The following is a 72,089-nucleotide window of genomic DNA, read 5'->3' as shown; positions in this document are numbered from 1 at the left end:
ATCACTAGGCTTTCGCCCGGTGGGCTTGTACTGTCATGAAGGCGTTTTCGCATTTGGATAACCACCTGCGTACATACATGATTGATGGGGTAGTGACACCACTTAGGAAGTCACTGCGGTAACTCATCACAGATGAGATTGTGTAGCCAAGTAGGTGTAATTCACATGGGATTCATCTGACTCATAGTGCGGTGGTCTTGTGCGAGTCTCTTGACGCGATGTGCAGGAGTAACTCACCGAGGGTGTGGTTTGGCAGCCTAGGTAGACGGGCAGATTCTACTCCTGGATTCCTCGTACATGGGTACGGGTCTGCATACTTGTTTGTGATGGCATTGAGCCTGTTTGTTGTTATTTGCCTCATTGGATAGTTATGGGACTTCCAATGGTGGTGTATCCTTGTTTGTGTTTGTACCAGACCGTGAGGAAAACCCCGGATCCATGGTGGATCTGTTTGCTTGTATGCACCTTGTAGAACTGAGCGAACCCGTAAGATAGGGGAACTCACTGAGATTTAGTAATCTCACCCCAATCATCTTAATATTTTTCAGGATGCAGGTTTGAAGCAGACGGATTGTTTGATGGATTGCTTTGAAGACTGTGGACAAGCTAATGGCAGGAAGACCTCGTTAGATGTTATCTTTCCGCTGTGTATTGTTGAAGACAAGTCGATCGTATATATCTTAGTTGGAAGCTTGAATTGTATATGATTTTTTTTTCTTGTCTTTACCGCTTATGTATGTTTCTTGTACCATTTATAGCATCACTACATATTATTCTAGACATATATGTATGGGGTGTTACAATCAAAGCTGATGATCATGGCGAAGGTAGCTTACCTCAATTACCTTTAACTTATGAAACACATACTCAGACACGAACACCACAACACGATATGATATGAAGACTCCGACTTTGATAATATTAAAAACATAGGATATCAAAATCGCCACATATATCAAAATATTTTAATAAAAATTAGTGTATTTAATTTTTCATTAATAATATTCTTTCAATACATACAAAAATATCCAAAGATGTGAAAGGTACATTTAAAAAACAATTATTTTTTTTAAAGACTTTTCATAAGTCTTGAAATTGAAACAATGAAATATATTTTTTTTAAGACACTTTGACTTTTCGGGTCTGATTATTGGTGTTGTGGCCTATGTGGCATCAACATTTTTGTTTGATCTAATTAATTTATGCTTATTTTAGTGTTATGTCCTGTTTTATTTTTATTTTTTATAAGAAATGATTATATTATTGTCAGTATTAGGGGTACTCAAACCCGCTTACAAAATAACGATAACAAAGTTTAGATAAAGAAAAATTGTAAACCAATTAAACATAATTGAGATAAAACAAAAAACTTTTGTGGAATTCATAAAAGTTACAATTAATTTATGTTTTGTTGTGTCAGCTGTATTTGTCAGTTTTGTGTTACAACTAGGTTTATGTTGCATTTTAATAACTCTGTAGTTTCAGGTTGGAGGCCACTAGAATTGATTATAGAGGTGACTAAAATTGATTATAGAGGTGTAAAATTGATTTGACATGTTTAATTATCATCGAGTACAATTAATTTTGCTTTTGTGTAACACCCCATACATACATTGCCTAGGATATACGTATATGGCATTAAAATGGTACTCGAAAATCATAAACATAAGCAGCGGAATAGATAATGTATAAGTACAAGTACAAAAGCCCAAACTGTCATGGCCAAAATACATGAGTTCCAATTGGTACAAATACATATCCATAGTACAAAAGATGGAGATACAAAAGATCATAAACTACGACAGAACACATCGCCAAGAAACATCGACTCGAAGCTAAGCCATCTTACCCTTGCCTCGATCCTGCCTCGAACCACCTGTAAAAAGAATAATTGGAATGGGGTGAGATTACTAAATCTCAGTGAGTCTCCCTATCTTACGGGTTCACTCAGTTCTACAGGGAACATGCAATCAACGAATTCACCGAAAATCCGGATTACCTCACGGCTAGGTACAAGTACAAACAAGGTACACCATCATTGGAAGTCCCATAACTTATCCAATATGGCCGCAAAGATAATCACATAGTCAAAACCATCGTATACAAACCCGTACCCATGTACGAGGAATCCAGGAGTAAGTTACAGCCCGCTCATTAGGCTACGCAATCCATACCCTCGGTGAGTTACACCCGTACATCGCATCAAGAGACTTGCACATGCACACCGCAAGACCTATCGGATTCACTTCCTAAATGGATTCCATCCGAGATGAGTTACAGCCGCGACATTGCCTAAATGGCGTCCGACCCCATCATTGTCTATACGCCGATGTGTTAACGGCTAGTGCAAATACGCCATCTTGACAATACGAGCCCACCGGGCGAAAGCCTAGTGACCTTGCCTACGTGGCATCACTAGAGATGAATCGAAGGTAATATTGCCTACATGGCATTACCTCTCCACCATACCAAGCACGCAGATGTGTTAACGGCTAGTGGAGAAACGCCCTATAAGACCTCCACATGCACATCGCAATGATAGCTCAGGTGTGTAGAACATACCGAGAACGCCAATGTGTTAACGGCTAGTGGAGAAACGCCCTTGAAGACCTCCACATGCACATTGCAACGGTATCAAGTGTTCTAAGCGATTTACCCCCTAATAGCCTAGGCCCACTCCGATTCAAGCATACTACAACACAATCAAGCCACACCGGCAAAGCGTCTCCGAACGTTCAACCGGAACGAACGAGAATAACAATGATCACATCATAACACAATCAACAATTGCATATCTCAAATATACATGCATACAAGCAAGATGGTGATCATATCATAGTCTCATACACTTAAAACAAGTACTGGCATATCATACAGGTCATAAGAGGCCTTCGATTCCGATACGAAACGAAACTGCACTCAAATGGGAGAAATATCAATTCTGTACCAGACTAGTTCGCTACAGCGAACTTCTGTTCGCTACAGCGAACTCAAACAGAAGCTAAACTTCTTCAAACCCAGGTTAGTTCGCTACAGCGAACTCCAGCGAAGCCCCGATTCGCTACAGCGAAGGAAAGTTCGCTACAGCGAATAAATCAATTCAGCTCCCAGGTTTATTCGCTACACCGTTCGCTACAGCGAATCATTCGCTACAGCGAATGAAAGTTCGCTGCAGCGAACTCTGCAAAATCAGCAAAAATGCAGAACGCGTTTGGGGTTCCCAAACCCCAAAATTTCACATGCAATCATTCTAGATGGAGTAATAGGACATGGTAAAAGTACATTCACGAATTACTACTAGAATAGAGTCTAAAACATGCATGAATAAGGATTATAGAACACATACTCTCAATCCCTTAATCCCTCACATTTACATGAACCCCAAAATGTTTTCCCCAAAGTCTCTATCTATGAGACTCACCTGATTAAGCTGGGGAAGAAGCTGCGAAAATCAGAAGAAGATGGTTGAATCGAGGATGCATGCAAGGTTGATGATGAAGTTGGAAATGGGTTCTCTTCTCTTTTCCTTCTTGTTTCACCTTCTCCCTCTTCTAGTCTCCACAAAATTCTGTTTTTGTTCCAAGGACAAGAAATGAACTCAGCCAAACAACCCCTTAAGAAATTTATGTCTAGTGCAATGACTTAAGTGCCCTTCAACTAAACTCCAATTACTAAGGTGCCACTTAGTCACATTCCAACTATCTATACTTTCCACACACATATATATATATATATATATATATATATTCTCTTAAAATAAAATTGGGACATTACATTCTCCCCCCCTTAAATAGAATTCGTCCTCGAATTTGAAAACTTACCAAAACAGGTGAGGATACAACTCCCGCATCTCTGATTCGAGCTCCCAAGTGGCTTCGTCAGGACGCGACTCCTCCCACAACACCTTCACAAGAGGTATCTCTTTGTTTCTCAACGACTTGCTAGCATACTCCAAGATACGACAAGGTTGCGGTTGGAAGGAAAGATCTGGTTCTACTTCAATCGTATCTGGCAGGATAGGATGAAATGAATCCGGCACAAACTTCCGTAACTGAGACACATGGAAAACGTCATGCAGCCCGGATAGTGAAGGAGGCAACGCTAACTGGTATGCGACTTCACCTATCCGCCTCATGATTTGATAAGGTCCTACGTATCTCGGGCTAAGCTTGCGCGTCTTAAACGGTCCTTTCAATCTCAACCTCGGAGTCACCTTCAAGAACACATGATCTCCTACATCAAACTCCAACGGTCTCCTTCGTTTGTCCGCATAACTCTTCTGTCGATCTTGAGCTTGTTTCATCTTATCTCGGATCATCTTAACCTTTTATGTGGTTTCTTGAATTATCTCCGGTCCAAGGATTCCCTTCTCACCAACTTCAGACCAACACAACGGTGATCGACACTTTCTCCCATACAAGGCTTCATATGGGGCCATACCGATACTCGCATGATAACTGTTGTTATATGCAAATTCTATCAAAGGTAAGTTATCTTTCCAACTTCCACCAATTTCTAAGACACATGCCCTTAGCATATCCTCAATGGTTTGAATAGTCCTTTCTGTTTGTCCATCTGTCTGGGGGTGGTTAGAAGTGCTCAAATTCAGATCTGTACCCATCTCTTGGTGAAAAGCTTTCCAAAATCGGGAAGTGAACTTCGGATCCCTATCTGACACAATGCTAGATGGTACACCATGCAATCTCACAATCTCCACTACAAAAAGCCTCGCAAGGTGAGAAACCTTGTGAGTTGTCTTAACCGGTAAGAAATGCGCGGATTTAGTCAAACGATCCACTATCACCCATATCGAGTCATGCCCACCTAATACCCGTGGTAGTCCCACAATGAAGTCCATGGATATACTGTCCCATTTCCAAACAGGAATATCCAATGGTTGCAACATACCACCGGGCCTTTGGTGCTCTATCTTCACTTGTTGACAAATCACGCACTGCTCTACATAATCAGCCACATCTCTCTTCATACCAGGCCACCAAAAATTCCCTTTCAAGTCTTGATACATCTTGGTCGATCCGGGGTGGATGGTGAATTTGCTCTTGTGAGCCTCGTCCAGAATCAACCTCTTTAACTCCGCATCATTTGGCACACACATCCTTCGCCCAAAAAGAATGAGTCCATCAGATGTACGAACGAAATCAGGAAGGTTTGCTTTAGCCTGCAATTCTACATCATTCCACTGTGCTTGACGGATCTTTTCCCGCAACTCATTCTCAATACACAAGTTACTTATCAACACACCCGTTGGTGCCCACACAAATTGCAAATCCAGATTTCTGAACTTCTCCATAAGGTCAAACTCTAACATCATCAGTTCTGCAACTTTAATCTCCTTTCTACTCAAGGCATCCGCTACCCTATTAGCTTTACCAGGATGGTACTTCAAATCAAAATCAAAGTCCTTCAAGTACTCCATCCATCTCCTCTGACGCATGTTAAGTTCCTTCTGATCAAAGAGGTACTTCAAACTCTTATGATCGCTAAACATCTCAAAGTGAACTCCATACAAATAATGTCGCCACACCTTGAGTGCGAACACAATTGCAGCGAGTTCGAGGTCATGAGTAGGATAATTCTCTTCATGAGATCTCAACTGTCTGGATGCATAAGCTACAACCTGTCCATCTTGCATCAACACTCCACCCAAGCCTTTCTTAGAAGCATCACAGAACACTTCGTAAGATCGGTTTGGATCAGGAGTCACCAACACTGGAGCAGTAGTCAATTTCTCCTTGAGTTTCTGAAAACTCTTCTCACATTCCGAATTCCATTCGAATGAAACTTCCTTCCTTGTAAGCCTGGTCAAAGGTAATGCTAGCTTAGAAAAGCCCATAATGAACCTCCGATAGTAACCTGCCAAGCCTAGGAAACTACGGACCTCAGTTGCATTCTTGGGTCGTTCCCAATTTATCACTGCTTCTACTTTTGAAGGGTCTACAGCTACGCCGCCGCCAGATATGACATGTCCAAGAAACTTAACTTCGGACATCCAGAACTCACACTTACTAAACTTCGCAAACAACTGCTTTTCTCTGAGAACCGACAACACAATCCTCAAATGCTCCATGTGCTCTTCGATAGTCCGAGAGTATATCAATATGTCGTCTATAAAGATTACCACGAACTGATCCAAATATGGTTGAAACACCCGGTTCATGTAATCCATAAAGACAGCAGGAGCATTGGTTACCCCGAATGGCATAACCAAGAACTCATAATGACCGTATCTCGTCCTAAAAGCGGTCTTAGATACATCCGAACTCTTAACCCGAATCTGATGATATCCCGACCTGAGGTCAATCTTCGAGAACACACAGGCTCCTTTCAATTGATCTAGAAGGTCATCAATCCGCGGTAGAGGGTACTTGTTCTTTATAGTTACCTTGTTCAGCTGACGATAGTCGATGCACAAACGCATACTACCATCCTTCTTCTTCACTAACAAGACTGGAGCTCCCCATGGAGAAACACTAGGACGAGTGAAGTGTTTCGCCAACAACTCTTCTAGCTGACTCTTCAACTCTCTTAGCTCTGCAGGAGACATCCTATAAGGGGCGATCGAAACTGGAGCGGTACCCGGAACAAGATCAATAGAGAATTCAACTTCCCTTTCCGGCGGAAGAGAAGTAACATCCTCAGGAAATACATCGGAAAATTCACACACAACCGGAATCTCCAATACACTCTTCTTGTCCTTGGAGTCCGACGTAAGAACCAAAAGGAAAGACTTCTCTTGAGCAAAAAGGTAATTGATCATGTTAACTGTACCTTCAAGAAGATGTTCAATGGCATCGGTTGGTGTAGTCTCCTCAGCAGGAATGAAGATAGCCTTCTCTTTACAACCGATGTAAACCGAGTTAACTGACAACCAGTCCATACCAAGTACTACATCGATCTTCTTAAGAGGTAGACAAATGAGATCAATCACGAACCTACGACCATTGAAGGTAATAGAACACTCCTTGCAAATTTCTCGAGCTTCTACTACATCGTCCGTAGCCGGCGAGATAATCATAGGATTAGGAAGAAGACTCGTCTCAAAACCAAGCCGCCGCACACAAGGATAAGAAATAAAAGAATGTGTTGCTCCACAATCAACTAGCACAAACAAGGGATGATCATTAACATAACACGTACTAGCAACAAGATTAGTGTTTCCTTGGGCCTTCCTAGCGTCCAAGGTGTAAACACGACCTCTAGTCTTCTCGGGAGCATTCGGGGCAGTACAATCCCTCGCGTAATGCCCTGGCTGGTCACAACGGTAACATCTCCCAGAGTCTGGCTTGCAATTCCCAAAGTGATTTCCTTTGCATCTAACACACCGGGGAGGTTGAGTAGAGCGATCTCCATAAACCTGCTTCTTCATGGCTGGAGAATTGCGGGGTTTCAAATGCTGCCCCGACCTTCCTGGTTCCCTACGAACCGGCTTATTCTGTTCTCTTTCATCTTGGACTCTCTTCAATGTGTTCTCGGCAACATAGCATTGCCTCAAACACTCAGCATAGGTGGTAAACTCCCTTTGAGACACACTGTGCACAATATCAGCATTCAGCCCCATAAGGAACTGATCAATCTTCCACAACTCATCTGGTGCATAGGCAGCTTGTCTGGAATAGGCAGCCATGTCCTCAAACTTCTCAGCATATTCAGATACCGACATGTTGCCTTGCTTGAAAGATTGAAATTCACGCTCCTTCAAAGCACGCACACTGTTAAGATAGTATTTCTCCAAGAAAGCTGTCTTGAAATGTTGCCAATCCTTTGGAATCCCCCGGTTAGTGAAATACGTAGACTCCGTATTCCACCATCTACCTGCTGGCCCCTTCATTTTCTGAGCAGCAAAGATCACCTTCTCTTCCTCTGTGCACTGAATAGCCTGGAATATCATCTCCATAGCATATAGCCAATCATGCGCAATCACAGGGTCTAAGCCACCCAAGAACTCTGGCGGATCCATCCGAAAGAAGGCACGAAAATCAGGCCCTGCTGCAGCCTGAGGAGTAGGAGCAGGAGCAGTTGGTTGTTGCCCTTGCATGCCTTGCATCATTTGCATCATCATCTGATTCTGTTGTTGCATCTGTTGCATTATCTGCACCCAAGGCACACCCGCATTCTCAGTTTCAGGCTCAGTCTCCACCTTCCTTGTTCTGGGCCTTCCGGGACCTCTGCGTTGTTCAGCCATCTTCCCGTTTGTCCTACACACGGAATCAAGTTGATCAGGCTTAATGCCATAAGTAAGAGATAAGGAATCATGCCGACACTACACATATGAGGCAGAATTATGCTGACTTATGATGTTTCGTGGCAAAGCCGAGAATCGACCTGCTCTGATACCAACTGTAACACCCCATACATACATTGCCTAGGATATACGTATATGGCATTAAAATGGTACTCGAAAATCATAAACATAAGCAGCGGAATAGATAATGTATAAGTACAAGTACAAAAGCCCAAACTGTCATGGCCAAAATACATGAGTTCCAATTGGTACAAATACATATCCATAGTACAAAAGATGGAGATACAAAAGATCATAAACTACGACAGAACACATCGCCAAGAAACATCGACTCGAAGCTAAGCCATCTTACCCTTGCCTCGATCCTGCTTCGAACCACCTGTAAAAAGAATAATTGGAATGGGGTGAGATTACTAAATCTCAGTGAGTCTCCCTATCTTACGGGTTCACTCAGTTCTACAGGGAACATGCAATCAACGAATTCACCGAGAATCCGGATTACCTCACGGCTAGGTACAAGTACAAACAAGGTACACCATCATTGGAAGTCCCATAACTTATCCAATATGGCCGCAAAGATAATCACATAGTCAAAACCATCGTATACAAACCCGTACCCATGTACGAGGAATCCAGGAGTAAGTTACAGCCCGCTCATTAGGCTACGCAATCCACACCCTCGGTGAGTTACACCCGTACATCGCATCAAGAGACTTGCACATGCACACCGCAAGACCTATCGGATTCACTTCCTAAATGGATTCCATCCGAGATGAGTTACAGCCGCGACATTGCCTAAATGGCGTCCGACCCCATCATTGTCTATACGCCGATGTGTTAACGGCTAGTGCAAATACGCCATCTTGACAATACGAGCCCACCGGGCGAAAGCCTAGTGACCTTGTCTACGTGGCATCACTAGAGGTGAATCGAAGGTAATATTGCCTACATGGCATTACCTCTCCACCATACCAAGCACGCAGATGTGTTAACGGCTAGTGGAGAAACGCCCTATAAGACCTCCACATGCACATCGCAATGATAGCTCAGGTGTGTAGAACATACCGAGAACGCCAATGTGTTAACGGCTAGTGGAGAAACGCCCTTGAAGACCTCCACGTGCACATTGCAACGGTATCAAGTGTTCTAAGCGATTTACCCCCTAATAGCCTAGGCCCACTCCGATTCAAGCATACTACAACACAATCAAGCCACACCGGCAAAGCGTCTCCGAACGTTCAACCGGAACGAACGAGAATAACAATGATCACATCATAACACAATCAACAATTGCATATCTCAAATATACATGCATACAAGCAAGATGGTGATCATATCATAGTCTCATACACTTAAAACAAGTACTGGCATATCATACAGGTCATAAGAGGCCTTCGATTCCGATACGAAACGAAACTGCACTCAAATGGGAGAAATATCAATTCTGTACCAGACTAGTTCGCTACAGCGAACTTCTGTTCGCTACAGCGAACTCAAACAGAAGCTAAACTTCTTCAAACCCAGGTTAGTTCGCCACAGCGAACTCCAGCGAAGCCCCGATTCGCTACAGCGAAGGAAAGTTCGCTACAGCGAATAAATCAATTCAGCTCCCAGGTTTATTCGCTACACCGTTCGCTACAGCGAATGAAAGTTCGCTGCAGCGAACTCTGCAAAATCAGCAAAAATGCAGAACGCGTTTGGGGTTCCCAAACCCCAAAATTTCACATGCAATCATTCTAGATGGAGTAATAGGACATGGTAAAAGTACATTCACGAATTACTACTAGAATAGAGTCTAAAACATGCATGAATAAGGATTATAGAACACATACTCTCAATCCCTTAATCCCTCACATTTACATAAACCCCAAAATGTTTTCCCCAAAGTCTCTATCTATGAGACTCACTTATTAAGCTGGGGAAGAAGCTGCGAAAATCAGAAGAAGATGGTTGAATCAAGGATGCATGCAAGGTTGATGATGAAGTTGGAAATGGGTTCTCTTCTCTTTTCCTTCTTGTTTCACGTTCTCCCTCTTCTAGTCTCCACAAAATTCTGTTTTTGTTCCAAGGACAAGAAATGAACTCAGCCAAACAACCCCTTAAGAAATTTATGTCTAGTGCAATGACTTAAGTGCCCTTCAACTAAACTCCAATTACTAAGGTGCCACTTAGTCACATTCCAACTATCTATACTTTCCACACACATATATATATATATATATATATATATATATATATATATATATATATATATATATATATATATATATATATATATATATATATCTCTTAAAATAAAATTGGGACATTACATTTTGGATTTGATTCTAATATGAAGTTATGATTTATAGTTTTTCATTTTTAAACCCGGTGAAGTTTATAGTTCAAACTTACTTTTAATATAAAAATCACTCAATCAATTCTAGGGATAGAATTCACATATTATAACTAAAATCAATTTAGAAAACAAAATCAATTCTACTTTTAATAAAATAAACACCTCAAAATCATGCCAAATTAATTTTACAACTCAAGAATTAATTCTAAATCTTTCAAAAGCAAAAGCAAATCCAAATCCAAATCCAAATCCAAATATACTAATAATAAAGAATTTCTATTTCATTGTAGGAGGGACATTTGCTCTATATTCTTTACTTTGTAGACATCTCAATATTGGGTTCTTCTCTCCCAAACAGGTGGGTTTGAACTCACCTAGGGTTACTGAATCACAGACTTGGCTTGCTAAGTTGTTGAAAAATAGCTTCGTTGCAAGAAGGCTTTTGCTTTTCCTTAGAATGATGGGTACGTGTATGCTTGTTGGTGATGGTGTACTCACACCTGCCATTTCAGGTTTGTGAATATTTGTTTTTGGTCTCTTTGAAATGTGGTTTTATTTGGGTTAATTTGTGGATTCGTTTATCTTCTCAGTCTTGGCAGCAATGAATGGCGTTAGAGCCCCTTTTCCTTCCTTTAACAAAAGTAAGTATTCACTTGCAACTACAATCTTTTTATAGCCTGTGTGTTGTTTTTACTCCCAGGTCATTATTTAAGTAGGTTTTGACGTATGACAACTTTTACCAAATATATGCAATTAAGAAATTTCCTTTCTTGCTCAGATTGTGTTCAAGTATTGTGTAGGATCCCGTCCTGAACGCTTACTGTTAGAACAATGTTCAACGTTATGATAACTATTTGGTTAGGAAACTGTAGCAAGGGGAAATCGACCATGCATTATCCCCGAACAAATGCCGGTGTATAGAAAAAATGGACAATAAAGTACCCCTACAATGTCAATTTTTGTTTTAGTATATCTTGTGCACAAGTTCTTCGCGCCATTTAGTATTTTCCTTATTGTTATTGTTTACTGGATACCAACTTAGGATGAGTAGCTTGTGACCATCATACTCATTTAAATTATTTGACTAACACAGTTCTGTGCATGTTTGATATAAATAATAATATAAATAATTAACTTTTCTTCTTACAAATCACTACCAATACAATACATATTTAATATAATTGAAATTATATAATTATTATCATTTTACAATTAAATAATTGATTTAAAATTTATATGTATTCTTAAATATATTTTATATCATATAAACATGTGCCAACATACATATCCAATATGCTTTATTGATAAATTTCTGTTATAATTGATGATGTGATGTTACAATATTCCATACATTGAATTTAATATATTAGTATTTTATTATAACTGATGATGTGATGTTACAATATTCCATACATTGAATTTAATATATTAGTATGCGCAATTACAAATATTCTAAGGTGGATTAAATTTTAAAAAATTGATATTCTTATATTAAAAGATATACTACATCTTATTTAGTGGTCACCATTAAGATGAACATTTTTTATTAAAAAATTAATAATTTGTTTTAAAAAAATAATTTTTATTAATTTTATTAATTAAAGAAGATCGATATAAAAATTGTGTAAGTAATTAACTTTATTATTCAAATAATCAATATTTTTCCCTTCATTATTTATACTATTAAAAATTACTTTAATATCTAAGCGTTTATTAATCAACTTTGTCATTTATTAACCAACATTTTAAATTTTATTAATTAATTTTATTTTATTATTAAAAATTATTTTAATATCTAATAGTTTATTAACCTAATTCAATATTTCATTAATCAAAACCTTCCACTTTATTAATCAAATGTATTTTAGAACAATAAATTATTTTTAATATCTATATATTTATTAACTAAACTATAAATTACATTTAACATCTATTTAAATTCAATTAATCAATTTTGTATTACTACAATTCATGTATGGTTCAAGGGCAATATTCATACAACTTTTCATGTCACTGTATACTATTTATGATGTATATCTTGAACAGTGAATTTAGGTGTACGGAATGACCTTAAAATAGTATTGGAAATAAATTTAATATATTATATAGATGGGTGGGCAACAAATGAAGTCCTATATATACTGAGTTATTGGAGTTGGAATAGTTGCATTGCTATATTCACTTGGAGAAGAGTGAGTAGTGTTTGGTGACTACTAAGTTTAGTCTTCATTTAGTTTTTTGAGTTTGGCTCCATGGATGACCATAATTTCATTCCTCCTTCCTCAAACGATGCTGTCCTCAACGTTCCTGGTCCTTATCCATGTATTCAACAACAGGTTCGTATTCATTTACTTAGCTTTTTTTTTTCTAGCCTATTATTACTATGAATCATTCAAACAATGCATTGCAGGGAAAGGGGAAACAGGGCAATATAGTCCTTGCATACAAGAGTTTAGGTGTGGTTTTTGGAGCTGTCGTCACTAATCCGCTTTTCGTTTACCCTTCAATGCATATGAGTTCTCCATCTGAAGAGGACTATTTGGGACTTTATAGTATTATGTTCTGGAGCCTCACTCTCATTGGTCTTGTTAAGTACGCTAACATTGCCATCAAAGCTGATGATCATGGCGAAGGTAGCTTACCTCACTTACCTTTAACTTATGAAACACATACTCAGACACGAACACCACAACACGATATGATATGAAGACTCCGACTTTGATAATATTAAAAACATAGGATATCAAAATCGCCACATATATCAAAATATTTTAATAAAAATTAGTGTATTTAATTTTTCATTAATAATATTCTTTCAATACATACAAAAATATCCAAAGATGTGAAAGGTACATTTAAAAAACAATTATTTTTTTTAAAGACTTTTCAAAAGTCTTGAAATTGAAACAATGAAATATATTTTTTTAAGACACTTTGACTTTTCGGGTCTGATTATTGGTGTTGTGGCCTATGTGGCATCAAGATTTTTGTTTGATCTAATTAATTTATGCTTATTTTAGTGTTATGTCCTGTTTTATTTTTATTTTTTTTATAAGAAATGATTATATTATTGTCAGTATTAGGGGAACTCAAACCCGCTTTCAAAATAACGATAACAAAGTTTAGATAAAGAAAAATTGTAAACCAATTAAACTTAATTGAGATAAAACAAAAAACTTTTGTGGAATTCATAAAAGTTACAATTAATTTATGTTTTGTTGTGTCAGCTGTATTTGTCAGTTTTGTGTTACAACTAGGTTTATGTTGCATTTTAATAACTCTGTAGTTTCAGGTTGGAGGCCACTAGAATTGATTATAGAGGTGACTAAAATTGATTATAGAGGTGTAAAATTGATTTGACATGTTTAATTATCATCGAGTACAATTAATTTTGCTTTTGGATTTGATTCTAATATGAAGTTATGATTTATAGTTTTTCATTTTTAAACCCGGTGAAATTTATAGTTCAAACTTACTTTTAATATAAAAATCACTCAATCAATTCTAGGGATAGAAATCACATATTATAACTAAAATCAATTTAGAAAACAAAATCAATTCTACTTTTAATAAAATAAACACCTCAAATGTAATACCCGGTATTATAATTGTCCAATTACCAATTCTAAACTAAATTGAGATGAGTAATGGATAAATATGATACACATTCTTACTAATAGGTTTACCATTTAAACCATGTCAATTAGTGAGAGTGAGGGTATTATGGACATTTCCACTTAAATAAAGAATTAGGGATGTGTTTGGAGGGTCATTCTATTCTATTTTTTCAAACCAGAATTCTGATTTGGTAGAGAGAAAGAGAGGAGAACGTGGGAAGAGAGGAAGAGAAGAGGAAATCTCCAACTTGGTTCAAAGCCCTTGCATGCAACAGATACTGATCCAATCCTTGCTTCTACCTTCCAGCTTCAGCATCTTCTTCATCACCATCTTCTTTCTTCTTTGAGGTGAGTCCTTTAGATAGAAACCTTGGGTTTGCATGTGAGGGTTCTTATTTGGGGAAATTGGGAATGTGAGTAATATATATATGAATCAAATGCTAATACTTGTTGGACTCTGATTAATTCCTCATCTACTGCTGATTTTAATTGTGGTTGTGTACCCTAAATTCGTTGGAACTGAGTTGGTAGTGTGGGGATTATTTTAGAAGCTCTCTTGGGACTGTCTTGGACTGTATAAAACTCAGAAAAATGGCTCTGGTTCAGTGTAACCGGTTACGGGTTTTGGTGTAACCGGTTACGCTGTTAAAAATCAGACAATCTGGGCATTTTGCGTGACCGTAACCGGTTACGGGTCCTGGTGTAACCGGTTACACTGGGCGCAGAAGGAAAATTCAGTAACTTGGAAAATTCATATCTCCCGTTTCGTACGCCCGATTGACGCGTACTATATACCGTTAGAAAGCTAATTAAATGTACTATCTAGGAAAATTGGTTTTGGTGTTTAAATAATATTTTTCGATATATCTGATATACCTTAAGTTGAAAGTGCGACACTGAAACTATGTAAATTGTGTGTAGTTGGACTAAATTAGTTCATTGTTTCTGATTGCTATATTTTGCTGAAGTGAGAATGCTATATTAGGATGAAATATGAACATTCTATTGATGCCCGTTGTTTTGGTTAAACAATCGGAGTTGTCTGTTTGTGTGCTGATGACGTTTGCTTACGTGTGTGTGTGCTGAATCGAAGTAGACCCGGTACTAAGTTACGATTCGGACCACGGGTCCTTGAGTTGTCTGTGGGACTGCCCTGATCTTGGATCCCAGAGGCACATACCTGAACTACCGTTGCAGTGTGCTTGTGAGGGCCTGGAGGCGTCTTACTCACTTGCTGTATACACACTTGCGTGCTCGGTATGATGGCGTTGTGCGGCTAAGTAAGCCTACACATGACAGGTAAACCATCTCTAATGATGCCATGTAGGCCACATCATTAGGTTCCTACCCGGATGGGCTCATGCGTCGAGACGGCGTGTTACACTTGCTGTTAACACCACGTGCGTATAGATGGTTAATGGGACGGTGTCGCCTCTTAGGCAAGGTCACCTCGCAGCCTCGTAGGCTTGTGCGAACCCGTTAACCATTCTTGCAGGGTGCTTGTGTAAGTCTCTCGACATATAGGCGTGGGTGAACCCACCGAGGGTGTGTTAGTAACTTAGTCTAGTGGTATTAACGTACTTCTGGATTCCCCGTCATGGATGCGGGTATTGCATACTTGGTTGCTATACAATGCGTGTTTGCTTGAGACAAGTCCAATGGTGGACGAGTCGCTTGTTTTCTCCGTGCTTGTACCGGAAGTGAGAGTAAACCCGAATCCATGGTGGATTCGTGTATTTTTGTATGTTCCCTTTAGATCTGAGTGGACTAATAGGATAGGTGGACTCACTGAGATTTAGTAATCTCATCCCACTCCAATTATTATTTTTTCAGGTGGTTCGAGGCAAGATCGCGGTAAGGGAAAGATGGATTAGATCTCTTGGCGGTGCTTGGATGTTTCTTTTAGTTTCTCATCGTGCTTATTACTTTGTGTATTTTGGACATGTACTATTATGATGTACTTGTATTATGGCCATGATACATTCGGCTTTTTGTACTCGTGTACTTCTACTTTCCGCTGCAAAACATTATGTATTTTGTTGTCTCATGAACCATTTATAATACTTTATGCATATTATTCTAGACAAATATGTGTGGGGTGTTACAGTTGGTATCAGAGCAGGTCGATCCTCGACTTTGCTAAAGACACATCATAATGCAGTATAATTCTGCCTCATATGTGTATAATCAGTATGATTCCTTATGTCTTATTTATGGCATTGAGTCTGATCAGCTTGATTCCATGCGTAGGACAGACAGGGAGATGGCTGAGCAACGCAGAGGTCCCGGAAGGCCCAGAACTAGGCATGTGGAGCCCGAGCAAGAAGCTGGAGGTGCAGGCGTGCCTTGGCAACAGATGATGCAGCAGATCATGCAACAGAACCAGATGATGGCTCAAATGATGCAAGGCATGCAGGGACAACAACCTCCTGCTCAAGTTCCCGTTCCTCAAGCTGCAACTGGACCTGATTTTCGTGCCTTCTTCAGGATGGATCCTCCAGAGTTTGTTGGCGGACTTGATTCACTCTTGGCTCATGATTGGCTAGCTGGTATGGAGAGGGTGTTTCAAGCTATTCAGTGTACTGAAGAAGAGAAGGTGATCTTTGCTACTCAGAAGATGAAGGGACCAGCTCTTAGGTGGTGGAACACTGCATCCACTTATTTCACCACACAGGAGATTCCTAAGGATTGGCAACACTTCAAAGTGGCATTCTTGGAGAAGTATTTTCCTAATAGTGTGAGAACTCAGAAGGAACGTGAATTTCAGAACTTCAAGCAAGGTGACATGTCTGTTTCAGAATATGCAGAGAAGTTCGAGGACTTGGCAGACTACTCCAGACAAGCTGTTTATGCTCCAGATGAACTATGGAAGATTGACCAGTTCATGATGGGTTTGAGGGCCGACATTGCTCATAGTGTTTCCCAAAGAGAGTTCACCACTTATGCTGAATGTTTGAGGCAATGCTACGTTGCCGAAAACAGCTTGAAGAGGGTTCAAGAAGAGAGGAACCAGAACAGGACTAACTTTAGGGAGCAAGGGAGGTCTGCTCAAAACTTGAGGCCCCGTAATCCTCCACCAAAGATGAAGCAAGGCCACGGTGACCGTTTTCCCCGACCACCCTTTTGTGATAAGTGTAGGAAGAAGCACACTGGAAATTGTGAAGCTTATCCGGGTAGATGTTTTGAGTGTGGCGAGCAAGGTCACATGATGAGGAATTGTCCGAAGAAGAGAGCTCCAGAGAAGACTACGGGTCGAGTTTACACTTTGGATTCGAGAAAGGCCAAGGGAAACAACAATCTCATTGCGGGTACGTGTTATGTTAACAATCAACCTTCATGTGTTTTAGTTGATTGTGGAGCCACTCATTCCTTTGTCTCTACTGAGTGTGTTTACCGACTTGGTTTGGAAGCTACTCCATTATCCAATCCTATGATTATTTCTTCGGCAACGGATGATACTGTGGAAGCTCGACTAATTTGTAAAGATTGTTCAGTCTCTTTTAACGATCGTGACTTCCCGATTGATCTAATTTGCTTACCCCTCAAAAAGCTTGATGTTATTCTAGGGATGGATTGGTTGTCTCTTAACTCGGTATACATTGGTTGCAAAGAGAAGGCCATATTCATTCCTGCTGAAGAGACTTCTTCTGACGATGCAATTGCCAAGTTGATAGAAGGTACAATCAGCTCGGTTAATTATCTCTTTTCTCAAGAAAGATCCTTTCTTTTAGTTCTTTCCAAGGAGCTTTCTGTGAGGATTGAATTGTCGGAAATTCCGGTGGTGTGCGAATTTCCTGATGTATTTCCTGAGGATATCACCTCTCTTCCTCCGGAAAGAGAAGCGGAATTCTCGATCGATCTTGTTCCTGGGACAGCCCCAGTTTCCATCACTCCTTATAGGATGTCTCCTATTGAACTCAGAGAATTGAAACGTCAATTGGAAGAGCTTCTTGCTAAGCATTTCATTCAACCCAGTGTCTCTCCATGGGGAGCTCCTGTTCTTTTGGTGAAAAAGAAAGACGGAAGTATGCGTCTGTGCATCGATTATCGTCAGCTGAACAAAGTCACCATAAAGAACAAATATCCTTTACCCCGGATTGATGACCTCCTAGATCAGTTGAAAGGAGCCAGTGTGTTCTCGAAGATTGATCTTAGGTCAGGGTACCATCAAATCCGAGTGAAGAGCTCTGATGTGCCTAAGACTGCTTTCAGGACTCGATATGGTCACTACGAGTTTTTGGTTATGCCTTTTGGTGTGACTAATGCTCCGGCAGTTTTCATGGATTACATGAATCGAATCTTTCAACCATATCTGGACCAGTTTGTGGTGATTTTCATTGATGATATTCTTGTGTATTCTCGCACTCCTGAAGACCATGAAGAACACTTGCGGATTGTGTTATCTACTCTTCGAGAGAAACAGTTGTATGCCAAATTCAGTAAGTGTGAGTTTTGGCTATCCGAAGTAAGTTTTCTTGGTCACGTCATCTCAGGAGGAGGCGTAGCAGTGGATCCCTCTAAAGTAGAAGCAGTAGTGAACTGGGAGAGGCCAAAGAGTGTGACTGAAGTCAGAAGCTTCCTAGGCTTGGCAGGTTATTACCGGAGATTTATCATGGGGTTTGCTAAGTTAGCCTTACCGTTGACAAAGCTTACGCGTAAGGAGGTTGCTTTTGAATGGGACTCCGAGTGTGAGCAAAGTTTCCAGAAACTTAAGAAGAAGTTGACTACTGCCCCAGTGTTAGTGATTCCGGACCCAAACCGATCTTATGAGGTGTTCTGTGACGCTTCTAAGAAAGGTTTAGGAGGAGTACTAATGCAAGATGGTCAGGTGGTAGCTTATGCGTCTCGACAGTTGAGATCTCATGAAGAGAATTACCCGACCCATGATCTTGAGCTTGCTGCAATAATCTTTGCACTCAAGGTGTGGCGACATTACCTATATGGCGTTCACTTTGAGATGTTCAGTGATCATAAAAGCTTGAGATATCTCTTTGACCAGAAGGAGTTGAATATGCGACAAAGGAGATGGATGGAGTACCTAAAGGATTATGACTTTGAATTGAAGTATCATCCAGGAAAGGCTAACAAAGTGGCAGATGCTTTAAGCAGGAAGGAATTTAGAGTTGCTGAATTGATGATGCTAGAACATGGATTGTTAGAAAAGTTTCGAGATCTTAACCTTCAGTTTGAATGGACACCCAATGGTGTGTTAATCAGTAACTTGAACATCCAGAATGAGCTGCGAGAAAGAATTCGGATATCCCAAGGGTACGACGAGCACTTGCAAGCGAGCGAAGGCATGCCTGATTTTGTGAGGGCACCTGATGGAGTAATCTTGTTTAAGCAACGAATGTGTGTACCTAATGATTCTGAGTTGAAGCGTTTGATTCTGAATGAAGCCCACAAGAGTAAATTTTCTATTCATCCTGGATCGACCAAAATGTATCAAGACTTGAAGAAGGACTTTTGGTGGCCAGGGATGAAGAAGGAGATTGCAGAGTATGTGGCACAATGTCCCATTTGCCAACAGGTTAAGATTGAGCATCAGAGACCAGGAGGAATGTTGCAACCATTGGAGGTACCAACGTGGAAATGGGATTCTATCTCTATGGATTTCATTGTGGGATTACCTCGTACTCGAGGCGGACATGATTCTATATGGGTGATAGTGGACAGGTTGACTAAGTCTGCTCACTTTTTACCTGTAAAGACCACTCACAAGGTGATTCATCTCGCAAGGCTTTTCATAGCAGAGATTGTACGGTTGCATGGCGTGCCGTCCAGTATAGTGTCTGATCGTGATCCAAAATTCACTTCAAGATTTTGGAAGGTGTTTCATAAAGAATTGGGGACTAGACTGGACATGAGTACGTCTAACCATCCTCAATCCGATGGGCAGACGGAGAGGACGATCCAGACAATAGAGGATATGTTGAGAGCTTGCATACTAGAAGAAGGTGGGAGTTGGAAGGATCATTTACCGTTGGTAGAGTTCGCTTATAATAACAGTTACCATGCTAGTTTGGGTATGGCCCCTTATGAAGCTCTATACGGGAGGAAGTGTCGATCACCACTATGTTGGGCAGAGGTAGGAGAGAAGAGTATTCTTGGACCGGAGATCATACAAGAGACTACCGAGAAGGTCAAGATAATCCAAGAAAATCTTAAGAAGGCCCAAGACCGACAAAAGAACTATGCGGACAGGCGAAGGAGACCTTTAGAATTTGAAGTTGGTGATCATGTGTATTTGAAGGTCACTCCAAGATTGAGGTTGGGAGGGCAGTTCAAAACACGAAAGCTCAGTCCGAGGTATGTGGGACCATATCAGATTATGAGTCGGGTAGGTGAAGTGGCTTATCAGTTGGCATTACCACCTTCACTATCCGGGCTGCATGACGTATTCCACGTGTCTCAGCTCCGAAAGTTCGTACCTGATACCTTTCATCCTATTCTTCCGGATTCTGTTGAAGTAGAACCAGATCTTACCTATGATCCCCAACCTTACTGTATCCTGGAGCGTGCGAGCAAGTCTCTCCGGAGTAAAGAGATACCTATCGTGAAGGTGATGTGGGATGAGACGCGTCCTGAAGAGGCTACTTGGGAGCTCGAGTCAGAGATGCGGGAATCCTACCCTCACTTATTTTGGTAAGTTTCTTCGAATTCGAGGACGAATTCTATTTAAGGGGGGGAGAATGTAATACCCGGTATTATAATTGTCCAATTACCAATTCTAAACTAAATTGAGATGAGTAATGGATAAATATGATACACATTCTTACTAATAGGTTTACCATTTAAACCATGTCAATTAGTGAGAGTGAGGGTATTATGGACATTTCCACTTAAATAAAGAATTAGGGATGTGTTTGGAGGGTCATTCTATTCTATTTTTTCAAACCAGAATTCTGATTTGGTAGAGAGAAAGAGAGGAGAACGTGGGAAGAGAGGAAGAGAAGAGGAAATCTCCAACTTGGTTCAAAGCCCTTGCATGCAACAGATACTGATCCAATCCTTGCTTCTACCTTCCAGCTTCAGCATCTTCTTCATCACCATCTTCTTTCTTCTTTGAGGTGAGTCCTTTAGATAGAAACCTTGGGTTTGCATGTGAGGGTTCTTATTTGGGGAAATTGGGAATGTGAGTAATATATATATGAATCAAATGCTAATACTTGTTGGACTCTGATTAATTCCTCATCTACTGCTGATTTTAATTGTGGTTGTGTACCCTAAATTCGTTGGAACTGAGTTGGTAGTGTGGGGATTATTTTAGAAGCTCTCTTGGGACTGTCTTGGACTGTATAAAACTCAGAAAAATGGCTCTGGTTCAGTGTAACCGGTTACGGGTTTTGGTGTAACCGGTTACGCTGTTAAAAATCAGACAATCTGGGCATTTTGCGTGACCGTAACCGGTTACGGGTCCTGGTGTAACCGGTTACACTGGGCGCAGAAGGAAAATTCAGTAACTTGGAAAATTCATATCTCCCGTTTCGTACGCCCGATTGACGCGTACTATATACCGTTAGAAAGCTAATTAAATGTACTATCTAGGAAAATTGGTTTTGGTGTTTAAATAATATTTTTCGATATATCTGATATACCTTAAGTTGAAAGTGCGACACTGAAACTATGTAAATTGTGTGTAGTTGGACTAAATTAGTTCATTGTTTCTGATTGCTATATTTTGCTGAAGTGAGAATGCTATATTATGATGAAATATGAACATTCTATTGATGCCCGTTGTTTTGGTTAAACAATCGGAGTTGTCTGTTTGTGTGCTGATGACGTTTGCTTACGTGTGTGTGTGCTGAATTGAAGTAGACCCGGTACTAAGTTACGATTCGGACCACGGGTCCTTGAGTTGTCTATGGGACTGCCCTGATCTTGGATCCCAGAGGCACATACCTGAACTACCGTTGCAGTGTGCTTGTGAGGGCCTGGAGGCGTCTTACTCACTTGCTGTATACACACTTGCGTGCTCGGTATGATGGCGTTGTGCGGCTAAGTAAGCCTACGCATGACAGGTAAACCATCTCTAATGATGCCATGTAGGCCACATCATTAGGTTCCTACCCGGATGGGCTCATGCGTCGAGACGGCGTGTTACACTTGCTGTTAACACCACGTGCGTATAGATGGTTAATGGGACGGTGTCGCCTCTTAGGCAAGGTCACCTCGCAGCCTCGTAGGCTTGTGCGAACCCGTTAACCATTCTTGCAGGGTGCTTGTGTAAGTCTCTCGACATATAGGCGTGGGTGAACCCACCGAGGGTGTGTTAGTAACTTAGTCTAGTGGTATTAACGTACTTCTGGATTCCCCGTCATGGATGCGGGTATTGCATACTTGGTTGCTATACAATGCGTGTTTGCTTGAGACAAGTCCAATGGTGGACGAGTCGCTTGTTTTCTCCGTGCTTGTACCGGAAGTGAGAGTAAACCCGAATCCATGGTGGATTCGTGTATTTTTGTATGTTCCCTTTAGATCTGAGTGGACTAATAGGATAGGTGGACTCACTGAGATTTAGTAATCTCATCCCACTCCAATTATTATTTTTTCAGGTGGTTCGAGGCAAGATCGCGGTAAGGGAAAGATGGATTAGATCTCTTGGCGGTGCTTGGATGTTTCTTTTAGTTTCTCATCGTGCTTATTACTTTGTGTATTTTGGACATGTACTATTATGATGTACTTGTATTATGGCCATGATACATTCGGCTTTTTGTACTCGTGTACTTCTACTTTCCGCTGCAAAACATTATGTATTTTGTTGTCTCATGAACCATTTATAATACTTTATGCATATTATTCTAGACAAATATGTGTGGGGTGTTACATCAAAATCATGCCAAATTAATTTTACAACTCAAGAATTAATTCTAAATCTTTCAAAAGCAAAAGCAAATCCAAATCCAAATCCAAATCCAAATATACTAATAATAAAGAATTTCTATTTCATTGTAGGAGGGACATTTGCTCTATATTCTTTACTTTGTAGACATCTCAATATTGGGTTCTTCTCTCCCAAACAGGTGGGTTTGAACTCACCTAGGGTTACTGAATCACAGACTTGGCTTGCTAAGTTGTTGAAAAATAGCTTCGTTGCAAGAAGGCTTTTGATTTTCCTTAGAATGATGGGTACGTGTATGCTTGTTGGTGATGGTGTACTCACACCTGCCATTTCAGGTTTGTGAATATTTGTTTTTGGTCTCTTTGAAATGTGGTTTTATTTGGGTTAATTTGTGGATTCGTTTATCTTCTCAGTCTTGGCAGCAATGGATGGCGTTAGAGCCCCTTTTCCTTCCTTTAACAAAAGTAAGTATTCACTTGCAACTACAATCTTTTTATAGCCTGTGTGTTGTTTTTACTCCCAGGCCATTATTTAAGTAGGTTTTGACGTATGACAACTTTCACCAAATATATGCAATTAAGAAATTTCCTTTCTTGCTCAGATTGTGTTCAAGTATTGTGTAGGATCCCGTCCTGAACGCTTACTGTTAGAACAATGTTCAACGTTATGATAACTATTTGGTTAGGAAACTGTAGCAAGGGGAAATCGACCATGCATTATCCCCGAACAAATGCCGGTGTATAGAAAAAATGGACAATAAAGTACCCCTACAATGTCAATTTTTGTTTTAGTATATCTTGTGCACAAGTTCTTCGCGCCATTTAGTATTTTCCTTATTGTTATTGTTTACTGGATACCAACTTAGGATGAGTAGCTTGTGACCATCATACTCATTTAAATGATTTGACTAACACAGTTCTGTGCATGTTTGATATAAATAATAATATAAATAATTAACTTTTCATCTTAAAAATCACTACCAATACAATACATATTTAATATAATTGAATTTATATAATTATTATCATTTTACAATTAAATAATTGATTTAAAATTTATATGTATTCTTAAATATATTTTATATCATATAAACATGTGCCTACATACATATCCAATATGCTTTATTGATAAATTTCTGTTATAATTGATGATGTGATGTTACAATATTCCATACATTGAATCTAATATATTAGTATTTTATTATAATTGATGATGTGATGTTACAATATTCCATACATTGAATTTAATATATTAGTATACGCAATTACAAATATTCTAAGGTGGATTAAATTTTAAAAAATTGATATTCTTATATTAAAAGATATACTACATCTTATTTAGTGGTCACCATTAAGATGAACATTTTTTTATAAAAAAATTAATAATTTGTTTTAAAAAAATATTTTTTTAATTAAAGAAGATCGATATAAAAATTGTGTAAGTAATTAACTTTATTATTCAATTAATCAATATTTTTCCCTTCATTATTTATACTATTAAAAATTACTTTAATATCTAAGCTCTTATTAATCAACTTTGTCATTTATTAACCAGCATTTTAAATTTTATTAATTAATTTTATTTTATTATTAAAAATTATTTTTAATATCTAATAGTTTATTAACCTAATTCAATATTTCATTAATCAAAACCTTCCACTTTATTAATCAAATTGATTTTAGAACAATAAATTATTTTTAATATCTATATATTTATTAACTAAACTATAAATTATATTTAACATCTATTTAAATTCAATTAATCAATTTTATATTACTACAATTCATGTATGGTTCAAGGGCAATATTCATACAACTTTTCATGTCACTGTATACTATTTATAATGTATATCATGAACAGTGAATTTAGGTGTACGGAATGACCTTAAAATAGTATTGGAAATAAATTTAATATATTATATAGATGGGTGGGCAACAAATGAAGTCCTATATATACTGAGTTATTGGAGTTGGAATAGTTGCATTGCTATATTCACTTGGAGAAGAGTGAGTAGTGTTTGGTGACTACTAAGTTTAGTCTTCGTTTAGTTTTCTGAGTTTGGCTCCATGGATGACCATAATCTCAATCCTCCTTCCTCAAACGATGCTGTCCTCAACGTTCCTGGTCCTTATCCATGTATTCAACAACAGGTTCGTATTCATTTACTTAGCTTTTTTTTTCTAGCCTATTAATTATTACTATGAATCATTCAAACAATGCATTGCAGGGAAAGGGGAAACAGGGCAATATAGTCCTTGCATACAAGATTTTAGGTGTGGTTTTTGGAGCTCTCGTCACTAATCCGCTTTTCGTTTACCCTTCAATGCATCTGAGTTCTCCAACTGAAGAGGACTATTTGGGACTTTATAGTATTATGTTCTGGAGCCTCACTCTCATTGGTCTTGTTAAGTACGCTAACATTGCCATCAAAGTTGATGATAATGGCGAAGGTAGCTTACCTCACTTACCTTTAACTTATGAAACACATACTCAGACACGAACACCACAACACGATATGATATGAAGACTCCGACTTTGATAATATTAAAAACATAGGATATCAAAATCGCCACATATATCAAAATATTTTAATAAAAATTAGTGTATTTAATTTTTCATTAATAATATTCTTTCAATACATACAAAAATATCCAAAGATGTGAAAGGTACATTTAAAAAACAATTATTTTTTTTAAAGACTTTTCATAAGTCTCGAAATTGAAACAATGAAATATATTTTTTTAAGACACTTTGACTTTTCGGGTCTGATTATTGGTGTTGTGGCCTATGTGGCATCAACATTTTTGTTTGATCTAATTAATTTATGCTTATTTTAGTGTTATGTCCTGTTTTATTTTTATTTTTTCATAAGAAATGATTATATTATTGTCAGTATTAGGGGTACTCAAACCCGCTTACAAAATAACGATAACAAAGTTTAGATAAAGAAAAATTGTAAACCAATTAAACTTAATTGAGATAAAACAAAAAACTTTTGTGGAATTCATAAAAGTTACAATTAATTTATGTTTTGTTGTGTCAGCTGTATTTGTCAGTTTTGTGTTACAACTAGGTTTATGTTGCATTTTAATAACTCTGTAGTTTCAGGTTGGAGGCCACTAGAATTGATTATAGAGGTGACTAAAATTGATTATAGAGGTGTAAAATTGATTTGACATGTTTAATTATCATCGAGTACAATTAATTTTGCTTTTGGATTTGATTCTAATATGAAGTTATGATTTATAGTTTTTCATTTTTAAACCCGGTGAAATTTATAGTTCAAACTTACTTTTAATATAAAAATCACTCAATCAATTCTAGGGATAGAAATCACATATTATAACTAAAATCAATTTAGAAAACAAAATCAATTCTACTTTTAATAAAATAAACACCTCAAAATCATGCCAAATTAATTTTACAACTCAAGAATTAATTCTAAATCTTTCAAAAGCAAAAGCAAATCCAAATCCAAATCCAAATCCAAATATACTAATAATAAAGAATTTCTATTTCATTGTAGGAGGGACATTTGCTCTATATTCTTTACTTTGTAGACATCTCAATATTGGGTTCTTCTCTCCCAAACAGGTGGGTTTGAACTCACCTAGGGTTACTGAATCACAGACTTGGCTTGCTAAGTTGTTGAAAAATAGCTTCGTTGCAAGAAGGCTTTTGATTTTCCTTAGAATGATGGGTACGTGTATGCTTGTTGGTGATGGTGTACTCACACCTGCCATTTCAGGTTTGTGAATATTTGTTTTTGGTCTCTTTGAAATGTGGTTTTATTTGGGTTAATTTGTGGATTCGTTTATCTTCTCAGTCTTGGCAGCAATGGATGGCGTTAGAGCCCCTTTTCCTTCCTTTAACAAAAGTAAGTATTCACTTGCAACTACAATCTTTTTATAGCCTGTGTGTTGTTTTTACTCCCAGGCCATTATTTAAGTAGGTTTTGACGTATGACAACTTTCACCAAATATATGCAATTAAGAAATTTCCTTTCTTGCTCAGATTGTGTTCAAGTATTGTGTAGGATCCCGTCCTGAACGCTTACTGTTAGAACAATGTTCAACGTTATGATAACTATTTGGTTAGGAAACTGTAGCAAGGGGAAATCGACCATGCATTATCCCCGAACAAATGCCGGTGTATAGAAAAAATGGACAATAAAGTACCCCTACAATGTCAATTTTTGTTTTAGTATATCTTGTGCACAAGTTCTTCGCGCCATTTAGTATTTTCCTTATTGTTATTGTTTACTGGATACCAACTTAGGATGAGTAGCTTGTGACCATCATACTCATTTAAATGATTTGACTAACACAGTTCTGTGCATGTTTGATATAAATAATAATATAAATAATTAACTTTTCATCTTAAAAATCACTACCAATACAATACATATTTAATATAATTGAATTTATATAATTATTATCATTTTACAATTAAATAATTGATTTAAAATTTATATGTATTCTTAAATATATTTTATATCATATAAACATGTGCCAACATACATATCCAATATGCTTTATTGATAAATTTCTGTTATAATTGATGATGTGATGTTACAATATTCCATACATTGAATTTAATATATTAGTATTTTATTATAATTGATGATGTGATGTTACAATATTCCATACATTGAATTTAATATATTAGTATACGCAATTACAAATATTCTAAGGTGGATTAAATTTTAAAAAATTGATATTCTTATATTAAAAGATATACTACATCTTATTTAGTGGTCACCATTAAGATGAACATTTTTTATTAAAAAATTAATAATTTGTTTTAAAAAAATATTTTTTTTTTAATTAAAGAAGATCGATATAAAAATTGTGTAAGTAATTAACTTTATTATTCAATTAATCAATATTTTTCCCTTCATTATTTATACTATTAAAAATTACTTTAATATCTAAGCGCTTATTAATCAACTTTGTCATTTATTAACCAACATTTTAAATTTTATTAATTAATTTTATTTTATTATTAAAAATTATTTTTAATATCTAATAGTTTATTAACCTAATTCAATATTTCATTAATCAAAACCTTCCACTTTATTAATCAAATTGATTTTAGAACAATAAATTATTTTTAATATCTATATATTTATTAACTAAACTATAAATTATATTTAACATCTATTTAAATTCAATTAATCAATTTTATATTACTACAATTCATGTATGGTTCAAGGGCAATATTCATACAACTTTTCATGTCACTGTATACTATTTATGATGTATATCATGAACAGTGAATTTAGGTGTACGGAATGACCTTAAAATAGTATTGGAAATAAATTTAATATATTATATAGATGGGTGGGCAACAAATGAAGTCCTATATATACTGAGTTATTGGAGTTGGAATAGTTGCATTGCTATATTCACTTGGAGAAGAGTGAGTAGTGTTTGGTGACTACTAAGTTTAGTCTTCGTTTAGTTTTCTGAGTTTGGCTCCATGGATGACCATAATCTCAATCCTCCTTCCTCAAACGATGCTGTCCTCAACGTTCCTGGTCCTTATCCATGTATTCAACAACAGGTTCGTATTCATTTACTTAGCTTTTTTTTTTCTAGCCTATTAATTATTACTATGAATCATTCAAACAATGCATTGCAGGGAAAGGGGAAACAGGGCAATATAGTCCTTGCATACAAGAGTTTAGGTGTGGTTTTCGGAGCTCTCGTCACTAATCCGCTTTTCGTTTACCCTTCAATGCATCTGAGTTCTCCAACTGAAGAGGACTATTTGGGACTTTATAGTATTATGTTCTGGAGCCTCACTCTCATTGGTCTTGTTAAGTACGCTAACATTGCCATCAAAGCTGATGATCATGGCGAAGGTAGCTTACCTCACTTACCTTTAACTTATGAAACACATACTCAGACACGAACACCACAACACGATATGATATGAAGACTCCGACTTTGATAATATTAAAAACATAGGATATCAAAATCGCCACATATATCAAAATATTTTAATAAAAATTAGTGTATTTAATTTTTCATTAATAATATTCTTTCAATACATACAAAAATATCCAAAGATGTGAAAGGTACATTTAAAAAACAATTATTTTTTTTAAAGACTTTTCATAAGTCTTGAAATTGAAACAATGAAATATATTTTTTTAAGACACTTTGACTTTTCGGGTCTGATTATTGGTGTTGTGGCCTATGTGGCATCAACATTTTTGTTTGATCTAATTAATTTATGCTTATTTTAGTGTTATGTCCTGTTTTATTTTTATTTTTTTATAAGAAATGATTATATTATTGTCAGTATTAGGGGTACTCAAACCCGCTTACAAAATAACGATAACAAAGTTTAGATAAAGAAAAATTGTAAACCAATTAAACTTAATTGAGATAAAACAAAAAACTTTTGTGGAATTCATAAAAGTTACAATTAATTTATGTTTTGTTGTGTCAGCTGTATTTGTCAGTTTTGTGTTACAACTAGGTTTATGTTGCATTTTAATAACTCTGTAGTTTCAGGTTGGAGGCCACTAGAATTGATTATAGAGGTGACTAAAATTGATTATAGAGGTGTAAAATTGATTTGACATGTTTAATTATCATCGAGTACAATTAATTTTGCTTTTGGATTTGATTCTAATATGAAGTTATGATTTATAGTTTTTCATTTTTAAACCCGGTGAAATTTATAGTTCAAACTTACTTTTAATATAAAAATCACTCAATCAATTCTAGGGATAGAAATCACATATTATAACTAAAATCAATTTAGAAAACAAAATCAATTCTACTTTTAATAAAATAAACACCTCAAAATCATGCCAAATTAATTTTACAACTCAAGAATTAATTCTAAATCTTTCAAAAGCAAAAGCAAATCCAAATCCAAATCCAAATCCAAATATACTAATAATAAAGAATTTCTATTTCATTGTAGGAGGGACATTTGCTCTATATTCTTTACTTTGTAGACATCTCAATATTGGGTTCTTCTCTCCCAAACAGGTGGGTTTGAACTCACCTAGGGTTACTGAATCACAGACTTGGCTTGCTAAGTTGTTGAAAAATAGCTTCGTTGCAAGAAGGCTTTTGATTTTCCTTAGAATGATGGGTACGTGTATGCTTGTTGGTGATGGTGTACTCACACCTGCCATTTCAGGTTTGTGAATATTTGTTTTTGGTCTCTTTGAAATGTGGTTTTATTTGGGTTAATTTGTGGATTCGTTTATCTTCTCAGTCTTGGCAGCAATGGATGGCGTTAGAGCCCCTTTTCCTTCCTTTAACAAAAGTAAGTATTCACTTGCAACTACAATCTTTTTATAGCCTGTGTGTTGTTTTTACTCCCAGGCCATTATTTAAGTAGGTTTTGACGTATGACAACTTTCACCAAATATATGCAATTAAGAAATTTCCTTTCTTGCTCAGATTGTGTTCAAGTATTGTGTAGGATCCCGTCCTGAACGCTTACTGTTAGAACAATGTTCAACGTTATGATAACTATTTGGTTAGGAAACTGTAGCAAGGGGAAATCGACCATGCATTATCCCCGAACAAATGCCGGTGTATAGAAAAAATGGACAATAAAGTACCCCTACAATGTCAATTTTTGTTTTAGTATATCTTGTGCACAAGTTCTTCGCGCCATTTAGTATTTTCCTTATTGTTATTGTTTACTGGATACCAACTTAGGATGAGTAGCTTGTGACCATCATACTCATTTAAATGATTTGACTAACACAGTTCTGTGCATGTTTGATATAAATAATAATATAAATAATTAACTTTTCATCTTACAAATCACTACCAATACAATACATATTTAATATAATTGAATTTATATAATTATTATCATTTTACAATTAAATAATTGATTTAAAATTTATATGTATTCTTAAATATATTTTATATCATATAAACATGTGCCAACATACATATCCAATATGCTTTATTGATAAATTTCTGTTATAATTGATGATGTGATGTTACAATATTCCATACATTGAATTTAATATATTAGTATTTTATTATAATTGATGATGTGATGTTACAATATTCCATACATTGAATTTAATATATTAGTATACGCAATTACAAATATTCTAAGGTGGATTAAATTTTAAAAAATTGATATTCTTATATTAAAAGATATACTACATCTTATTTAGTGGTCACCATTAAGATGAACATTTTTTATTAAAAAATTAATAATTTGTTTTAAAAAAATAATTTTTATTAATTTTTTTTAATTAAAGAAGATCGATATAAAAATTGTGTAAGTAATTAACTTTATTATTCAATTAATCAATATTTTTCCCTTCATTATTTATACTATTAAAAATTACTTTAATATCTAAGCGTTTATTAATCAACTTTGTCATTTATTAACCAACATTTTAAATTTTATTAATTAATTTTATTTTATTATTAAAAATTATTTTTAATATCTAATAGTTTATTAACCTAATTCAATATTTCATTAATCAAAACCTTCCACTTTATTAATCAAATTGATTTTAGAACAATAAATTATTTTTAATATCTATATATTTATTAACTAAACTATAAATTATATTTAACATCTATTTAAATTCAATTAATCAATTTTGTATTACTACAATTCATGTATGGTTCAAGGGCAATATTCATACAACTTTTCATGTCACTGTATACTATTTATGATGTATATCATGAACAGTGAATTTAGGTGTACGGAATGACCTTAAAATAGTATTGGAAATAAATTTAATATATTATATAGATGGGTGGGCAACAAATGAAGTCCTATATATACTGAGTTATTGGAGTTGGAATAGTTGCATTGCTATATTCACTTGGAGAAGAGTGAGTAGTGTTTGGTGACTACCAAGTTTAGTCTTCGTTTAGTTTTCTGAGTTTGGCTCCATGGATGACCATAATCTCAATCCTCCTTCCTCAAACGATGCTGTCCTCAACGTTCCTGGTCCTTATCCATGTATTCAACAACAGGTTCGTATTCATTTACTTAGCTTTTTTTTTCTAGCCTATTTTTACTATGAATCATTCAAACAATGCATTGCAGGGAAAGGGGAAACAGGGCAATATAGTCCTTGCATACAAGAGTTTAGGTGTGGTTTTCGGAGCTCTCGTCACTAATCCGCTTTTTCGTTTACCCTTCAATGCTTCTGAGTTCTCCAACTGAAGAGGACTATTTGGGACTTTATAGTATTATGTTCTGGAGCCTCACTCTCATTGGTCTTGTTAACTACGCTAACATTGCCATCAAAGCTGATGATCATGGCGAAGGTAGCTTACCTCACTTACCTTTAACTTATGAAACACATACTCAGACACGAACACCACAACACGATATGATATGAAGACTCCGACTTTGATAATATTAAAAACATAGGATATCAAAATCGCCACATATATCAAAATATTTTAATAAAAATTAGTGTATTTAATTTTTCATTAATAATATTCTTTCAACACATACAAAAATATCCAAAGATGTGAAAGGTACATTTAAATAACAATTATTTTTTTTAAAGACTTTTCATAAGTCTTGAAATTGAAACAATGAAATATATTTTTTTAAGACACTTTGACTTTTCGGGTCTGATTATTGGTGTTGTGGCCTATGTGGCATCAACATTTTTGTTTGATCTAATTAATTTATGCTTATTTTAGTGTTATGTCCTGTTTTATTTTTATTTTTTATAAGAAATGATTATATTAATGTCAGTATTAGGGGTACTCAAACCCGCTTACAAAATAACGATAACAAAGTTTTGATAAAGAAAAATTGTAAACCAATTAAACTTAATTGAGATAAAACAAAAAACTTTTGTGGAATTCATAAAAGTTACAATTAATTCATGTTTTGTTGTGTCAGCTGTATTTGTCAGTTTTGTGTTACAACTAGGTTTATGTTGCATTTTAATAACTCTGTAGTTTCAGGTTGGAGGCCACTAGAATTGATTATAGAGGTGACTAAAATTGATTATAGAGGTGTAAAATTGATTTGACATCACTACGCCGTACAAGGGCTTTCACAGCGCTTTTTTTGGCCTTTAACAGCGCTTTAAAGCGCTGCCAAAGCCAGCGCTGGCGTAGGCTACGAAAGCGCTTTTAAAAGCGCTCTGGTAGACCCCCCCTTTAAGAGCGCTTTCCTGGAAAAAGCGCTCTTGTAGGACCCCCTATAAGAGCGCTTTCCTGGAAAAAGCGCTCTGGTAGACCCCCCTTTAAGAGCGCTTCTTAGTAAAAGCGCTGGCAAAGACCAGTAAAAAAGCAAAAAAAATTAAAAAATTACGCAGCATACAAAAGCGCTTTTGGAAAAGCGCTCTGGTAGGCCCCCCTATGAGAGCGCTTTTTCCAGAAAAAGCGCTCTCATAGGGGGGCCTACCAGAGCGCTTTTTCAAAAGCGCTTTTGTATGCTGCGTAATTTTTTAATTTTTTTTGCTTTTTTACTGGTCTTTGCCAGCGCTTTTACTAAGAAGCGCTCTAGTATGTGGACCTTTAAGAGCGCTTTTTAGAAGCGCTGTAGTTGCTAAATGAGGTATTTTTATGTGCAGCCTATAATTTAATCCTCCCAGTCGACCTGTAATGTTTTCGACCTGTAATATTTTCGACCTGTAATATATTTTCGACTATATTATTTCAGCCATCAGTAAGACAATATATATACTAATATATACCATTATAATATCCAAAATTATATATATACATCATTACAAAATTATATATATACATCATTACAAAATCAACAATATTATAGTTCAAATCTGCATGAAAAATAGCTTAATATAAAATTGACACAATTCCTCTTTGATTTCTTCTAACTTTAGCTTCGAGTACCCAGCAGCACGGAATTCGTCAAGGTACTATAAAACAAAAACATAATATGAATAATATATTTAGGTAAATGTAATAAATTATATGAAATTATCTTAAGTTATAACTTTATACCGTGGGAGGAATCTCTAATTGATTCGCCTGAATGATTTCTTTCATAAACCTCAATACAAAGTATCCGCAGTCTGAACTGTTACGCTGTAGCGGACACTACATAGAAAAACAAATAAGATTCTATATAAGTTGTCTTGTTTTACCAAGTAGCATAAATATTATAAGCAAATTTGTGAAAAGTAATGTACCTGCACTTCGATCCAGGTGATGTTGTTTGATTTAGTCCGGGATACCTGTGCGTCCCGTTGACTACGGAATACTTGTATTGATCTAATTAACAAATATATAAAAGCATATGTTTAGATCAATCCCACAAATAAGTAAATATATAAATATACACGAATATATATTTAGAACGATCCCACTTACAAATCAACGATTTCCTTCATGGCCGGATAATTGGTCCATTCACCCTTTACCGAATTCAGATAATACACGACTTCCCTTATCGGGTTGATAGCAAGCAGCAACCAGTGTGCTCTATAAATTAAAACAATAGGTTATATGAAAATATTGCTATACACTAAAGAAACAGAGATTAGATGAATAAAGAATGAGAAACTAACCCTACTGGTCGGGTATTATACGCCCAAAGATGCAGACATTCTGTATTGCCGGTGGACATGAATCTATCGACTAAGCGCTGTCTAACAGATTCCGGATCCGAAACAATTTCCATTCCGCTGCAATGGGCGGAAGACACGAACCGGAATCTGTTAGACAATGCAGTCCCGCGCAACACTCTGTCATACAACAACCTTAAATAAAAACATAATAAACATTAGATTCTTTTCATTGAAAAGTGTAAATAAATTATATTGTGGGACTAATTAAATAATATATCGGATGAGTGAATATTACCGGATGTATGAATGCATATTACTGACGCCTAGTTGATCTTGGTTAAAAATCTCTTGCAAGTCATCAATTGTAATATGTGACTTGAACTCAATACCGAAGACACTTTCATCCATATCGATTTCCCGTAAAGCACCATCCTTCATATCGGACATATCAACCATTGTTGCGAGTGTCGCCCGGTATCGAGGCACAAAAGCACCGCCTTTTCTTGCCGCTTGCTTCGGAGGACCACTGGGTGGTACACTACGAACCTGCTGCGTCACTTGTTGTGACTCCCGAGCGGATGCCTAAAAATCATATAAGTTAGGTAAAATATAAAATCATGCATATTTTGATTCAGATTATATATTAACACTTTAAATGTACCTCTTTTAGCGATGCAACAGACTCCTCCTCCTGTAAAATCCCTTTACCCTTAATTGCGGGTTTTATAGGAGCAGTCTAAAAATAAAATGTAAAACATAATTAATAAACGGTTTAGAATTGACATTCGAAAACTAAATGATTCATAATCGTTTTCAATTTACCTCATCACTAATGGTAATGAGCTCCGAGGGCCATGCAACAAACGATCCTATTGCATCTCGCAGCAATGTCGTCTCTGAGACCATGTCAGGTACCGGTAGAATCGCATCACGATCTAATACAACATCCACCGATACTTTCAGGTGTCCATCCGGGAGCGGTCTGTGGTGAAGTAAATCTCCCGAAGTGTTGTGCACTTTTCCCTTGCCAACTAGTCGATAATTCGGTTCCGATAAGTATAGTTGGCAAGATGAAATGCCCTAAACCAAAAGTAAATATAAAGTCATTATCATTAATAAAATAGAACAATTTAAAAGGAAAAAAAATTATAATTACCTCGGGAAATTTCCTTTGATAGTTGATACTAGCCTTATCACTAGTTTCTTTCACCGATGAAGTGTTGCACTTTTCTCTCATATACACTTCTTTATCTCTTTGCAATTCAGAGACTTGTGCTTGCAATTCCGCCAACTTTTGCAACACTTCTTCATTTGAAGGATTTCTTCTCCTAGGACTCTTGTAAAAAGAGGTTGGAGTCACACCATGACCCTTACCCCTCACCCGACCGGGATACTCGGGAGCATCTAGTACTCTACTAAGTACGCTCTCCTCACCGGTGGATGCCGATTGCGACAAGGTCTCCTGTAATTCATTTACATTTAAATAATTATTAGTGGAGATAAAAAGTCATTTATATATTAAAAAACATTTGATTTAATTAAAGACACAGTATTATACTTACACATTCAGTATAAACTCTCTGAACATCGGGATCGACAGCGTGATTCTTGCCCACACGAGCTTCCTTCCACAACACATGTACAGGAAGTGAAGCTTCCTCACTTTTAGTCTCCTCCAACTATGCATTGACACAAACGATAAAATCGTCAATTAAAACATGCACATGTAGACAATTAATTAAATCGAATTTCTATTTACTTACAATTTTATCCTCTAAGCGTGCATATCCCAAACGCCCTTTTTTGTATGGATACGCGGGTTTGGATGCTCTCTCCCTATTCGTGGCACTCTTTTTCTGAAAAGCTTCATCTCTTTGCTTTACAAACTCAGCCCAATCTGCTTCATCAATGAAGGTCGCATACTTTGTTGGCCGTCCCGGTGCATCTTCAAGAAATTTTCCATCTTTATCCTTAAGATAGGTGTTTGTCAAAAAACTTTTCCACCCTCTATATCTCTTGCCGGCCAAACTAAGTATGTAGCTTTTACGTTCATCTGGTATCTCAAAAGTCCTCTGCAAAAAAACGTACGCATAGTGTGTTAGTATAAATAATTTAAACAATTTATCGTCAAGATAATAACAACAATTAACCATATATGATATATACCTGAAGCTCTTCCCAAATCGCTTGTTTTTTCTCCTCCAATTCTAAATTTTTCGTTTTCGATTTCCAGGTAGCTATGGAGACCGGAATATGCATACGGACAAGTGTACCAATATAACTTGTCAACTTTGCAGAATTAGGACCAATTGGTTGTTTATCAGAATTCCATTCCAATCGGTATACTAATCCTTGGTCTCTATGTCGTATGATACTCCTCATAATAGTGATGCCTCGTGCAACCTCTTTTGCTTCAGTATCAGGTGGAGCATTTGTATCCGAAGCAACTCTTTCTTGTGAGTTTTCTTGTAAGTTTTCAGGTGGGTTTTCAGGTGGAGCATCTCTATCTGAAGCCATTGAACCTGTATCAAACAAACTAAAGCACATTAGTACACTATTAATAAGCTAACAATCTATACAAGTCAAATGGAAGTCAAACCATGCATGTACAAGTAAATCGGAAACGAAATCGGTACAAATCAAAATAAGCGTAAAAAAGAAAGTTATCGGAATTGAACGAAATTTACATGGCTATGGTAAAACGTCGCCACGGACTCAAAAACAAAGTCGGTTTTCCGAAATTCAGACCCTAAGCCCGACTTTTGATTACGGGCAGAAGCAAAACCGATAAAAAAATAGTCCCGAAATGTAAAGATAAGTGCATGAGCAGCTCCGGAATCGTCAAAATAGTATAGTTACATGTAAAGAAGTCAACAAGCGGATACATGGTTCAAAAGTTATGTACAAAACGAGAATATGCACCAAATTGAATAAAACAAATTAGTCGGACTATGTATACTATTACCTTTATCACTAACGTCTCTTTCTTTTCTTGGTAGGTTTGTGTACTACGCGTCTCTTAACAATGCGGACGGTTGGATTGATCCAAATACCCTCATTATGATCATTTCTAATACAAGATTCATTCTCATTTTGATCGTTTCTTGTACAAGATTCAATGCCAACACCAATATCACCTTGATCTTCAATTTTTTCATCAACTATTTTGTTAGATAAAAGCACTATAGACCATTTCGTACTTGTCGGGTCATTGACATAGAACACTTGTTTAGCTTGAGAGGCTAGAATGAAAGGCTCATCTTTGTACCCTACCCTATTGAGATCCACTTGCAAAAATCCTGACTTATCCATTCGTACGCCACTATTATTTTCAACCCACTTGCAACCAAATACAGGAATCTGAAACTTCGCGTAATCAAACACCAAAATGCGCTCGATAACCCCAAAATATGACAAATTTGCAAATTTCGGATTTAAGTCATTCGCACTTGATATGTGCATAGCTTCAGCTACCAAGGTAACACCACTATTTTGCATAGTACTTTTATCATCCTGTTCTTTGGTATAAAATGTGTATCCATTAATTGCGTATGCGCTATAAGAAAGTACAATTACAGATGGACCATAGGCTAAACATCTCAACCTTTCTGTTACTGAAGCAGGATCTGAACGATACTTTGAATAAATATGATCTCTAAACCACGGTATGAAACTTCGATTGTGCTCTCGTACTATCCAGTTCTCATTTCTATTTGGATTTAAATCTCGGAGAACAACTTTGTGCATTTCAACAAACGGCTCAACCTCAATCTCATTGTGCAGAACATACAAGTGCACTTGATCCCGTTCGACCATTGATACTGTCACAACTTTATTTCCAATTAGCCTTTTTCCTTCTTTTTTTTCGACAATATGAGATTTGGGGAGTCCAATTGATTGAACATTTGACAGATATTCAGTACAAAACTCAACCGCTTCTTCAGCAACGTATCGCTCGGCAATACAACCCTCCGGTCGACTTCTGTTTTTCACGTACCCTTTTAATATTTTCATATAACGTTCAGCAGGGTACATCCATCTCATATAAGCTGGTCCGCACAGTTGTGTCTCTTTCACAAGATGAACGACTAGATGAACCATTATGTCAAAAAACGAGGGAGGAAAATACATTTCAAGATCACATAAAGTAACAACTATCTCATTTTGCAATGTTGGTAAGATCGCGGGATCGACCACCTTACTGCAAATAGACCTGAAGAAGAAACACAGCTTAGTTATTGCGCTTCTTACTTTTTCTGGCAGAATAGAACGTATACCTATTGGTAAAAAATGTTCCATTATAACATGGCAATCATGCGTCTTCAAACTCTTTAACTTGAGGTCTTTCATGGACACAAGTCTTCTAATATCTGAAGAGTAGCCTTCTGGAACTTTTACTTCACTGAGGAACTTACACAATGTTTTCTTCTCCTTTCTAGATAGAGTGTAAACAGCAGGTGGCAGATATGTTCGTCTTCCTTTCGTCACGGGCCCCAATTCAGTTCTCATCCCCATGTTTACCATGTCATTCCTTATGTTAACGCCATCCTTAGACTTTCCTTGTATATTGAGTAGCGTACCTATAACGCTGTCAAATACATTTTTTTCAATATGCATAACATCCAGGAAATGTCTTACGTACAACGACTTCCAATATGGAAGTTCAAAGAAAATTGACTTCTTCTTCCACCCACCCTTGACAATTGAATGTGCAAAAGGCTTGCCAAACTGAGTGCTCACATCTTTCACCTTTTCAAAAATTTGATCACCTGACAAAAAAGGCGGGGCTGTACGATGTTCGGCCTCTCCATTGAATGCTTTTCTCCACCCACGGTAGTGATGATTAGAATTTAAGAATCTACGATGGCCGAGAAAGACATTCTTCTGACAAAGCGCCAATCGTGTCGTATCGGTTTCATCTTCACAAACAGGACACGCCTTTTGACCCTTGTTGCTGTACCCGGATAGATTTCCGTATGCTGGAAAATCATTAATTGTTCCAAACAACATCGCCCTCAAGTTGAAACTTTCTTTCCTATACCCATCGTAAACCTCCACACCTCTCTCCCACAAAAACTTTAAATCTTCGATTAAGGGTGCCAAGTATACGTCTATGTCATTCCCTGGTTGTTTAGGCCCAGAAATTAGCATAGATAACATCATGTACTTACGCTTCATACATAGCCACGGAGGTAAGTTATAAATCATAAGAATCACAGGCCATGTGCTATGCGAGATACTTTGAATACCATGCGGGTTCATTCCATCAGTAGACAATGACAACCGAAGGTTTCTTGCTTCTTTTCCAAATTCAGGATATTCAGTATCAACTTTACTCCATTGTGGTGAGTCTGCCGGATGTCGCAACTTTCCATCAATAATTCTTTCATCTGCATGCCAAGTCAAGTGTCTTGAATCGGTCTCACTACGATACATGCGTCTAAATCTCGGAATTATAGGAAAATACCATAAGACTTTAGCAGGAGACAACTTTTTCTTATATCGAGGGGCACCACATTTAGGACACTCATTCAACGCTGCATACTCGTTTCGAAACAAAACGCAATCGTTTGGACATGCGTGTATCTTATCATAGCTCATTCCAATAGAAGACAACATTTTTTTGGCTTCATACGTTCGATTGGGAAGAACATTATCCTCTGGTAGCATATCTTTCATAAGGGCTAATAACTCTGTGAAACTTTTATCCGACCATCCATTGTCCGCCTTTAAGTTGTACAACTTTAACACCGCAGACAATCTTGTGAATTTTGAACAACCATCATACAACGGTTTCTCTGCATCGCTTACCAACCTCTCAAACATTTTGGGACAATCCGCTAGATCTTCTTCCAGCGCTTCTGCAATCTCTTCGACTCGATCACAATCGTATGTGTCTGTGCAATCGTCGTTTGAAGCATACTTCCTATTACACCTCGACCCAGCATTCCCGGTACTTTTCTCACCATGCATTGTCCAACATGTATAACTTCTATCAATTCCAAACCGTAGTAAATGAGATCCCAACTGATTCCCGTCAACCTTACCCCCGGCATAACAGCAACCCAAGCAAGGACACGGCATTCGAAGCGGGTCTTTGGAGTTCGCAACCGCAAACTCAACAAATTCCCATACCCCTTTCTCGTACTCTTTCGACAATCGGTTTGAATTCATCCATGTCTTATCCATGTCTTAATTAAGCTAAACAACAACGGTCAAACTTCCACTCTTCACAAGTAACCCCTATGGCGAATTCAATTCACAAAGTTAGTAAGTACCTCCTATATTAACTCTCTAAACACATAAAACTAATGTGTTTCTGTCAAAACGCAAAGTATAAACGGAATGAATCCGAAGCAATAAAACGTAACATATATAATCACACAATTTCAGACAAATTCATCATAATACCAGTAATTTGAGAAAGAAATTTACCTCGGATGTTACCGAACTCAAGAAAACGCCAAACGTCGAACTAGGCTGGGAAACGATCAAACTTTCACTATACACAAGTTACCCCTATAGCAAATTCACAAAGTTAGTAACCACCAAGACAAAATCGATTGAACAAAGGAAATCAACAATAGTTTGATGTGTGTACATACTCCTAAATATGTAGTACCAGAGTCAATGATACGAGCTCCAAAGAGATCCAAAGTTATCAATCCAGTCAGACCTATACAAGAAATTCAATTCAATGTATGATTATAATAAGAATGGGTGAATAGCTCATGATGCAGTTAATTAAATACACCACTACTAACACTACTAACACAAGACACACGATGCAGTTAATTAAATACACCACTACTAACACGAAGCTATAAAACTTTTTGCTCAAAAGCAAACCTTATGAATCATCCTTGTCTATATACATTAACTCACTCTTGTTTCATTCTTTACCTTCTCTCTTCCTCATTAATTCAACTCTCATAAGGTATATATTATTACTATTATTATATATTATTTATTATTTAATTTTCTCTATGTGCTGTCATTCTCATACTTTACAGTACTTGGCATCCTTGAACAAGCCAATTTATTGTACAATATATATATACCATCACTCTCAATCTCATACACACACAACATATATATCATAGAGTTATTATATATAAATAAAAGTATATAATATATATTTTATCAAATTCCAAAATCTATATAGCTATGTATGTACTAGCTAGGGTTATTGTTGTTGTTATTATATAATTTATATTCAGTTTTATGCCCAAATATATGATGGGCATCGGTTATGCCACTAGCTAGTTATATACCTTTACACGTATGTATATACCGACATGCCTCAAAATCCACTACATATATCATCATTGGTAGAGAAATATTGCACCTCCTCCACTATCTTATACAACAGTCAAGAAACTTTACTCACAATTTCAATTCTACTAAGATAACAAGAGACTCACAATTTCAATTGTACTAAGATAAGAAGAGGCTAAGGACATAAATGGAGACCACAAATTAAGAATAAGAGCCTCTCTATGGAACAGAACTCAAAAGATAAGAAGAGGTTAAATTTATATTTTGTGAAAACCATACAAGCAGACCCCAAACAATCCAACAGCCACCATTTCACAGTTCAACAGAACTCAAAACCCTATCAAAGGCCTTAAGAAAAGAGCATTCCATCAAATTCAGAATCACAAGGATACATTGATACATCTAGGGTTTTGTTAAAAGCTATGAGAAGTGTGATACCTGGGTGGCGCAAAGCAAGTTGCTACCAGAGGAGAAGAGACGGAGACGAAACGATGGTGGTGGACGGAGGAGAAGAAGTTCGCGCGATGGTGGTTGACGGAGGACCGACGACGGTGAGGGGTACTGGGGTTTCTGGTTCGCGTGCAGAGAGAAAAAGAAAGAGAGAAAGTGAGAAACAGTAGAAGCGTGTTTTTGGTTTTAATTTTAGTAATAAGGCTACTAAAGCGCTTCTGGAAAGCGCTCTCATAGCCTGGGCTATACCAGCGCTTTTGACAAAAAGCGCTCTCATTAAACACCCCTACCAGAGCGCTTTTGAAAAGCGCTTTCGTTCCCCCCACGTTCCCCCCACCTACCAGAGCGCTTTCGTAAAGCGCTTTCGTACCCCCCCCCCCTACCAGAGCGCTTTTGAAAAGCGCTCTCATAACCCCCCCCTACCAGAGCGCTTCTTAAAAGCGCTTTCATACCCCCCCACTATTAGAGCGCTTTTTTAGCGTGTTTTTTAATTTTGTCTTTAGCGAAGCCTATGCCAGCGCTTTTCCTAAAAGCGCTTTCGTAGGGGTGCTGCTAAAAGCCAAATTTGGCGTAGTGCATGTTTAATTATCATCGAGTACAATTAATTTTGCTTTTGGATTTGATTCTAATATGAAGTTATGATTTATAGTTTTTCATTTTTAAACCCGGTGAAATTTATAGTTCAAACTTACTTTTAATATAAAAATCACTCAATCAATTCTAGGGATAGAAATCACATATTATAACTAAAATCAATTTAGAAAACAAAATCAATTCTACTTTTAATAAAATAAACACCTCAAAATCATGCCAAATTAATCTTACAACTCAAGAATTAATTCTAAATCTTTCAAAAGCAAAAGCAAATCCAAATCCAAATCCAAATCCAAATATACTAATAATAAAGAATTTCTATTTCATTGTAGGAGGGACATTTGCTCTATATTCTTTACTTTGTAGACATCTCAATATTGGGTTCTTCTCTCCCAAACAGGTGGGTTTGAACTCACCTAGGGTTACTGAATCACAGATTTGGCTTGCTAAGTTGTTGAAAAATAGCTTCGTTGCAAGAAGGCTTTTGCTTTTCCTTGCAATGATGGGTATGTGTATGCTTGTTGGTGATGGTGTACTCACACCTGCCATTTCAGGTTTGTGAATATTTGTTTTTGGTCTCTTTGAAATGTGGTTTTATTTGGGTTAATTTGTGGATTCGTTTATCTTTTCAGTCTTGGCAGCAATGGATGGCGTTAGAGCCCCTTTTCCTTCCTTTAACAAAAGTAAGTATTCACTTGCAACTACAATCTTTTTATAGCCTGTTTGTTGTTTTTACTCCCAGGCCATTATTTAAGTAGGTTTTGACGTATGACAACTTTCACCAAATATATGCAATTAAGAAATTTCCTTTCTTGCTCAGATTGTGTTCAAGTATTGAGTAGGATCCCGTCCTGAACGCTTACTGTTAGAACAATGTTCAACGTTATGATAACTATTTGGTTAAGAAACTGTAGCAAGGGAAAATCGACCATGCATTATCCCCGAACAAATGCCGGTGTATTGAAAAAATGGACAATAAAGTACCCCTACAATGTCAATTTTTGTTTTAGTATATCTTGTGCACAAGTTCTTCGCGCCATTTAGTATTTTCCTTACTGTTATTGTTTACTGGATACCAACTTAGGATGAGTAGCTTGTGACCATCATACTCATTTAAATGATTTGACTAACAGAGTTCTGTGCATGTTTGATATAATCAATCTGTTTGGCAAGTAACAACATCAAATTCTATGAGATTTCTACTTTTCTAATTCTAGAGTAGGTCAGATTTTGTAGACTTTGTAATGCGATTTATTCTCCTGGTTTATGTAATCTGATTCCTGTCTTTGCTTATGCTTTTTGCAGCATGGGTAAAAGCAGTCTCTGCTGTGGTCTTGATCTTTTTGTTTCTGTTGCAAAGATACGGTACATCCCGCGTCAGTTTCCTCTTCTCTCCGGTAATGGGTGCATGGACCCTGTGTACTCCACTCGTGGGAATATATAGCATCATAAATAACTACCGAAGCATATTCAAGGCTATATCTCCCCACTACATTGTCCTATTCTTTTTGAGGAACGGAAAATCTGGGTGGCTTCTACTTGGTGGTACTGTTCTTTGCATTACCGGTATGTATCTTACTGTTATTATTATTCTTATCCGTCCTTTTTGCAACTTGCAAGATATGCCTTTTTGAAGCACGTCTAAAAAAGTTATCACTGAAGGACACCTTTTTTTCTCTGTCAATTCATATTATAAATTTATGTGTTATGCTCTACTACTTGCTGAGCAAGTCATAAACTAAATAATGTTATATGTTATTGATTTCTTCACTTTGACAGGTTCTGAAGCAATGTTCGCTGATCTAGGTCATTTCAATCCGCGGTCCATTCAGGTAACTTTTATGATTTTTGGCCTCTAGTTCTTGATTGTGATTCCTTTTCAGCAAGTATTGATCTTTCTCTGTTATTTTTGGTAACATATAGCTTTTATATTCATGATCTACCCATCTTTAGTTCTGACCTATGCGGGGCAGACAGCATACCTGATAAAAAATCCCAATGATCATAGTGATGGCTTTTACAAATTTATACAAACTCCAGTTTACTGGCCTATCTTTATCATTGCAACATCAGCTGCAATTGTTGCTAGCCAGTCATTGATTTCAGCCACCTTTTCTGTGATCAAGCAATCTGTAGTGCTGGATTGTTTTCCACGAGTGAAAATAGTCCAAACATCTCCTGATAATGAAGGAGAAGTTTACTCCCCTGAAGTGAACTATGTTCTTATGATCCTTTGTGTTGCTGTCATAGTTATATTTGGAGCTGGAAAAGATATTGGAAATGCTTTCGGTATGGCAGTTTCTGAAACCCATTGCTCTTTTGACATATAAAAACATCAATCAGTTATCACCTGATTTAGAAAACACAATACCGTTTTATTCACATCATCAACTACATAACGGTTTTTTAGCAACTCTTTTGAATTTGAACTTTGTCAACGACACATAATAGATGAATAAAAGGGTTTTGTTAGTTCTAGACATGTCAAAGTATTATTATAAGTGGGGAGGTCGCAGGTATTTTGTTGTTATCATTAATCTATTGGTTCTTCTCAATCTTAGAATCCTATGATTGTTACTAAACATAGCTTTTGGCCATATAGTGACATTAGGATTGTCTTATATTTTATTGATTGGAACTATTTGGTCTTTGCAATCATCTCATTGACAGTATAACTTTTGTTGCACGTGTTGTCGTGAGCCTGGTGATGCTTTTCACCACTATACTATTGACACTGGTTATGACTATCATATGGCGAACTCGTATCGTGCTAGTTTCCCTGTATTTCTGTGTGTTTTTTATCATCGAAGGGATGTATGTCAGTGCCGTTTTACCTAACTTTGCTGAAGGTGGGTGGATTCCTCTAGGCATATCATTAATCCTTACCTTCATCATGTTTGCTTGGTTTTATGGCAGACATAAGAAAATAATGTATGAGCTTACTCACAAGATAACCTTTGACAGACTAGAAGATTTTTTAGTTGAAAGCAATGTTCAAAGGGTTCCCGGATTAAGTCTGTTTTATTCTAACATTCAAGATGGGCTAAATCCTGTTCTTGGGCACTACATAAAAAACACGAGATCCCTTCATAAGATTGTAGTATTTACAACTCTTCGATATATACTAGTGCCCAAGGTTGCTCCACATGAGAGGATTGTCATCAAGAAATTAAATCTCAAAGGGGCATATTGTTGTGTTTTTCAGTACGGCTTTGCAGATGTTCTAAACACAGAAGGAAGTGATTTTGCCGATCAAGTCATAACTTATTTGAAAGTACATATACAAAACTGCCCCGACAATCAGATTGAAGAGGTCTCCTGCTTGGAAGAAGCGCGACTTGCTGGCACTGTTCTTGCGATTGTTCAATTTTAGTCATGATTTGATAATATGATTATATTTAAGCATACTAAGTGTTATTAATTAGATTGATATCATATTAGTGCTGGTTATATGTATTAATTTGGTATATGTATGACAGTGAGCTTTCTGCTTGTTGCAATATTATGAAGTTTGTGGTTAGATGTATAAATTTGGATATATATATATATATATATATATATATATATATATATATATATATATATATATATATATATATATATATATATATATATGACGAACTAAAATTATGTTGATTAATGATTACAGGACTTGATGACTTGATGAAATAATCAAGGGTAATTTACATTGAGAAATTTTATCAATCAACTCATTTTGGACAATTATTGTGTAGTTTACATATTTATCATCATTGACAATGAGAAAATCAACTTTCTTAGCGAGGTTTTGTTTGAAAATGATATATAAAAAGGTAACTGATCGTACCTGATCAGAAGAATCGTCAAGGCAGCAGAATCTGGCTTGGAGAGCAAGATGGGGGTACCTGCAAGGTTCTCCGATGCTTAAGTTAGTAGCTATCAGAGAATGAGGGTTGAGAGTGAGTAGAATGGAATACCTGACCCTCTGGTGAGAGAGGGTATTTATAGCCCCCAGCGCTGGGCCAAGGTTTCCTAATTCGGCCAAATCTAATTGGAGGCCCACGTGCTAAGAAACTGCCAGAACGTCCTTGTGCTAGGGCTGAGTCAGCAGGTGACCCACGTTCTGGATGATCATGGCGTAGGGTTCGGAGGTGGTTGACCGAATTCCCCGCTGCGTGACGCGTGGTCTTCGCGCGTGGATAACTCCTTGACGGTTATCCAGTAAATGGACCCTATAAATTGGGCCTGCTCGACTAGTGAGAAGAGCTGGGCCTGCTCGGCCCAGGCCAGAACATTAACAATTTCAATAAACACCCTAATAGATTATATACTCAATATCTTTGACAGGGAAGTTCAATGGTACACTATTCATTTTGCAACGTGTTCATTATTCATTTTGTTTCAATTTTGAAACTCATCGTCTGTGCTGAAGGATCCTTCTAGACAATATTTTTTTTCATAATTACAGTCTTATAAAAGGACTCTTTTGGATTGACATAATGACATATTTTATTATTTTTTTTTTGTTTCTGATTATAATTTCTGGTACGAGATTAAAGATAAACTAAAATTAATAACACAACTTTTAAAGGCGATTGTTCTCCCACCCTAACTGGGAGCGAGCCACCCTATAAAATTAAAAAAAATTGTTTTTTCAAATTCAAACGCATTCAAATAAATTAAATTCATATGTAAGTGAGTCACAGACAGTCTTATTTTGTTGAAAAAAAATTTGAAAATACATTTTCAGAATAAATTCAAAAATACAATGGTAATCTCTGTTTAAGAGTGAAATCTCTAGGATTAAAATGAAAAGAATATACATATTTGTTTATTTTTTTTTGTTAGCAGGGAATAAAATAAGAGGAGTACTAGGGGTGCTCAATCTCTCTTACAAAAATCGGTAGCGAACCGAAGAGAAACGCGATATTACATAACAATCTAAATCTAGCTTAAAAAAATGCAAAGGATCTTGTAAAATTCATAAAAATTACAAGTCGTACGTAATGTCACCGTGAAAAGACTATTTTCAAATAAAAATTTTGATACTCCAAACAATGTCCGAGACACACCAACTATCATTCTCGAAAATGACGTTATTCCTCATACTCCACTACCCCCAATAAACCGCTATCCAAACCAACCCTTCACCTCCCTTCTTCACTTTCTTCCTACTTAAACACTCAAAAGCTAAAAGAAAATTCTCCCAAACAAATGGAAGCACATCCAAATCCAACTCAAACCACTCCAAGATAATACTCCATACTTTCTTAGCAATATCAGAAGAAAAGAGAAGGCGCACTAAACTTTCCTCTCTATCTTTACAAAACACACAAAGAAGATCGGAGGGAGAAGAAAAAATACCTCTAACAAGAAGGAGATTTTTAGTAGGAAGACTATCAATTAAAACCCTCCAAGCAAAAGCTTTAAATCTAAAAGGAATTGAAGCTTTCCAAACCAACCCCAACACCTTCTCTCTATCCGGAATGAAAATAGAACTAAGAAGATTTTCCAAAAGATAGTCATAACAAGACCTTACCGAGAAGTTATCATCACCATTCAGAATCCACCGAGCGACGTCCTCCAACCAACGATCCGGGGAGACACCAACTAGTAATGCCTTTAACTTTTGGAGACGATTCCAATTGATAGAATTATTACTAGCGGTAATACCCATCCAACAACCATCTACCCACTCTCCCATACCCTCCACCACTTCATTTTTCAAAATCGATAGAATATATAAATTCGGAAAGACCAATCTCGAATTGAATTCCCCTAACCAATTAACTTGCCAAAAGATTATGGAATTTCCCTTCCCAAGAGTGAATTTACATTTTCCAATAAAGACACCCTCATTGTGCCTCTTTTCCAACCGCAAAATATCTTTCCACCAAAAAGATAACCTGCAAGGAAAACCAGAAAACCCAAGCATAATATTTTTATCACCATATCTTGCCCTTAACGTCTTCATCCATTGGGCACCTCCACCTTTGATTAACCTCCATCTCCATTTTAATAACAAAGAAACATTAAACTCTTCCACTAATTTCATACCGAGACCACCTTTCCCCTTAGGGAGACAAACCAAATCCCACCTCGCCCAATGAAGCTTCTTCCTTTTCTCCACCCCTTTCCATAAAAAATTACTTTGAATTCTAGTGATCGCTTTATAAACTTGAACCGAAGCCCTATAAAATGACATGAAAAAATATGTAAACTGCTCAACACCGACTTCAACAAAGTTATCCTCCCTCCCAAGCCAAGAAATCTACCACTTCAACAATTAAGCCTCGCTTCTAACAAGATAATCAAAGGCTGCCAAAACGAAATAAGCCTCTGGTTACCACTGTTGAAAGTATTTGTGGGTAAATATTTTCTATATATCGTATCTACAGGGATTGGTTTAATATTACTGTCGTTCTATAACAAATTATCTTGAGTGAGAAAATATAGTTGGGTTTGTTTTGTTATTCTAAAGAAGTTATTAACTTTAAACAAATATTAAAACTAAGAAGCTGAAACTTGGTTAACAATAAGAGAAATATGTTAAGCTTTAGGGTTTCATCAACCTATTCCTATACAACATATTAATTAACTCATAAGTGAACCATTATTTGAATCATCATCTTCATATATCCTCAAAATAGATCTCATGTCTGCAGATCAAATTAGATAAACATTTATCGTTATGAGACTCGATCTCTCAAAATATCAATATCGATAAAAGTAATAAAGCGCGATAATAATGAAAACTCATTCACAATTCCATCTCTGCAAATTATGAATGAATCAATATAGTAACCTAGGGCAAAAGTTTAACCTTCTCTTTCGATCAAAGATTAACAATAATTTAACATAAAAACAAGGTTTCTTATTGATAATGAATTCAAGCAATTGTTCAGAAGAATTAATCAATGGTATTGCATAATCATAAGTTAACTACTACCTTAAACTCACCAAAAGATAATTAGCTATCCATAGACATGAAGAATACACAAGGATTGATTGAGGAATTCATCATGATCAATAAAATCTCTTCAATTGATGTAGAATTGTTCTCCAATGTTTGCTCTGTGCTTCAGACTCAGACTTCTCTCCTAATTTCGTTCACCAAAGAATCACCCTCTAATTGGAAAGTAGGGTTTCTATTTATAAAGTTTGGGCATGGATACGCCGTGCCCGCGGCGCGGCTCGAGACCTTGCGGCGCGACGTTAGGCAGAAAGTTAGGGGCAGCGCGCTAACATCCTTCGTGGCGCGCCTTGCTGAAAACTCTTCATTTTTGTTTGCCTTTTGGTTCTTCCAGCATCCTTTCCCTTTCATACCCTTTTACAGCTTCTTTTCAGCTCCAAACATGCATCAATAGTACCCAAAGTGATTCGATTTGCTTCACAACATGAACTACACATATGTAATTCAATTCTTACTGAAAAACACATGGAACTAGCACACTTTGTTTACGTTTTAGCTCAAAACTTGGATATGATAACCCATGAAAATACCATAAATTCATTCCTAACAAACTCTCCCCAACTTAGAGTTTTGTTTGTCCCTAAACAAAAGTACTCACCTTAGTGATTGCTTTAGGTCAACAAATATGGCTTGAATCTTTGCTAATTGAGAAGATTGAGATTTTCTTGTCATATTTGTTTTTGGTATCTTTGTTCTTGCAAATCCAATCTTTTCCCTGAACGTGCACAAACTTGTTTTGGCCCTTTTTATTTATCTTTAGTTTAATAATCTAATAATAATAATAGTTAATGGTGATAATAAAAATAAAAATAATCTTAATAGTAATATTATTAAAACCACTACTAATTAACAACAATAGCTAGTTATAATAATAAAATGATTAAACCAATTATTAATATAAATAATAAACCATGTGAATAATTTGTGAGAATGGACTAAAAACCTAAAAAAAATGGAATAGATGGGCCAGATGACTGGGCCCAAACACCTTCTAATCTTAACCACATTTTAACTCAGGATTTTTTATAAGAGGTCGGGTTTGACAATAGGAATGTCAAACCCCATGGCTCTTAATTCTAACCCTTGATGATTTAACAGACGTAGATTTGATCGGGCAAATTTTGGGGTATGACATTTAGCATTATAAGAAATAGGAGGAACAGCATGATAATTTTTATTTTGAGTTTCATGATATTTCCTAGGTTGTGTCACATGCTTCTTAGTGTGTGTGATGTGAAAGCTTTGAGCATGTGATGTGTGCCTTATATCATTGGAATGGCCATACTTGAACTGATCATACAATGGCTTGTATTTGATTTTCATATCATCTACAGGTTCAAGTTTGTATGGGGTTTCACCCTCATAGCCAATGCCAACTCTCTTGTTTCCAGAGACAGCATATATCATAGAAGCTAGTTGACTTCTGCCAATACTTCTAGATAAGAACTTTCTGAAACTTAAATCATATTCTTTCAGAATATGGTTTAGACTTGGAATGGACTTTTCTGACTCAGAAGAAGATCCAACGTTATTGGATAATTTTAAAACTTTTTCTTTTAATTCAGAATTCTCCAGTTCCAACTTCTTAGTTTCAAATTCAAATTGCCTTTTCAGCTTTTTGTATTTGATACTAAGTTGAGATTTAAGTTCTAGAAGTTCTGCAAGACTGGAAACTAACTCATCTCTAGTTAGTTCAGAAAATACCTCTTCAGAATCTGATTCTGATGTAGATTCTGATCTGTCATCAACAGTGGCCATCAGTGCAATGTTTGCATGCTCGCCTTCAGAGTCTGATTCTGATTCTGATTCTGAATCATCTCATGTTGCCATAAGACCTTTCTTCTTATGAAACTTCTTTTTGGGGTTCTTCTTCTGAAGCTTTGGGCACTCATTCTTGTAGTGTCCAGGCTCATTGCATTCGTAGCACATGACCTTCTTTTTGTCAGATCGTCTGCCTCCAGAAGATTCTCCTCCTTCAGGCTTCTTTGAACTTCTGAAGTTCTTGAACTTCCTCTGCTTGCTTTTCCAGAGTTGTTTTACCCTTCTGGAGATCATGGATAGTTCTTCTTCTTCTTCTTCTTCTGATTCTTCAGAATCTACTTCTTCAGCCTGAAAAGCGTTAGTGTATTTTTTATAATTAGATTTCAATGCAATAGACTTACCTTTCTTCTGAGGTTCATTAGCATCCAGCTCAATCTCATGACTCCTTAGAGCACTGATCAATTCTTCAAGAGATACCTCATTCAGATTCTTGGCAATTTTGAATGCAGTCACCATAGGACCCCATCTTCTTGGAAAGCTTCTGATGATCTTCTTGACATGATCAGCCTTGGTGTATCCCTTGTCAAGAACTCTCAATCCAGCAGTAAGAGTTTGAAATCTTGAGAACATTGTTTCAATGTTTTCATTATCCTCCATCTTGAAGGCTTCATACTTTTGGATCAAGGCAAGAGCTTTGGTCTCCTTGACTTGGGCATTTCCTTCATGGGTCATTTTCAATGACTCATATATATCATAGGCAGTTTCCCTGTTAGATATTTTCTCATATTCAGCATGAGAGATAGCATTCAGCGAAACAGTCCTACACTTGTGATGATCTTTGAATTGCTTCTTTTGCTCATCATTCATTTCTTTTCTTGTGAGCCTTACACCACTAGCTTTAACTGGATGTTTGTAACCATCCAACATGAGATCCCATAAGTCAGCATCTAAACCAAGGAAGTAACTTTCAAGTTTATCTTTCCAGTATTCAAAGTTTTCACCATCAAATACTGGTGGTCTAGTATAACCATTGTTACCATTTTCATTTATTGCTCAGTGGAAGCAGATGTAGATGTAGGTGTTATTGGATCTTCACCAGCCATCTAGATTTTGTGTTTTTCTCTTCCTGAATCTTTTCTAACACGGTTAAGTGCTTGCACCTAGAACCGGCACTCTGATGCCAATTGAAGGGTAGAAAAACACTTAGAAAGGGGGGTTTGAATAAGTGTAGTTTCAAAACTTGTAAGATAAAAACAACTTGCACAATTATTTTTATCCTGGTTCGTTGTTAACTAAACTACTCCAGTCCACCCTTGACAAGGTGATTTACCTCAACTGAGGATTTAATCCACTAATCACATAAGATTACAATGGTTTTCCACTTAGACAACTTCTAAGTCTTCTAGAGTATACTGATCACAACCTGATCACTCTAGGAACAACCTGCTTAGATACCCTCTAAGACTTTTCTAGAGTATTCTGATCAACCTGATCACTCTAGTCCTTTACAAATTAACGTAAACAAATTCTAAGAGTATTACAATTCTTCTTAAAAGCTATAATCACAACTGTGATATTTCTCTTAAAGTTTAAGCTTAATCTCACTAAGATATTACAACAGCAATAAGTGAGGTTGAAGATGAAGTTATGAGAGCTTTTGAGTTGAACAGCGTTTTAGCGTTTTTGCATAAAGTGTTGTGTTCAGCTTCTCATCAGAACTTCTATTTATAGGCGTTTGAGAAGATGACCGTTGGGAGCATTTAATGCTTTGCGTAATCCGTACAGCATTGCATTTAATGTTTCACTCTTTTGTCAACTACCTCGAGCCTTGCTTTTGCTGTGACTACTGACGTTGCCGTTAATAGCTTCTAACGTTCCTTTTGTCAGTCAGCGTAGCCTGCCATCTTGTACTTGATTCTGATTTGATCTTTTGTAGATACAACGTTTGAATCTTCAGAGTCAATACAGCTTGGTGCAGAGCATCTTCTTGTCTTCTGACCTTGAAGTGCTTCTGAGCGTGATACCATGAGAACTTCAGTGCTTCTGCTTCTGAACTCAAGTCCTTCTGATGCTTCCATAGACCATGTTCTGATTCTGCTTGACCATCTTCTGATGTCTTGCCAGACCATGTTTTGATGTTGCATGTTGAACCTTCTGAGTTAGTGCTTCTTGCGCTGATTTTGTGCATACTCTTTATATAATTCCTGAAATGGAAATTGCATAGTATTAGAGTACCACATTATCTCATACAAAATTTATATACATTGTTATCATCAAAACTAAGAATATTGATCGGAACAATTATTTCATTTATTTTTTCTACTAAAGTATATATTTCTAACTAAATTAAATTAATATTTATATAACAATTAAAATTTCAAATTTTTTTTCTTTTTAATTTGCGTATCTTTTGTATATATTTATTAACTATCTTTATATATTTATTTATTATTTATATCGACTTTACATGACCCGTGCGAACGCACGGGTCCTTTACTAGTTACTTTGAAATGTAAATGGCCAATATTCTCTTGACTTTTTCCACCCATTGGATACCCACTAAACAAGTGACATATGGCGATTTTAATTCTAATAAAAAAACAAAATTAATAACATAAAAGATAAACCAAGAGATTATACATAGAAACTCAAATTCATAAACTGTTTTCTCTCGCCTTTTCCTCAGGCTACAAACTTAACGAAAGCGGAAAAAAGCAAATCAACAACAGTTTTTATGGCAACATCCGTACAGATCGGTAAGGGCGTACCTCAGGATGCGCGGTTGGGAGGGACATCGAAGGTCTCGCGAATTCCTCTTCCGTTGACAACGGTGACGGCGGTGTCGGAGGATGAAGTGATGGATCTCGATCGGGGCTGGACTGATGTTCGGCGCGGCTGCTGTGCGTAATGGCTGCGTAAAGATGCGTCGCGGCGGCTAATCGAGATTGATCGGAGTATAGTGCAGATTCACAGCGGATGTGTTGTGTTTGCTCGATTGTTGATGAACACCGCGGATCTGACGGCGTGATGGTGTTGTTGTACCTGAAAACAAAAACAAACAAAACAAATTGCATGTAATAATGAGTGTTGTTACGGTTCATGTGTTTTGGACTTGGAAGTGATGTTATAATTGACACAGGTTGTGGTGATGAATTTGAGACGAGGTTTTCATTCTTAGTGCAGTTGCAATTTGTGAATGGTTTGTGATAGAGAGTGGATAACGTAAGAATGAGATTACAAGGGTTGAGAAAAAATCCGTCCCCCTGTTGCACCCCAAAATTTGCCCACTTATTTATTCCCAAATGGCTTTCGCATCACATTCATACACATACTTCATATAGGCCATTCATCCAAGGCATTCATTCATATCACTGTCACTAGCCAAGAAAACCGGTGAAAAAGAGGTTCAATGTGTGGGGTATCTGTGAGCAAAAGAGAAAGATTGAGGACTTGACTGCACGATGCTATTCTCGTGGAAGTTCCCCTAAAGATCAGGATTTCATTCTCTCCAAGAAAGGGCTCTGATTAAATGATACAGGCTTCAGATTCATCAAGATCGTCAAATTAGGGTTTTCTGACCAAAGTCAACCCTGTTGACTTTCTGGTCAAAATTTAATCAGGAAAGTGGTTATGGATGCAAAATATGGCTTCCTGGAAGAAATATCACATAATGGGTTTCTTTGATTAAAGATTGATTGAGAATTGGAGCAGAGGCGGATTAATCGGGAAATTCACCTGAAACTAGAAAGAATCAGAAAAATTGACTTTTTGGTCAAAATCAGGGTCAACTGTCAAATATTGATTTTTGGGTAAAAAAAAATCGGTTAAGGAAATTCAATGGGGTGAAATAAAATCAAGAAAATATCAAGATTACCAAAAATGGCAAGTTAGTTGAAATTTGAAAGTTTCCATAAAAGGCAAGTTCTAACACTTAGAAAATTCTTGAAAGGTTGGAAATTTGGCTGACTAGCTTGCTTCATGCAAATATAGTACGCATCTCAAGGCATTTTCTCAAGAAAGTCCCAACATGAAAGTTGCTCAAATCATGGCCCTCAACAATTCTCTAGTTAGAAGTTTTCTCACGTGAGGCCTGGTTAAAAAGATAAAAGACGAGAAAGTTGGAAGAATCACGTGGAAACCATATTCCACACTTAGAAAAATTTTGAGAGTTTGAAACTTGTCAAGCAGCGGACTTTGATCCCATTTTTCACAAACTTCAAGGCTTCGATTCAAGACAAGGTCAATACCAAAAATGTTCATTTCATAGCCCTCTACAATATTGTAGTTGGAAGTTTTGTCAAATAAGGCATGAATCAAAAGATACAAAGAAGAGAAGTTTGAAGAATCACATTTGTTCAAGTCATGTTGCTGGGCACAAATCCAGGTTACGCGTGAGCATTTTGTCAAACACGTGGCATGCTAACTTTGAAGATGGTTATGGAAAGATATAAAGAGCCATTAGGTGAAAACTTGATATGGATCCCTTCTACTCCATGCACTCTACACAATGAGCCAAGATTTGAATCATTTGGATGGATATTGGATCATCTATGAAGTCTCAAAATCATCCCTTCGTCAAGTCACCATTGCATGTCTGGCTGGGCAGAGCTCAGGGCACGCGTGCGTCATTTGAACAAACACGTGGTGGGCCATTTTCAAAACACTTTTCTAGACGCTACAAGCACCCCCAGGATCATTACGAAACATCAGCATGTTCTATGCCATTTCCTCATTCCATTGAGCTACGGAACGTACCAATTAAGCGAATGACGAGAAAATCATAAGGCCTCAAAGTAGTGCTCGGATCAAGTAACGTTCTTGCCTAGGATATAGGCCAGAAATCATGTCACGCGTGCGGGCCCTTGCAGTGATCTTCGTCCAAGTTCTAAGTCATTTTGTGAGGACTTCAAGCATTATCTTAAGACAGTTCCAACATCAAGTCTCACCTACCCCGTGTATTCTTCACGTTGAGCTCAAGAGGGGATTAAATCATGAAATGAGGCTTGAGATACATGTGCATAAAGATGGTGACATGAGTATTGGTTTGGTAAAGCATTTGCATCAAAGCTCACGAAAGGAAACGTACCAGCAATCACCACTTTCCATATTTCACCATGCAAAGTATGATACGTGAAAAGCTCAACATAAACTTACTCCAATTGACAACCCTTGCTCACTAAGTCTTGAGGAGAAATATCCCACACTGCTCAGGTCCAAAAGAGCCACTCTCACCTCACACTATATAAACTCCACACCTCACTCTTACACTTCACGATTCATTTCTTCATTCCTCACTCTCACACACCTTCACTCTCCCATTCTCTCATCACTCTCTTCTCTCTACACCACCCTCTCTCATCTTCATCTTCAACCAACCACCATAACCAACTCCGGCGCCACCATAACTAACTCCGGCTCCTCCCTAACTAACTCCAACAAACTCTCACTACACCATCAACCTTCACCTTCATCTTCAATATCTTCACAGAAACCTCATCATCTTCATCGATCAACAACAGCCACAACTCTCTCTTCCCTCATCCTTCCATCATCACCGCCATGAAACTCCTCAACCGCACCTTCATCAAGCTATCTCCCAGTCACGGTTCATACAGTTCAAGGATAAAAAACTGAGTTCAAGCATCATCAAGCTTCATCTCTGCATTTTCCGGAGTTCTTGACAAGGTCGCGGATCTTCTCGGAAACGTTGCTAAGCTCCACGCATCAAAAGGAAGTAGGAGAGGTTTCTTACATCTTTCTTTCCAAGACTTGCATCAGGTATGATCTGGAAACTCTCTTAACATGTTAGCTACATTTAACAGGTCATGTGCATCAGGATCTTGAGTTCATATGTATGTTATGCTACGTGTTATACCGGCATGAAGTTTTGTTCTTGAACAATTTCGATTTGGCTGATATAATTCTTGCTCGTGTGTTGAATCTCATGTTCAAATTCTGTGAACGTTTAGAATCGGATTAACATGTTTAAGATGAGATCTGGTAGAGTTTGTTTAAGTTAGGGTTTGTAAAATTTTGTTCGGATTGTACGTTAGGAGTAGAATCAAAGAAAACTAATTGCAGATCCATAATCAGTGCGAAAATCCGAGTTGAATGGTATGTGGCTCGCAGGTTTCTGGGCGAACTCGGTCAATGCCGGTGGTTGAATGACCGGAAGAGAAGACCGGAGGCGGAGCTCCGGCGTTTGACTTCTGTTCATGTTGTTATCCGTTTAGCTGACGTGGCAACGCGCTATTAGCCCATGCATTTTATTCTTTCCACTTTTGTCTTTTTCCATATCATTTGCTATGAGGTGCTGCATTGTGATAGGATGGAATGCTGGTTTTGTCCTTTAGTCACTTAAAATGAGCTTGTCCAATTGATATATGTGTTGTTGATTTATTTTCTGTCACGTTAACATTCATATTGAAACCATATAATAACAATTGTGCATGCTGAATAAAAAATTATAGCAAGGACAAGGTGTAGTCTGGGCCACGTTTTGATTGGGCTTTGGTAAAACGCGCTATCCACACCCCCATGTTTAGGGCCCATGCGCCAGTTACACTAATCAGTTCACTTCTAACTACTAGTTCACCCCCTGCTGACAGTAAAAAAAAAACAAATAATAATAGTTTTCTTTTATTTTCTTTTGCTTATTAATTGAATTTTCCTTTAAATAAAAATGATAAAAATTGTTTTCTAACCAATTAGAATTTTAACAATCCATAGATTTCATTTTTTAGATTTTTAATTGACTTTAATGGTTGATTTTCTTTGCATTTTGATTGGTTATTAAATAATGAAAATACTTAGTTGTTTTAGTTTTAACTCTTGAAAATAGTCTTAAAAATGAATAAAAATAGTATTGTTTGTGAATATTTCCTTTAATAGTTTAGAGTTGTATTTCTATTATTTTTGTGAATATTTTTTAATACTTTGTGAAATGCCTAGAATGCCCTTGGATGCTAAAGTTGACTTTGGTCAATTTGAATAATTCTTTCTTTAATCCCCTTAGATTTTAGTGTAGATTTTAAATAGGTTTTAGTGTATAACATTAGATTAGAGAATAGGTTAGTGCCCCTCTTTCATTTCTTTTTCTTTTTCAACTCTAAAATACTTAATAAAAAAGGCCTGACAAAGATCACACTGTGACTTTTCTGATGTGTAGTGAGAAAGAAATGATTGGGGTGTAGGCCCCGATGTACGTTCTTTCTCACATAGTAGAAAAGAAATGATTGGGGTGTAGGCCCCGATGTACGTTCTTTTCTACTAAACGGAAAAGAAATGATTGGAATGTAGATTTCGATGTATTTCTTATCCGTTATTTAGAGAATCGATTGTGGTGTAGACCTCGATGTGCATTCTCTAAATAGTCAAAAACAAAACTCTTTTTCTCGGTGTGATCTAAGTCGCAAAGTAAATCTCCCTTAAAAAATACTCAGCCAGAAAACATTCAAAATGATTAATAAAGGCTTTGACTTAAAACAGAGTAAGGAAGCGATGCGAAGCCCTGTAGAGGGTCTTCGTCATCGTGGAATTACAATAAAAGACACAAACCAAACTTTTGCTTTTCTTTTGCCTTGTTAGGCGCTTAAGAACATGTTGAATCCATTCCATAACTAGGCGTATAAGTCTCCAAAGGTCGAGCATCGTGGAGTGCGACTTTAACCTCTGTTCAACTAAAAAACACAAAACAAATGGAAACTATGGAGCCGAACTACGGTTGCTCTGATTCCTTGTAAGGGATACGTAGGCATTGGGTCGCGGGGCCTAAGCGAGCACACTTGTAAATAATTCCTTCTTTTCCCCGTATTTCTTTTGCATTCATTCGCATTTAGGTTTAGACATAGATATACACCCTTTAGATAGAAACAAACATAGGTGGATACCATCGAGTACGATGGGCGTGAGGGGTGCTAACACCTTCCCCTTGCGTAACCGACTCCCGTGCCCTGTTCTCTGGTCGAAAGACCTTGTTCTTATTCTGAGTTAGGTTTCCTGGTATTCCTTTCCCTTATGGGATAAATATATTAGTGGCGACTCTGATTCCATTTTTCGCGGTAGCGACAGCTGGCGACTCTGCTGGGGATGTTGTTAGACCTGTTGCTGGTCCATCCTTAGCGAGTCGATCCTAGCCTGCGTTTGTTTGTTTATTTACTGGGTGTTTATTTGTTTTTATGTCTATACCTTGTATATATGTTTGCATGTTTATTTTTCTGTTTGCATATCATGTTTATTTCTGATTGCACATCATGCATATGGATTGTATTCTGTGTTCCTTGGGGTCTTCTGTTCTGTTTTGCAGGTTGGGTGGGATGTTTCTATGAGGTAAAAGGCCCAATACCCAGGCCAGAGTGACACATAGGATACCTAGGATAGAGTGGATAGTCATGACGCCGATGAGATGTCAGGTCTTGTCTAGTGCGATCATGAGACCCACGCCCAGTCGAGGTCCAAATGGGGTATCATTGTTGGCATGTAGATGCAACAACATTGGTGCCTCAGGAGGACTGATAACGCTGGTTGCCATTTTGACCTACCCTGACCTAGACTACACCCGTGAGTGGGGAGGGATATACATGACAGGTACCGTTGGTGACTATTTGGTTCTGTTGTTGACTATTTGGTTCTATTGATGATTATGGTTCTTCTGGTTCTCTGATCTATGCCGGACCTTTGATCCTATGATATCTTCTTGCTCAGAATTATTGCCTTGGTCCCTCTATGTCGTGGGGACCCAATCTGCATCATTTTCATCATAGCATGTTTAAATTTCAAAAAAAAAGAAGAAAAAAGAAAGAAAAGAAAGAAAAGAAAAAAAAAGTTAATTCTCATGCGCATGTCATTTTTCAGGGTATCCAGAAAATATCAACCTCTGTCAAGAATGGATAACAACGTGACCGTCAATCAAGGAGCTACAAGGCGCACACACACTTATACTTTCCATCGCGAGGGTATGGTTCAATTGGGACAATTGGGTGAATTGGTCACTGGTCATAATGAAACAGTGTTCAGTGACAATTATGGCAACATATTATCTCTTCTGTACTCGCGTGTCGACGAATGGGCCTTATCCACTCTTCTTCAGTTCTACGACCCAGATATCCGTTGTTTCACATTTTCAGATTATCAGCTAGCTCCCACTCTCGAAGAGTACTCTTACCTCCTCAACATCAAGATTCAACACAGAGTGCCTTTTGTTTGTGCCCCGGAGAAACCTAGGTTGGATTACATTGCCAACGCTCTTTATTTGAGCTTGGGAGATGTTCATGATAACTGGAAGAAGAATGGTGATACTCATGGCTTCTACATGAGTTTCCTGGTTGAAAAAGCTCAAGAATTTGCTGACAAAGGAATATGGGAGGCTTTCAATGCTATTTTGGCCGCTCTGATCTATGGAATTGTGATGTTTCCCAACATTCACAAGTTCGTTGATTTGGCTGCTATATGTCTTTTTATGGACAAGAATCCAATACCCACCCTATTGGCTGACACATATTATTCCATTCACTCTCGGCATGGTAAAAGGGGGGCTATTCGAGGTTGCTTGCCGCTGTTATATAAATGGTTCAAATCTCACTTGCCTGCTAGTGGTCCGTTTGTTACCTCTACTCAGAAATGGTCTCAGAGAATCATGGGACTTACTGCAAACGACATCGTATGGTATCAATTCCGAACGGGCATATCTGAAGTCATTATTAGGTGTGGAAACTTTGGTAACGTCCCGCTCATTGGGACAAGAGGATGTATTAACTACAACCCAGTTCTAGCTCTTCGTCAGTTGGGCTATACCATGAAGAGTGGGCCTTCGGATAGGGAGATTTACCAATCCGTGTACTTTGAAAAGAGAGCTGACCCGGTAGCGCTTGAGGAAATCAGGAAGGCCTGGAATAACATTCATATAGGTGAGAGATCCACTCTGGGAGCCAAGAATGCCATTGCTATGGAGCCCTACACCGATTGGGTTAAGGAGAGAGTCAAGACACTTTTGTTACCATTCCCGGAAGTTCCTCTCTTGTATGCACAACCTCCGAAGATATCAGAAACTATGGTATCAAGGGAACGTTTTGACCAGGTCCGCGTCGCCAATTTGAGACTGAAAGAGAAAGATAGAGATATGGATTTGAAGCGCTATTTCCTTAAACAGACAAAGAATGAACTGGCCCGTGAACTTAAAACTCTCAAAGGAGAGTCTTCTCAAGCCAGGAAGAGGGTTAGAACTGAAAAGGACGGAATAGCTGTTGCTGCTCCTACTGAGGACCCTCAAAAGGTTATAGAAAAGACCATAAAGGAAGAAAAAGAGAAGCTCAGACGAGAGTACCAAGAAGACCTGAAAGCCCACAAGCTCCGACTGGAGAAAGAAACCAAATATGAGTTGAGGACCATGAAGAAGAAACTGGAAGAAGAGACCACTCAGAGAATAGCAGTTGAGACCCAACTGAAAGGAAGTCACCTCCGCACCGCCCGACTAGCTGAAGAGAATGTCAAGCTCAGAGATCAAATGATGAGTGAAGCGAATGCACGTGAGAAGACCTATATCCCAGAATGCAAAGGGTGTGACGAACTTAGGGATTGCTGCAAGAATCTAGACACGCAGTTATTCCGAAAGGATGAAGTGATCCAAAGCCTTGTCAAAGGAAGAGATCGGGAGGCGACTAAGAAGCTGTTTGACGAAACAAAGAAGTGGAGTGACGCCCATTTCAGACAAGGAGGACCTTTGTTCTACATTGAGATGAATTGATAATTGAATTTGTTTGTAGACCACCACCAGATTTGTTGGATGGGGTCTCTAATGTTCTTTATATTGAAACATTGTTATTTGTGTATGAACCTACTCGCCTTAGGGAGCTGTTATGAATGAAATGAATTGCTTTCTGTTTTCACTTGATATCTCTCTCATCACGTTGTTATTTGTTCTTGACCATCAATTCGATTTTGGATACTCTGAAAATGGCACCTCACATCATATGCACACATGCACCTCATGCACATCATGCACAAGCAGGTACATCAGATGGTGTTCTTATTTGACTGAATAGGTTTTCTCTTTCAGCAATTGCACCTCCACCTACACATCGCTACTACACAAGGGCTAATCATTCACTGCAGATGGATCAGTTAAGGGATGATCTTATCCAGATGAGAACTCAGGTTACTGCTCAGATGGCTCAGTTCATGGAAGTCATGCAAAACATGGCTGATCGCCAAGAAGAACTCAGAATCAGGATGGACACAGTTGCTCAGGTTGTCGCGGATCCCCCACAAAGAAATCCTGCTGATATTCGTGTCAATGGTGAGCCTGTGATCGGAGGACCTGGTGTAATTCCTCCTGCTGCTAATCAAGGTAATCCCCGTGGGCCTCCCCAGCCTACTCCTGAAGGACAAACCACACAACAAATCAGAAGGGCTGCTGCTATCCCCGTGTTGGAAGAGGACCGACATGAGGACTTGTTTCCTGAAAGCGAATGGGGATTTCCACAAGATGCTGGAAGGATGTTTAGAGGTCTGGAAGAGAGGATGAGGGCAATGGAAGGCCAAGGACTTGGTATGGATATCAGTGATTTGGGTTTGGTTCCTGGCGTCCGTGTGCCACCGAAGTTCAAAGTACCTGATTTTGAGAAATACAAGGGGAATACTTGTCCTAAGACACATGTCCGAGCCTACTATCGCAAGATGCATGTATACTCTGAGGACGAAGGCCTGTTGATGCATTTTTTCCAAGATAGCCTGACTGGGGCATCCTTGGAATGGTATATGAGGCTGGAGAGAACTCACATCCGAAGTTGGAGGGACCTAGTTGATGCTTTCATAAAGCAGTATCAGTATAATGTTGACATGGCACCAAATCGCACTCAGTTACAGAATCTATCCCAGAAAGCTAATGAGTCCTTCAAAGAATATGCACAGAAATGGCGCGAGTTGGCAGCTAGAGTCCAGCCACCTATGTTGGAAAGAGAAATGATGGATTTGTTCACCAACACTCTAGAAGGCCAATACTACTCCGCCTGCTCTGCATCCTCAAGTTTTGCCGAGTTGGTTATGATTGGTGAGCGAATTGAAAGTGGGATTAAGGCTGGTAGAATACAGAATCCAAGTGCTGCTAGTTCCTCTTCTGGGGCAGGAGGGAAGAAACCATATAACGGATTTGCTAAGAAGAGAGAAGGTGAAACAAGTGCTGCTTACTATGGTAAAGGTAAAGGCCACGTTTATCAACAGGTAGCCGCTGTTACTATACCGAGTACTCCTCTTCAACAACAACCACAACAACAGCAGAGGCATCCCCCACGTCAGTATCAGCAAAGGTCGAGGCCACCAAGAATTTTTGATCCCATACCTATGACATATGCACAATTACTCGCTCATCTCTTACATGGAGACTTGGTGCAACTTCGTACCATGGGCCCTCCACCTGCTAAGCTTCCTCCTAACTATGATGCTAATGCCCACTGTGAGTTTCATTCTGGGGCTGCCGGTCATGATATTGAACATTGCATAGGATTCATGCATAAAGTACAGGATCTGCTCGATTCAAAAGCTATTGAGTTCACCCCTACTCAAGGACCTAACGTTGTACAGAATCCTATGCCTTCCCATGGAACTCATGCCGCAAATGCCATCGATATTGTTGAAGACATTTACTTGGTCAAGGATGTTATCGAATTGGGATCGTTGTTGCCATTATTGAAAAAGGAATTATTAAGGATGAGACTATACGCTGGTTGTGGAGAATTCTGTACTGATTGCATGGTCACCTCCTCAGTTTGTGACAAGGTGAAAGATGGGATTCAACAGTTGATAGATAGTGGGTATCTACAGTTCGAGCATGTGCGACATCCAAAGTCAGCCAAGAATGAAATCAATGTGCTATCCATCCCGTATACTCCTACTAAGATCCCGATTCCTGCCAGAGCGCCGCCTTTGGTCATCACGTTGCCTGGTCCCATCCCATATACTAGTGAGAAAGCAATCCCATGGAATTATGGCGGAGAAGTTTTCTACCAAGGGGCCAAGTATGAGATTAAAGCACCGGTTGAGAAAGAAGATGTTGATAATGTTGTTGGCATTGGAAGAATGACAAGAAGTGGTCGTATTTTCAATCCTCCCCAGAATACTCGCGATGACAATCCAGAAGCTCTAGCTCAAGCAAAAGGGAAAAGAGTGGTAGAAGATACGGTAGATCCGGGGCAAAGCTCTAACTCTGAAGATACTGTGGCCAAAGAGATGGAAGAGTTCCTAAAGATCATCAAGAAAAGTGAGTATAAAGTGGTTGACCAATTGAGTCAAACTCAATCAAAGATTTCGATCTTGCAGTTGCTCTTGTGTTCGGAGACACATCGAAACGCTTTGCTGAGACTTTTAAGTACTGCTTTCGTCCCTCCAGAGATCTCAGTGAATCAACTTGAAGGGGTGGTGTCAAACATCAATGCTGGTAATGGATTGGGATTCACTGATGCAGACTTGCCCTCCGAAGGTAGAAACCATAATAGAGCTTTGCATATATCAGTGGAATGTAAAGGGACTATGTTATCTCGTGTTCTCGTGGATAATGGATCTTCTCTGAATGTATTACCGAAGTCGTCTTTGATGAGGCTGGATTACTCTGGTGTCGAGATAAGGCCGAGTGAATTGACAGTGCGAGCCTTTGATGGGTCAAAGAGATCAGTATTTGGGGAGGTTGACTTGCCAATAATGATAGGCCCTCAGCTTTTCACTATTACCTTCTTTGTGATGGATATCCACCCGTCTTACAGTTGTCTCCTGGGACGTCCATGGATCCATGCTGCTGGGGCCGTGACTTCCACATTGCATCAGAAACTCAAATTCGCGACTCAAGGAAAGATAGTCACAATATGTGGGGAGGAAGAACACGTGGTAAGCCATCTTGCGTCCTTCAGGTATATTGATGTGGAAGGAGAGGTCCATGAGACGCCGTGCCAAGCCTTTGAGGCTGTCCAGACCATCAGGATCCCTTATGTTGAAAATAAGAAGTTAGGGGCCCCCATGTCTTCACTAAAGGAAGCTAAAGCTGTGGTTGAATCTGGTCATCCTGAAGGATGGGGCCGAGTCTTGGATCTACCAATCAAGCAGGATAAGGGTGGGATTGGATATCAGTTGGGTCAGAGTTCATCTAATGAGGCCTCCAAGAAGCCCGGAACCTTCATTCCGATCAAGTTCTCTAGTGCTGGCATCGTCAAGGATCATATTTGCGCTGCTGATGATGATGTGGATAGTGATTATGACATTGAAGAATGGATCAAGCCGTGTGTCCCGGGACAGAAGCTTCTCAACTGGTCATCCGAAGACATCATCTCAATTGCTCTTGATCCAAAGTAATAATGTTTGTTTTTGTTTATCATGCAATAATTCCTGTGATCTGCCCAAGACACAGTGAACATATGTAGGGCCTCATTTGTTGTTTTTCAATGTTAAAATCATTAATAAAAGGACGTTTTTGCATTCAAATATTTTGTTCCCTGTCTTTCGTTTTACTTTTATATTTATAATTAATCAAAAAAAAATGGCAACGTTTCTTATTCATCATCATCCCCCCATTCTAAAATAAAGCATAAATCATAATCCATGCAGATCCACTTCTCCTCCAGATTCTATTGACAACGATCTTGCTATGCCTCGTCATGACTTTGACAACCCTATCTACGCCGCTGAAGAAGGGGATGAAGAAGATTGTGAATTGCCTGATGAGTTGGCCAGATTGTTGAAACAAGAAGAGAAAGTGATCGAGCCACATCAAGAGCCTATTGAGACGGTGAATCTTGGCACCGAAGAGACGAGAAGGGAGGTTAAAATAGGGGCTTCTTTGAATGAGAATGTGAAAAAAGAGTTGATTGGAATGTTGAAGGAGTATTCTGATATCTTCGCGTGGTCTTACGAAGATATGCCTGGATTAGATACTGATATTGTTGTGCACAGGCTACCCCTTAAAGAAAATTCTCCGCCCGTCAAACAGAAACTCAGGAGAACACGTCCTGATATGTCCAAGAAAATCCAAGAAGAGGTTCAGAAGCAGTTTGATGCAGGTTTTCTTGCTGTAACAGTTTATCCACCATGGGTCGCCAACATTGTACCTGTACCTAAGAAAGATGGGAAGGTACGAATGTGTGTCGACTATCGAGATCTGAATAGGGCGAGCCCGAAGGATGATTTCCCGCTTCCTCACATTGATGTATTGGTAGATAATACTGCTCAGTTCTCAGTTTTCTCCTTCATGGACGGTTTTTCTGGTTACAATCAAATAAAGATGGCGCCCGAGGACATGGAAAAGACAACATTCATTACGCCTTGGGGCACCTTTTGTTATAAGGTCATGCCATTCGGGTTGAAGAATGCTGGGGCAACCTATCAAAGAGCTATGGTGACTTTGTTTCACGACATGATTCATAAAGAGATTGAGGTCTATGTGGATGACATGATCGCAAAGTCCCATACTGAAGAAGAGCACCTGGTTCATCTGAAGAAATTGTTTGAAAGGTTAAGAAAGTTCAGGTTAAGGTTGAATCCCAATAAATGCACTTTCGGAGTGAGATCAGGAAAGTTGCTTGGTTTCATCGTAAGTGAAAGGGGTATCGAGGTCGATCCCGCCAAGGTAAAAGCTATACAAGAGATGCCTGAGCCGAGAACTGAGAAACAGGTTCGTGGATTCTTGGGAAGGTTAAATTATATTGCAAGGTTCATCTCACACCTTACCGCCACGTGTGAACCTATCTTCAAGCTATTGAGAAAGAATCAGGCAATAGAGTGGGATGACAACTGTCAAAAGGCATTTGATAAGGTTAAAGAGTATTTGCAAGAGCCTCCAATCCTCATGCCTCCAGTGGAAGGTAGACCGTTGATTATGTACCTAACGGTTCTTGAGAATTCAATGGGGTGTGTGCTGGGTCAGCATGACGAGTCCGGTCGAAAAGAGCACGCAATTTATTACCTTAGCAAAAAGTTTACCGATTGTGAATCAAGATACTCACTACTCGAGAAAACTTGCTGTGCTTTGGCATGGGCTGCTCGCCGACTGAGACAGTATATGTTGACTCACACCACTTTATTGATTTCAAAGATGGACCCAATCAAATATATATTTGAGAAACCGGCATTGACAGGGAGGATTGCCCGTTGGCAAATGATCTTGACAGAATATGACATACAATACACTACTCAGAAGGCCATTAAAAGTAGTGTAATTGCTGATTATCTTGCGCATCAACCTGTGGACGATTACCAGTCTATGTACTTTGAGTTCCCTGATGAAGATATAATGTGCGTGGCAGAGACTTTCAAAAGTCAAGATCAAGAGGAAGGACCTGAACCAGGGGCGCGATGGACGCTCGTGTTCGATGGTGCCTCTAATGCATTGGGTAATGGTATTGGGGCTGTGCTTACTTCTCCAACAGGTTTTCATATTCCATTTACGGCCAGGATTTGTTTTGATTGTACTAATAATGTGGCTGAATACGAGGCTTGCATATATGGTATTGAGGCGGCCATTGATTTGAGGATTAAAAATCTCGCAGTTTATGGAGATTCCGCTTTGGTGATTAGTCAGATCAACGGAGATTGGGAAACACGCCACCCCAACTTGATTCCCTATAGAGAACATGTGGTGAAATTGGCTCAATACTTTGATGAGATCACCTTCGATCACATCCCTCGAGAGGAAAATCACTTGGCTGATGCTTTGGCCACTTTAGCATCCATGTTCAAAGTCAAATGGGACAATGAAGCGCCGTCAATTGTGATCAAAAGGTTGGATGAACCTGCATTCTGTGGCGTCATTGATAATGTGCCTGATGAGAAACCATGGTTTTATGACATTAAGAAATTTCTGGAAACCCAAGAGTATCCTGAGGGTGCTTCCCTCACAGATAGGAAAACTCTGAAGAGACTATCTGCCAAGTTCTTCATTGCTGGAGGTGTGTTGTACAAAAGGAACTTTGATTCTGTGTTGCTCAGATGCGTGGATAGACACGAAGCAGCAAAGATCATGCAGGAGGTACACGAAGGATCCTTTGGTACACATGCAAGTGGGCACACCATGGCTAGAAAAATATTGAGAGCAGGTTATTATTGGTCGACCTTGGAACATGATTGTTTCAACCATGTGGTGGTATGTTACAAATGTCAAGTGTATGCAGATAGGGTTCACGTACCTCCGGTTCCTCTGAATGTGTTGACATCTCCTTGGCCATTTGCTATGTGGGGCATCGATATGATTGGGGAAATTAAGCCCACCGCCTCTAATGGACATCGTTTCATCCTCGTTGCTATCGACTACTTCACCAAGTGGGTTGAAGCTGCGTCTTATGCAAATGTCTCCAAGCAAGTAGTGACTCGCTTCATCAAGCACCATATAATTTGTCGTTATGGGGTTCCTGAGAGAATTATCACTGATAATGGATCCAACCTCAATAACAAGATGATGAAGGAATTATGCGAGAATTTCAGGATTACGCATCATAACTCCTCCCCGTATCGGCCAAAGATGAATGGCGCAGTTGAGGCGGCCAATAAAAACATCAAGAAGATTGTGCAAAAGATGGTGGTCACTTATAAGGATTGGCATGAGATGTTGCCCTTTGCTTTACATGGTTATCGTACCTCGGTGCGCACTTCCACAGGGGCAACTCCTTTCTCGTTGGTATATGGCATGGAAGCGATTCTTCCGGTTGAGGTTGAGATTCCTTCATTAAGGGTATTAACAGATGTGAAGCTCAGTGAAGCTGATTGGGTCCAGACCAGATTTGATCAATTGAACCTTATTGATGAAAAGAGACTAGCAGCCATATGCCACGGGCAAGCCTATCAAAAGAAGATGAAGAGAGCCTTCGACAAGAAGATTCGACCTCGACACTTTCAGGTTGGTGACCTTGTGCTCAAGAAGATCCTGCCTATTCACAACGATCCTAGGGGAAAGTGGACTCCGAATTACGAAGGGCCTTATGTCGTAAAGAAAGTCTTCTCAGGTGGCGCCATGATCCTCTCAACTATGGATGGCGAAGACTTCCCACTTCCCGTGAATGCCGACGCAGTTAAAAAATACTTCGCGTAAACCTGATCAAAAAATAAAAATAAAAGAAAAGGAAAAGATCAGGAAAAAGAATGAAAAAGAAATAAAGTACACCCGCTAAGTTGAAAACCCGAAAGGGCGACTTAGGCAAAAAAGGGGTCCTGGTGGATTGAAAACCCGAAAGGGCGGTCCAGGCAAAAGAGGGACAAAAAGCGAATGACTGCGTCGTGCATTAGATCCTCGAGCATAGTTAGTCACCATAATTGGAGGGCTCACAAGGGCAAAGGATCAATCCATTCACCCATTTCGGAAAGCAAAGCAGAAGGAATATCGAAGATCTGCAAGGCATAGCAAGATTGGAACCCAATGGAATCTTTTCTTACGTTGCCATGTTTGTAAATACTGTTTGTTTTCCTTTTTGGTGGCCACCTCCTTAAGGGGCCGCTTCCTGGTGTACTCGCCTATGTTAGGCATTTCTTTTCATTAATAAAAGGATATTTCACTCAAAAAATTCCTACATCGTTTTATTTTTACTGTTTTGTTTACAAAAGCGTCCAATTATTTTGGTAAGCATTGCATTTCTAACATCGAAGTCCTACAAAAAGGAACATGAACTAAAACAAATAGAATTGCTTAAAGATTTTGAGTACTTGGGATGGTGGACGAAGTAGAACCATCATACCTGGGGCATATTTGCTTGATTTGTTTTGCAGGAATCTCCGATCATTCAGCACAGTCAGATGCCAGTACCTACGCTTCAAGAACCCAAAGGTCTCCTTTCTTTCAAATACCAGAGTTTATTTCTCTGGGGAACCCTCATCCAAGGTTCAAGTGCTCCGCAGTGTCGATTAGATCCCCTTATTCTTCGACAAAGATGCAGAAGTTCAAAAGGGGAGGTGCAATCTTCAAGCTTCAAAACGAGATGACGGCGTTGCCGTTCAAAAGTGCCATCGTGCTTCCTTCCTCACAAGTCTCATGGTGCAAGTTTCCCTCCTGCAGAAGTTACATATCGGGAGTTGGTCGAGAAGAAGTCCCCACAGAGTGCTCAGAACGGAAAGCTTTCTCCGATCGTTCATCCATTACCTCTACATATAGTAATCATTGCATTCACATTGCATCTACAAAAACGCGTAGCATTTCCATGAATATGGAGCATTATGCCATGTAAAATTCAAACATGCATCAATGCATAAGCCAAGTTCGTATGTGATTCCAAGGCACGAAGTAACATATCCCCAAAAGAAATCTTTCTTTCTCCCTCCAGTGCGGACTGGATACAAAGTCTTTCTTTGTCAAGATCATTACCTTCTTTGGTTATTTCCCGTTTGCAGAGCTCAATCGTTCGGATAACCCACACTTTGTGTGTGGCAAGTCGAACGATCGCTACTCTTGAAGAGTTACACCCCGCCTTTTGGCCTGTGGGATTCAGTCAAGTCCAATAATTATTGGCATCTCTTTCAAAAGTCCCATGGTTATGGGCATCTTCCAAATTCTGGTTGTTTCTAGTAAAAGTCCTGTTGTTACAGGCATCCCTTTGGTCAGTTCTAGTTGTTACTAGTCTGTTCCTTTAAAGTCCTGTTGTTACAGGCATCTTTCAAAATCTGGTTGTTACCAGTAAAAGTCCTATGGTTATAGGCACCCTTTGGTCAGTTCTAGTTGTTACTAGTCTGTTCCTTTAAAGTCCTGTTGTTACAGGCATCTTTCAAAATCTGGTTGTTACCAGTAAAAGTCCTATGGTTATAGGCACCCTTTGGTCAGTTCTAGTTGTTACTAGTCTGTTCCTTTAAAGTCCTGTTGTTACAGGCACCTTTCAAAATCTGGTTGTTACCAGTAAAAGTCCTATGGTTATAGGCATCCTTTGGTTGAGCCTAGTGGTTACTAGCCTTTTCCTTAAAGTCCTGTGGTTACAGGCATCCTTCAAGGTCTGGTTGTTACCAGCGAAAGTCCTATTGTTATAGGCATCCTTTGGTCAGTCCTAGTTGTTACTAGTCTGCTCCTGAAAGTTCTGTGGTTACAGGCATCCTTTGGTCAGGTCTGAGTGTTATTAGTCCTTTCTTTCAAAGCCCGGTTGTTATCGGCAGAGGTCTAGTAGCTGACTGGCATTTCTTGTTTATATCAAGCTTTTAATAGTATCCCTTGGTTGAAATCAGTGGTAACTGATAACCTCTTTCAAAATCAAAATTACAAATATCACCTCGGAGTTGTTACTCCAGAGTGCAAATTTTTGGGTTCTTTGGTACTCAATCCACTTACACCTCAAATGTCCAGAACTTGTGTCATTCGTACATTCAGGTTTAAGAAGATTGAATAGGGGCAGCTGTTGCACCCCAAAATTTGCCCACTTATTTATTCCCAAATGGCTTTCGCATCACATTCATACACATACTTCATATAGGCCATTCATCCAAGGCATTCATTCATATCACTGTCACTAGCCAAGAAAACCGGTGAAAAAGAGGT

The 72,089-nt window shown here is 38.0% G+C and overlaps 3 protein-coding genes across 3 annotated transcripts; all 3 read left to right on the top strand.

Annotated features, from left to right (window-relative positions):
• Positions 1-16,607: 16,607 nt before the first annotated feature.
• Positions 16,608-17,980, top strand: LOC131640357 (uncharacterized). The gene is made up of 5 exons (XM_058910761.1): positions 16,608-16,814; positions 16,893-17,098; positions 17,201-17,526; positions 17,830-17,895; positions 17,961-17,980. The coding sequence occupies exons 1-5, from the start codon at positions 16,608-16,610 to the stop codon at positions 17,978-17,980; spliced, it is 825 nt and encodes a 274-aa protein (XP_058766744.1).
• A 7,146-nt stretch (positions 17,981-25,126) lies between these two features.
• LOC131640356 (probable potassium transporter 17) lies at positions 25,127-46,273 on the top strand. Its single transcript, XM_058910760.1, has 14 exons — positions 25,127-25,210; positions 25,288-25,510; positions 26,587-26,808; positions 26,887-26,937; positions 28,336-28,481; positions 28,524-28,625; positions 28,704-28,926; positions 30,003-30,120; positions 43,321-43,454; positions 43,533-43,583; positions 44,206-44,466; positions 44,680-44,732; positions 44,820-45,189; positions 45,588-46,273. Exons 1-14 carry the CDS (start codon positions 25,127-25,129, stop codon positions 46,271-46,273), a joined length of 2,724 nt encoding a protein of 907 aa, XP_058766743.1.
• Positions 46,274-60,497: 14,224 nt separating this feature from the next.
• On the top strand, positions 60,498-69,671 carry LOC131640355 (uncharacterized). The gene is made up of 4 exons (XM_058910759.1): positions 60,498-61,930; positions 62,374-62,463; positions 62,653-65,943; positions 66,200-69,671. Exons 1-4 carry the CDS (start codon positions 60,498-60,500, stop codon positions 69,669-69,671), a joined length of 8,286 nt encoding a protein of 2,761 aa, XP_058766742.1.
• Positions 69,672-72,089: the final 2,418 nt, after the last annotated feature.

This window comes from Vicia villosa, unplaced genomic scaffold, assembly GCF_029867415.1.
Source record: "Vicia villosa cultivar HV-30 ecotype Madison, WI unplaced genomic scaffold, Vvil1.0 ctg.003077F_1_1, whole genome shotgun sequence".
Classification (NCBI taxonomy): domain Eukaryota; kingdom Viridiplantae; phylum Streptophyta; class Magnoliopsida; order Fabales; family Fabaceae; genus Vicia; species Vicia villosa.
Note: the sequence above shows the minus strand (reverse complement) of the source record. Positions and strands in the feature narration are given on the sequence as shown.

Coding starts and splice junctions, on each gene's coding strand:
- LOC131640357 (XM_058910761.1), top strand. CDS start 16,608: ATGGCTCAAATGATGCAAGGCATGCAGGGACAACAACCTCCTGCTCAA. Junction 17,099..17,200: donor GAACTATGGAAGATTGACCA/GTTCATGATGGG, acceptor TGCCGAAAACAG/CTTGAAGAGGGTTCAAGAAG. Junction 17,527..17,829: donor AAACAACAATCTCATTGCGG/GTACGTGTTATG, acceptor TTGGTTGCAAAG/AGAAGGCCATATTCATTCCT.
- LOC131640356 (XM_058910760.1), top strand. CDS start 25,127: ATGGATGACCATAATCTCAATCCTCCTTCCTCAAACGATGCTGTCCTC. Junction 26,938..28,335: donor TTTTCCTTCCTTTAACAAAA/GTAAGTATTCAC, acceptor TATCATGAACAG/TGAATTTAGGTGTACGGAAT. Junction 43,584..44,205: donor TTTTCCTTCCTTTAACAAAA/GTAAGTATTCAC, acceptor TGCTTTTTGCAG/CATGGGTAAAAGCAGTCTCT.
- LOC131640355 (XM_058910759.1), top strand. CDS start 60,498: ATGGATAACAACGTGACCGTCAATCAAGGAGCTACAAGGCGCACACAC. Junction 62,464..62,652: donor CCTACTCGCCTTAGGGAGCT/GTTATGAATGAA, acceptor TTGACTGAATAG/GTTTTCTCTTTCAGCAATTG. Junction 65,944..66,199: donor TCAATTGCTCTTGATCCAAA/GTAATAATGTTT, acceptor TAATCCATGCAG/ATCCACTTCTCCTCCAGATT.